The sequence below is a fragment of the Muscardinus avellanarius genome (assembly GCF_963383645.1).
Source record: "Muscardinus avellanarius genome assembly, chromosome: 6".
In the NCBI taxonomy this organism is placed as follows: domain Eukaryota; kingdom Metazoa; phylum Chordata; class Mammalia; order Rodentia; family Gliridae; genus Muscardinus; species Muscardinus avellanarius.
Genome location: NC_137791.1, coordinates 40,234,072 through 40,306,160, shown reverse-complemented (window position 1 = coordinate 40,306,160; position 72,089 = coordinate 40,234,072). Strand labels below are relative to the sequence as shown.

The following is a 72,089-nucleotide window of genomic DNA, read 5'->3' as shown; positions in this document are numbered from 1 at the left end:
GCAAGAGAAGGAAATCAAAGGAATTCACATAGGAAGAGAGGAATTAAAATTATCCTTATTTGCAGATGACATGATCCTTTATCTGGAAGACCCAAAGAACTCAACCAAGAGACTTCTGGAGCTGATTGACAAATTCAGCAAAGTCGCAGGATACAAAATCAACCTAAAGAAATCAGTGGCTTTTCTTTATGCCAACAATGAATCCACAATGAAAGAAACAAAGAAAACAATTCCATTCACTATAACTTCAAAACCAATAAAATACCTAGGAATAAACCTAACCCAAGATGTAAAAGACCTCTACAACAAAAACTATAAAACATTAAAGAAATAAATTGAAGAAGACCTTGGAAGATGGAAAGATCTCCCGTGCTCATGGATAGGCAGAATAAATATCATCAAAATGGCCATTCTGTCAAAACTGATCTATAGATTCAATGCAATTCCCATTAAAATATCAGCGACATTCTTCAGAGACCTAGAAAAATCAATCGTGAACTTTATATGGAGAAAGAAAAGACCCAATATAGCCAAAGCAATTCTCAGCAATAAGAAACATGCAGGAGGCATTATAATCCCAGACTTCAAACTATACTATAGAGCAATAGTAGTAAAAACAGCATGGTACTGGCACAATAACAGATATACTGACCAGTGGATTAGAATAGAAGATACAGAAACAAATCCACACATCTTTAGTCAATTAATTTTTGACAAAGGGGCCAAACTCATACGCTGGAGAAAAGACAGCCTTTTCAACAAATGGTGCTGGGAGAACTGGCTAACCATTTGTAAAAAGATGAATCTAAACCCCTATATCTCACCAAGCACAGGAATCAACTCAAGATGGATCAAAGACTTACACAATGGAATTCTATTCAGCCATAAAGAAGAACAAAATTATATCATTTGCAAGAAGATGGAAAGCCCTGGAGAACATTATGTTAAGTGAGATCAGCCAAGCACAGAAGGAGAAGGTACATATGTTTTCTCTAATATGCCCAAACTAGGAAACACAGAGGATACCAGTGGGACTCCAGATAATGGAGGGGAAATATCAGCAAAGTTTGAATGGAAAGATAGAGGAGGAGGAAGGCTGATCTTGATTAATGAGGGTCTACATCTGAAAATGTGTAAAATTATGAATATGACATGGTTAACCTGGACAACCATTGGTGGGAGGGGGGAAGGGAAAACGGGGGCAGGGGGAGAGGGCACCAAATATAGTTTAAATGTATACCATTTATGTTCAATAAAAAATTTGTTTTAAAAATAATAAAAAAAAATATCCTTTTGACAAACTAAAAAAAAGATGTATGACTACAGTGCACCAATAAAATTTTTTAAAGTTAAAAAATATAAAGTTATGATAAATATAAGTGTAAGAAATAAAACTATAAAACTCTTAGAAGAAAAGATAGGAGTAAGCCTGGCATGGTGGTGCTTGTAATCTCAGTACTTGGGAGGCTGAGACAGGAGAATCACCATTCAAGGTCAGCCTCGCTACTTAGTGAGGCCCTCAGCAACTTAGTGAGATCCTGTTACCAAATAAAGAATAAAAAATTGGGCTGGGGCCAGGCATGATGGTGCATGCTTGTAATCCCAGCAATTGGGAGGCTGAAACAGGAGGATCATGTTTCGAGGACAGCCTTAGCTACTTAGTGAGGACCTTTGCAACTCAGTGAGATCCTGTTTCAAAATAAAGAATAAAAAAGGGTTGGTGGTATAGCTCAAAGGTAGAATGCCTCTGGGTTCTATCTCCAGTATTAAAAAAAAAATGGGGTTGTGTCAGTGTCTAGTGCACTGGAGACCTAAGGGTAAAGCTGATTCATGGGACACAGGGATACAGGTTTCATGTACACTGCATGTTTTATTGAAAGAGCAATCAGACTTTTATAGAGAAAGCTTTTATGGGATCCATAGACAAATTAACTATTTTAGACATTACAAGGTTATCTTAAAGCAACAATGGATGTGTGTGAGTAAAGCCAAAGGACGAGTCTCAAAGCAACTTTTGTTTTACAATTAGAAGCAAAGAACACCTGTGACTGCTCATAACATCTCAAGCTGTTTATCATATCATTAAGTTTTCTGAGAGATGTCTATGCTGGGAAGGACATTCAGAGAGAGGGCTGGAGCTGCTTCCGACCTTGAAGGCAACTCGGCAAGACTCAGCTCACTGATTAGAGGAAGTATGCTTGCCTCCCAGCCTGGCATTCCAAGCTGCTTCTCAGGAGCCAGAGTTGCTTTGTTAACCCTTCAAGCAGGAGCCCGCATCTCAGTACTCTCACAGGGTTGGGGGTGTAACTCAGAGGTAGAATGCAACTGAGTTCAATCCTCAGTACAAGAAAGAAAGAAAGAAAGAAAGAAAGAAAGAAAGAAAGAAAGAAAGAAAGAAAGAAAGAAAGAAAGGAAGAAAGAAAGAAAATAGAGGAGTATATCTTTCTGACTTTGTATTAGGAAATAAAACACATTCATGGATTCAACCAACCATAGATTTAAAATATTTGAAAAAATTCGCATCAGTATTATTGAGCTTTCTTTTCTTGTCATTTGAAAAACAATATAGCTTAACAACTATTTATATACCATTTATATATGTGCTTTTATCAAAGCACAGTATACAACAGAAAAACAGGCAAATTGGACTTCATCAAAATTCAAAATCTTTATGCCTTGAAACTTTTCTTCAAGCTGGGCGTGGTGGTACACACCTGTAATCCCAGCATTTGGGAGGCTTAGACTGGAGGATTGTGGTTCGGGGACAGCCTCAGCTACTGAGTGAGGCCCTCTTCAACTCAGTGAGACCCTGTTTCAAAATAAAGAATAAAAAATAGGGCTGGGGTATGGAGTTCCGAGGTAGAAATGCCCTTGGGTTCCATCCCTAGTACTACAAAAAACAAAAAAACAAAAAACTTCTCTTCAAGAATAAGAAAAGGCAAAACACAGAAAAAATATTCATATGTCCAATAAGTAACATGTACCCAGAAAATATAAGTAATTTTTATAAATGAATGATATAAAGTATCTAAGTTTAAAATGGGCAAATTTCATGAATAAATATTTTTCCAAAGAAAATATAATGATGATTAATAAGCACATTTAAAGAAGTTCAACCGCATTAGCCATTAAGAAAACATATATCAAAAACCCAAAGTTCACCGGGTGTGGTGGCCCACGCTTGTAATCCCCGCGCTTGGGAGGCGGAGACAGGAGGATCGCGCTGGTTCAGAGCCAGCCTCGCTGGCTTAAGAGACTCTGTTTCCACATAAAAAATGTTTAAAAAATAGGTCTGGGAGTGTATCCCGGAGGTAGAAGGGCTTCCAGGAACCCGAGTACCACCAAAAAAAAAAAAAAAAAAAACCCAAAGTTCTACAACTTCATACCCACGAGGATGGCTATGATCAAAATGATATTATATTAGAAAGTATTGAAAAAGATGTGAAGAAGTTGGAACTATCATGCATTTTCCATGGAAATGTAAGTGGCACAGTAAGTTTAGAAAATATTTTGGTATTTTCCCAAGATGTTGAAAATAGGCTTACCATATGACCTGTTAATTCCACTCCTAGGCAAATACAAGAATATTAAAAATGTATATCTGCATCAAAACTTGTAAACAAAAGTTTATAGCAACATTATTCACAACAATTAAAAAGTAGAAACAACTCAAATATCCATTAATCTATGAATAGTTAAACACAATATTGTTGAGATCAATCTCTATTTTTTTTCTCAAAATACAATCAATCCTCCACATCCATAGATTCAACCATGAATCAAAAATATTTGAAAAAAGTTGGATCAATACTGTTGAGCTTTTTCTCTTGTCATTTTTCTTAAGCAATATAGTTTAACAACTATATAAAATTTGCATCGAATTAGGTATTATAAGTCATCTAGAGATGATTTAAAGTATATAAGAGGATGTACATAGGTTATACTTATGCAAATATCATACCATTTCATATAAAGAACTCGATCATCTGAGGAATTTGGTGTCCAAGGTCCGAGGTAGAAATGCCCTTGGGTTCCATCCCTAGTACTACAAAAAACAAAAAAACAAAAAACTTCTCTTCAAGAATAAGAAAAGGCAAAACACAGAAAAAATATTCATATGTCCAATAAGTAACATGTACCCAGAAAATATAAGTAATTTTTATAAATGAATGATATAAAGTATCTAAGTTTAAAATGGGCAAATTTAGGTCAGAGGTCCTATAATCCATTTTCTATGGCTACTGAACTATAATTATATTATCATCAAAAGGAATACAGCTGAACGTGGTAGCGCATGTTTATAATCCCAGTATTTGGGAGGCTGAGACAGTAGGATCACGGTTTGCAGACAGCCTCAGCTACTTAGTGAGGCCCTTTGCAACTCAGTGAGACCCTGTTTCAAATTAAAAAATAAAAAATCGAGCTGGATGTATAGCTCAGAGGTAGAATGCCCCTGGATTCCATTTCCAGTACTACAAAAAAAAAAAAAGGAATACAGAGCTAATGCATACTACAAAATGGATAAGCATTTTTAGCAAAAGAAGCTCCACACAAAAGACCACACATTGTGAGATTCCATAAATATCAAGTGTTAAAATAGGCAAATTCATACAAAGAGTAGATTAGTGGTTGCCAGGAAAACAGGAATGACTGCTAATAGATATGGTCACTTCTTTCCTTTTCAAGCATAGCGCTACATCCAGAGAACTTGTGTGGAAAATAATAAAACTTTATTTTCTTGGAACAATTAAAACTTACAAGCCGGGCATGGTGGTGCACGCTTGTAATTCCAGCATTTGGGAGGCTGAGACTGGAGAATCGCGGGTTGCGGACAGCCTCAGCTACGTAGTGAGGCCCCTTGCAACTCAGTGAGACCCTGTTTAAAATAAAGAATAAAAAATTGGGCAAGGGGTGTAGCTCAGAGGTCAAATGCCTCTGGGTTCCATCCCCAGACCCGCAAAAAAAAAAAAAAAAAAAAAAACTTACAGAAAAATAAAACATAATAATCTTTGACCTCGAGTCTGATATAATCTTATAAAAATGCCTAATTATAACCAATTACTCATGCATAGTTACACTTGCAATTATTGGTGGCCATGAAATTTGACAAGTGATGAAAGCAAGGGAGAGAATGAAGAGCAGTGGACAGAGGGTTGTGGGCCACTGTCTCTCCCGGCTTCCCGTTTCTCGGAGGTGAGAGGACATTGGGCTAGATGACCTCCAGCACCCACATGCTTCTGTGATTGACCCCAGAAAATTAGCCTTAGGGTAACTAACTTCAAAGAACTTTAATATTTATGAATTAAATAAGTAGTAATAAGAATTATTTTCTGACAGAAAGTATTTACCGAATGTGGATGGAACTATACACATTATGTTCTCTTTTTCTCCTGATTGAGTCTACACCTTTTTATTTCTAGGTTAAAATGTAATTCTCTTTATGTGTATCTTTAAGTTACTATTCCATTTAAATTGCATATGTATATGTATAATATATATGATATATATCCATACACATATATATTATACACTGTGGGTTGAACATTCTACCTCCAAGCTACATCTCCAGCCCTGTTTTTCTATATTTTTTCTTTTGAAATAAGGTCTCACAGGTTGCTGAGAGTCCCCCGGTGCTCCCAGGGCTGTTGTCTCAATCTTCCAAGTACTGGAATTACAGGTGTATAACACCATACCCAGCTAAATTTCTATATATTTTCAAAAGACTTCATTACTACTTAATTCTATACATACTTGTACATTCTTTTGTTACATAGATTTCATTTTTCTTTGTATGAAGTTTAAATACTGGCAGCTAAAAAAAGCATGAGCTATTTCTGTCAGCCCTCTCCTGGGACTCTGCTTCCTAGCTAGGCAGTTACTTAAAATTGAGCAATTGCACTGTCTTTTTTCCTAATAGTTAACATTTTTAAAACTCATGGCACTTTTCTTTAAAGGAACAGCGGAGAATAAAGCAAACCACTTTCAGCTGGTCAATGTGCTCCTCTCAAGCACAGCAGAAACTCTCCTGCCTATATTTGGCTTGAAGTATATATTTAGATTCTTTATAAGCTCATTGCTTTGCACTCTGGAAGCATGTGCTCTTCTGTTAGTCATTTTAAAAAGTCCTTTCCTCCTTCCCACTTGAAAAAGGTAGGGATGAAGAAAAGAAGTAGTTTGATTAGGAGCAGGAAGGGAGGACAGCCATAGGGAAGTGAGGGCCACTTGGGCTCCTAAGGCTGCTGCATCCATCCATCCCAACTCCACAGGTGAGTCCCTGGGGCTGCTCACCAAGCTACCCCTGCCTTCCCTCTGTGTCCTTGTGGCAGTTACTGATGTTTATTAGACTTGGCTGTGCATCATATTAGATAGCTAAATTTTATCTCTTTACTTTCCAAATTCTCCTAAAATGAAGAAGGATGTATGCTCCCTAGACAGCCCTTCATATGAAGACTTCATAAAGCGGTGTCTCAATATAATTCATCAAATTAAATTCACCTGTGAGATCATTCTGCAAACCATAGGAAATGGTCATTCTCTCGGGTGAAAACTGGTCCTGGAATAACGGTGGATTTCAGAATGCCACTATTTGGCCTTACCATTTCCCTGCCCGATAGAGGGGCTCCCACCAAGCACCTCACCCTCAAGGGCTTCTGTCAATACATGGTTCAACTCACTTTCACAAAAGGGTTTTTAATTCATTAAAGTGCATCATTTATAAAAGCACTATTTGAAATTTCTTTCTCTCTCTTACAGATTTGCTGAAAGCATAACAATAAATAGAGGCTGGAAATTTATTAATGGAACAGAAAGTGGAGCAACTGTTCTTAGTCACTCAGGGTGTTATAGAACCTTTGAGAATCTAACAGAAAATATGGACACATTTTCCAGAAAAATTCTCATACTCAAAAGCATGTTTGTGCAAAACTTGAATATAATTCCAGCAAGTTACTAGATCTTTCCATCCTCATCAAGACATCAATTAATAACTTTTCTTCTAGTGGGCTATAGCAACAAGATGAGGAGTTAAGCAATTGTCCAGTAACTCCAGCTATTCCCCAATTTTAGAAAAAGAAAAAATGTAGTCTATTTTGGGATCTACCCAATCCATGATTTCCCAGACAGCTACTCCTCTCTGCCTATATAAACACAATTAAACAGGAAGAGCATCTAATATATTCTCCACACCAAGACACTTGTGAGAGTGAAAGGAATACTCAGTAATCATACCAAAACAACAAACAAGACCATGAGCTATACATAGAAAACACCAGTAAATATTTGAAAGTTCATTTTTAAAATGTGCCAGATCTTTATTACCCAGATAACTGTCCCATGTCTTCACTTTCCACAGGCAGCTAATGCCTATCATGATAAAAAGGTGATCACATTCAAGGACTTGACTTCTTCTCCTCCTCCTCCTCCTCCTCCTCCTCCTCCTCCTCCTCCTCCTCCTCCTCCTTCTTCTTCTTCTCCTCCTCATCCTTCTTCTTCTCTCTGTGTGTGTGTGTGTGTGTGTGTGTGTGTGTGTGTGAGAGAGAGAGAGAGAGAGAGAGAGAGAGAGAGAGAGAGAGACTTGAAAAATTGAACCTGAAGATGGAAAGAATTATACCTCTAAACTACACCTCCAGCCCTATTTTTTTTTAATTTTATTTTTTGTGGTACTGGGGATGGAACCCAGAGGCATTCTACCTCTGAGCTATACCCCAACCTAATTCATTCTTTATTTTGAAACAGAGTCTCATTAGGTTGCTAAGGATCTCATAAAGTTGCTAAGGTTGGTCTCAAACTTGTGCATCCTACTGTCTCAGTCTCCCAAGTACCAGCATTACAGGCATATACAGGCTTTTGTTTTCTTTTTCTATTTCAACTTAGAGTATGTTAGCCAAATTCTGTAGATCTCAGCTTCCTCGCGAGTAAATCTAAGAAAGACTAAATGCTCTCTTAAGGTTCTGTCAAGCTCTAGCATCCTAAAATCTTATTTTTCTCCATCTTTCTTTCCTTCTTTCCTTTCTATCTTTCTTTCTTTTTCAGTACTGGGGATGGAACCCAGAGACATTCTACCTCTGAGCTACGTCCCCAGCCCTGTTTTTTATTCTTTATTTTTGAATCAAGGTCTCACTTAGTTTCAGAAGGCCTTACTAAGTAGCTGAGGCTGTCCACAAACCGTGATCCTTCTGTCTCAGCCTCCCAAGGACAGGTATTCAAGCATGTGCTACCACACTGGGCTCTAAAATCTTATTCTTAAATATATATATATATATATATATATTTTTTTTTTTTTTTTTTTTTTTTTACTAAAGATGTTTCTAAGTGCTGGGGTGGTGGTACTTGCCTATTATCCTAGTACTTGGGATGCTGAGACAGGAGGATTATAGGTTTGAGGACAGCCTCAGCAAATAGTAAGACTCTCATCAACCTAGTGATACCCTGTTTAAAAAAATAAAAGGTCTCTAAGTCTCCTGCAAGGGGAGGGAGTGGAAATTAAAAGTCACAGTATTTTTGCAAAAGGCAAATATACTTAATTGAATAAAAGTCTCTCATAGCTTGTAACAAAGCTTCTGATCTATAATGTAAATAATCAATCAGAGCTGGGCGTGGTGGCGCATGCTTGTAATCCCAGTACTTGGGCAGCTGAGACAGGAGGATCGCAGATTCTCAGCCAGCCTCAGCTACTTAGTGAGGCCCTCTGTAACTTAGTGGATTCACTTCCCAGTAAAAAACAGAATGAAGATGTTCTTTCAGAAAAGAAATCTTTAATGAGCCTAGAGATGTTCTATCGGCTTATTTTGACATTTTCTTTACTCTAAAACATTTATTCTACTAAAGTAAATGCTTTGTATTTTAGGCACTTAAAATGTATTTGAACAAGAAAGAATAGGGAGACTTTCTGAAATGAATGTATTGCCAGCTAGCAAAAACTGCAAAATAATAATAACAGAGGAAAATGTAAATGTTAAATTCATATATTCAAATTAGTCTATTCGTGGTGACTTGAAAGCTACAAACTTCAGGAAATAATTCAGAGGGAAAAAAACATGTCCTTTTTGGCTAGAATGTAATTTATGATCACACAAATCATAACATTAAAAAAAGTGTAACATTCCTTTTTCCACACAATTAAGATAAGGGTAGGGTGATCATGGGGGGTGAGTTGTATCAAATTGCATAATCAAAATTAAAAATACCCCTGGGTACCATTCCCGGTACCACACACAAAAACACATCTTCCTAAAATGTATCTAACAGCAAACCAAATTGAAGATAAAGTGTCTTGTAAACTACATTAACATGTAGTTCTAAAACTAAAGACAATCTTTAAAATAGACCTGATCTCCTATTAAATCAAAGGCAAACTTTGAAGGTTATTTTCACACTAACATCCAGAAATTTAAATCAGCTGGGGACAGAAAAAACAGGGAGGTTTCTTCAAGAGCACCCACGCGGTGCTGTCTTCCTACTCCTGGGTCTGCCTGTGGAGACCAGCTTCCTGCTTGAGCACAGCAGGAGGAACACACGGCACTTATGAAAAACCATGGAGTCCTCCCAACGCCCTACACACACACACACACACACACACACACACACACACACACACACACACCAGCTCCTCGCCTCAGCAGCACCCTGACAATCCAGAGAAAACAATTAGCTCCATACGATGGCAGAAAACCCAGGATCTGCTTCTCTTATAAATGGAAATTTGTAAGCACTTTTAAGAGACTCAACAGACTAATTAATCATGAGTTTTACAAAGCCAAAGCTGGCCAGGTGTGGTGGCTCACACCTGTAATCTCAGTATTTGGGAGGCCAAGACAGGAGGATCACAGGTTTGGCTTTGGCAACCTAGTGAGGACCTGACTGTTTCAAAATTTTAAAAAATATTTTTTAAAAAGGGCCAGGAAAAGCCAGACATCGTGGCACTCGCTTATAATCCCAGCATTCAGGAGGCTGAGACAGGAGAATCATGGTTAGCAGACAGCCTCAGCTACTTAGTTATCTTTGCAGCTCAGTGAGACCCTGTTTCAAAATAAAGAATAAAAAACAAGGCTGGGGTTGCTGGGTTCAATAGTACCACAAAAAACAACAACAACAACAACAACAAGAGCACACAAAAAAACGCTGGGATAGCTCAGCTAACAGGGTAATATGCCCTGGGTTCAGTCCCCAACACAAAGAAGGAAGAAAGAAGGAAGGAAGGAAGGAAGGAAGGAAGGAAGGAAGGAAGGCAGGCAGGCAGGCAGGCAGGCAGGCAGGCAGGCCAACCAAAGCTAGAAAAAGGCATTTTATTAAAAGATATTAAGTAAACCGAGTGTGGTGGCACACGCTTGTAATCCCAGCATTCAGGAGGGTAAGACTGGAGAATCGCAGTTTGCAGACGGCCTCAGCTACTTAGGTCCTCTGCAACTCAGTGAGACCCTTTTCAAAATAAAGAATAAAAAAGTGGGCAGGGGTGTAGCTCAGAGGTCAAATGCCTCTGGGTTCCATCCCCAGACCTGCACATAAATAAATAAATAAATAAATAAATAAATAAATATATTAAGTATTGCACAAAGGAAACTGAGTAATATAAGCCAAAACTAAAGCCTTTTCTCTCCAGAACCATTGGTGGATGAATTATTATGGCAAGGAGATATTTCCTTTTCTTTCTTTCCTTTTCTTTTTCCTTTAACAGTGCTGGAAATTGAACTCAGGCACATTTTACCCACGAGCTACACCCCCAGTACTTTTTTTATTCTTTATTTTGAAACAGGGTCTCATTAAGTTGCAGAGGGCTTTACTAAGTAGCTGAGGCTGGCTGTGAACCCAGATCCTCCTTTCTTAGCCTCCCAAGTACTGGGATTACAAGTGTGCACCAGGCCCAGTCAGAGTTTTCTTGAGAGTTAGTTTATCCATATATATATATATGTATATGTAGTGTGTGTGTGTGTGTGTGTGTGTGTGTGTGGTACTGGGGTTCCTGGAAACCCTTCTACCTCCGGGCTACACTCCCAGACCTATTTTTACATTTTTATTTGGAAACAGGGTCTCCTAAGCTAGTTCATGCGGCTGGCTTCTAAGCTGCGCGATCCTCCTGTCTCTGCCTCCCAAGCGCGGGAATTACAAGCCTGCGCCACCACGCCCGGCTCATATTTATTTATTTATTTATTTTAAATTAACCATCTTGAGTGCAAATCTTTCTAAAATATATTATACATTGCTTTGACTTCTTCAACATGATTATTCTTAAAGAAACATGAGTGAAAATTGCACAATGATTTACAAACTGGTCTGAGAACAGATGCATGCATGGTTGACTCATCAGAAACACATGGGAAACAAAAATACATAGAAAAGATTCTTATTTCTAGGACAAGAGTGAACCCCCAGACTCTGTGCTTTTTAAACCCCTCTCAGGTAATTTTGATTCATATCCAGTTTCAGGAACCAAGAGTATATAAGAAAGACTCTTTGTCTGACCATTACTGTTTAGGTAGGGTTATTTCTGATAACCATTCATTCAAAATATATTTATTTAGCACTTAATATGTCCTAACATTAAGCATTATCTTAGTCCATTTGGGCTGCTGTAATAAAATGCTATAGGTTGGGTGGTATATAAACAATAGAAATTTATCTCACATGCTTCTAGAAGTTCAGCTGTCAAGATGAAGACCCCAGGAGATTTAGTGTCTGGTGAGGACCTGCGTTTTGATTGTAGACAGTCACCTTGCCATGTGTCCTCATGTGGCACAGGGGTCAAGAGAACTCTACCGTCTCTTTTATAAGATAACCAGTTTAATTCATGAGGTCTCTGACCTCCCACAGGCCCCACCTCCAAATATCATCACACTGGGGATGGATCCGTTTCTTTCTTCCCCTTTTTATTTATTTATTTTTAAAAACTTTATTGGTGCATTGTAGTCATACATCTTAATGGGATGAAAGTGGGGATCATTTTCAACATTTGAATTTTGAGGGGACACAAACATTCAGTATGAAACAAGTACCCAATATGTGCTGTGGCACACAAGGATGCATAAAACATGATAATCAAAGAATTCACACTTGAGTATGGGAGCCAAGTAATTATAGTACAAATGAGGACGCTCCAATGATATGACACACGGGTATCCTATCCTGGACAGAGAACTTCCTACTGAGCCCAGGGTAAGAAGAAGAATTGGAGGAGCTGACATCTGAGGTGAGTCCTAAAGGTTGAGCTGCTAATCAAGTGAATTTGGAGAAAGAATGAAGAGGGAAAGGGGACAACATCCCAGGTTCCCCCAAGATTTTATATATACTATCAGTTGTTGGTAGAAAGTAGAGAGAGGAAAACATAAAAATTTGGAGTTGATTATGCAGGCAGTGGTAAGCTGTAAACGTATAAAGGCACCATCAGGTTTGCATTTCAGTCAAATGACTCTGGCTAAAAACATTTCAGTTGTAAGAAGGGTAAAGCTGGATGTGGTGGTGGTGCATGCCTATAATGCCAGGCTTTGGGAGGCTGAGACAGGAGGATCTCAGTTTTGAGGCCAGCCTTAGCAACTTAGTGAAACCCTGCTTTCAAAATAAAAATAAAATAAGGATGGGAATGTGACTCAGAAATAGAATGCCCCTAGGTTCAATCCCTAGTACAAAAGAAAAAAAGGGGGCTGGTGGTGTAACTCAGAAGTAGAATGCCCCTGGGTTCAATCTCTCTTTGTTTTTTGTACTAAAAACAGAACAAAACTTGCCCTTATACTGAGTAGCCCCTGGTCTTCAGTTCAGGTACAAAAGTATTGTTAAGTTCTCTCTTAATGTTAACTTGTCAACTATAATAGCAGCCGATGACATCATGAACCTGCCTGTTAACAAAACTAAAGGGGTGGAGTAATTCAATTCATTCTCTCTCTCTCTCTCTCTCTCTCTCTCTCTCTCTCTCTCTCTCTCTCTCCTTTTTTTTTTTTTTGTTGTTGTACTGAGGATGGAACCCAGGGGCATTATACTTCCAAGCTACACCCCAGCCCCATTTTTTTAGTCTTTTTTATTTTTGAAACAGGGTCTCACTGAGTTGCGAAGGGCCTCGCTAAGTAGCTGAGGCTGGCCACAAACCACAGTCCTCTGGTCTCCGCCTCCCAAATGCTGTGATTATAAGAGTGTGCCTCCAGCCCCTCTTCTCCTCTCATTTGAACAATACGGCATTTCATCTGTAAGTTCCTATGAGACTTTTCTCATTCTACATTGATTTATTCTTTTAGATGTAATAGGTTTCGGTCTCCTATTAGGGTTAAAAAATAAAAACCTGAAGCTAAGAAAAGCCCCTTAATCCCACTGTGACCCTTCACTTAAATCACCGTTTGGTGCCTTGCATATATAACCGTAACACCTGGTAATACTGTGAGGACCTGAGAAGCATTCATGTCCTTGAGCAGATGAACTACAATGCTCAGAGGCCTAGCAGTCATTCCAAGGGCTCTGCTTAGTTCCTTGTTCTTAACTGTGTTCTAAATAGATAAGATTACTAGAGAGCAGAGATATGGGAGAGCAGGGCATCATTAAAGCAGGAAAAGCTCTGAGAAAAGAGGCAGCCATCAAAGAAATAAAGTCATCCATTCTTTGTATATTCCAGATTTTGGAAAGTCCATGATAGTCAAATATATCTCAGAAGGCTTTTAATATCCTTTAGGTAATCTCAGAAGCTTAATTTAGGGATATATGTCGAGCAGTTTATATCAATATTTTATTATCTTCTCTGGTATTAAATCACACAGCTAAGCAAGCTAAGTAATATATTGTTGATGACAAGCTATGCAATTAGGGACATTCATAATGATTTTGACCTTTGCTTAACTGTGATTAAGTTTATGAGGTATATATCTCTAATACATTTTCCAACAGACTTTTAATTTTTCTATCACACTGCCTTTTGTACCTATAAATACTTATGACATAATCCAATTAAATAGTAAATTGTCATTGTTAAGAAAAAGAAGGCAATAAGGCCAAAACTGAATTTTTTGCCCCTTTCTTCTAAGCTCTCAAAATAGTTATTCTGCATCTGCTCAATACAATAGTACACATTTTACTTAGTAGTGTCAACTAATGATGTGGAAAGTATAAGTTGGATAAAATTTCAAAAATTAAGAGTTAAGGACTACCTATAATTTAAATATTTAAAAAGACAAGAGATCACAGAGCTTTGATTTTGTTTTAGTTTTTTAATAAATATTATATCTAATGGACTGCAGAAGCAGGAAAGAACTGGCCTAAAATTTGTTTCCAGGGTCTTCATGTCTCTCTGGTCCCTACCTATGCTTTGTCCTATGTACGTTCTGAAAAATTGTGAGCAATCATGGGCATACTGCTCCTTTACTACATCGATTGAAGTGTGGCAAACATCTATTTGCTTTTGTTTACTTAAGACAATATTGGAATTTTCCAAAGGTATGTTTAATAAGACATTAGGCAGAGTAAGGGGCTTCAAAATAAGCATAGAAGTAGAGTGAGTTTTGTAGGGTAAGGACTTTTAACCCAAACCAAATCAGAATTTAGATATAGCTAAATACGCTTCAGCATTGATTATGTATTTACTATAGACCTATCATTTATCAGGAATAAAAATGAGTTTTTTTCCTTCCTGAAACTTATAGTTTAGAGAAAGAAACACACAAACAAAAAGTTACTATAGTGTGATAAATGTAGGATAGATGTGTATATGTATGTTGCTAGTTTACTAACAGGATTGATAGAGTTCTTTCTTTCTTTCTTTCTTTTTTTCTTTTTTTTTTTTTTTTTTTTTTTTTTTGGTGGTACTGGGGTTCCTGGAAGCCCTTCTACCTCCGGGCTACACTCCCAAACCTATTTTTTTTTTTTTAATTTGGAAACAGGTTCTCTTAAGCCAGCGCGACTGGCTTTGAACCTGTGCGATCCTGTCTCTGCCTCCCAAGCGCGGGGATTATAAGCATGCGCCACCACGCCCGGCTTGAGCACTTTATTTCAACCAACTTTATTTTCTCCCTCCTTTTAGCCTTAACAGTATTTATCAGGCAATTATCAAGTTTGGTCTCCATTTCTGAAATGTGCCTTTTTTGTCTTTCATAACCAAACAAGAATTGGCAAATGCATTTATCTGGGACCATTTGTGTTGCTATAACAAAATACCTGAGGCTCAGTAATTCATAAATAAAATAAACTTATTTTTCACCATTCAGAAGGTTAGAAAGCCAAAATTCAAATCCCAGAAGGCTTACTGTCTTCTGAGGGTCTAGGTTCTGCTTCTAAGATGGTCCAGTTAAACACTGTCTTCACATAGCAGAAGGGACAAAAGGACCAAGAAGGATGAATGCTGTGTCCCCACATGGCAACAGGAACAATGAACTCCCTCGCTTGGGACCTTTTATAAGAACTCTAATCCCATCCACAAGGGCACTGCTCTCATGACCACTTCCTATATATAGGCCTTACTTCCTAATATCACTGCACTGAGCATTGTTTCCACATAGGAGTTGGGGGAACACCTTCAGACCATGGTGAAGTGGCACTGTGCCATCAGTCATGTTGCCCACGCCATGGTAGTCATTCTTTCTTTGTAAGTTCTCCCAAGCCTTCTTACACCGTGTGCCAGGCAGCTACTACCAGTAATTGGCACATGAGCTGAAACCCATCTGCCTTTCAGAATCTCGGCTTACAACCTCTAGAATGCTATTGGCAGATGCTATTTGGGGTCTAGTTTCTTGCCCAGCTAGAAGTACATATTCTTTAATTCCTGTTTTATATTCTCCTTTAAGCCAACCCCTAATTCATTTCGTAGGTGAGGAAACTCAAGATCCAAGTTCATTTGCAGAAAAAAGATAACTAAGATTTCCCTTATGCAATGAAAAGTCAAGCTGACCTCATGCTGTCTGTCCCACTCTCATAATGTTAATGCTAACTATTATATTTTGAGTATCAACTTAGATATCAGTAATGTCTTATACTTTAAAAATATGAAAATTGAGGACCAGAGGGAGCCATGATTAGAATTAAGGCAGAATCAAGGTTTAAAATGATCAAACACTACACTATGCCCCTTCCACTTCTCCATAGGGGAAAACATTATTATCTCAGCAGTCTTTAATTGTCTCCTCTGTGCTATTTTAAAAATGCATTGGAAGTAACTGATTTACTGTCGCGCGCAGTGACGACTCTTACACGATCTTCCTCAAGCAGTTTTATTACCCCAGGTTCTTATACAGTTACCATTCCTCTTTAATGCTCTCTCAACGCCCTCTCAGGTAAAAACAACATCAGTCTTCTATCCTCTCCCTCATCACTCCACCAACCCTCTTCCGTGGCACTCTACGTCTCTGCTGCAGCACACACCGGTCACAGTGGTGGCTTTGTGAACATGTCCGTCCCAGCTCGGAGCCCAGAGCAGTCCGCCAAGAAACTGCTCTTCCTGTCCACCAACCCTCTTAGCTTTCTCCTTCCTTAGCTCTCCTTCTCCTTCCCCCCGCTAGGGCATGCGCGCCTTTTAACCTTCTCCTGGGCGGGCAGGTGGTAGCACGAGGCGTTGCGTCGCTAATTATCCGTAAGGCGCCTGATAGGGCTCACTGCGCAGGCTCAGGGCACCGCCAGCCTCGTGAGCCTCGTGACTTGGCTGCAAGCCCAGGCGCCATCTTGAGTCCACGCTGGCAACAAGCCTGGGTGCCACCTCGGTCCTGCCGAGTGGGCCCCAACATATCTCCCTTTTTGTTTTATTAAAATAAGGCTCGGGATCGTGCCTGTCTTAGGTTGCCGACCATTCTTACCCGTCATTGGGAGAACAATAGCATGATTGTTTCCCTGTCTTAGGTTGAAAGGTCCCGGGGACGATCTTACCCGTCACTGACTACCGATCCAGCATACTGAGCCATACATGGGGAGATAAGCCAGCTTCAAGGGCTGCCAGAGCTTGCACCAATATGCGCTGTTGTTGCAGTGTGCGTTGTCGAGTTCGCCTGATATATCCAAACATGAAACATCATGCTACCACCAACAAGAATGCCCAGAACGCCATGCCACCCCAGTCTTTTAAAAAACCCAATGTTCCGTGTATTAAGTCCATTCATTGTTGCACTGTGGCGACTTCCACGCGGGTAGAATTAATTGCAGCGATGGATGCTCATAGCTCAATCATGGTGTGTTCAAATTCACGGCTCCAAGTTCCTAGAAGCATCTTGCTTAATTGACGAAACAAATTGCCTGCATGGGAGAAATTCTGATACTGCACATACGTTATACATATAGTCCAGATAATTGAGCTTGCTGAGCCATGCCAGCAGCCACATGTGAGGATAGAGCATTCATAGTGGCTGCAATAACTGCCACGGCCACAGAGGCCACAATTACAGCAATAAGAGCAGAAATTCCAAAGTCTCCAAGGATGCATAGAAGCATAGCAGAAAGTCAGAAAACAGGTATCAATAAAACAACCTAAACTATCATTAACCAAGGTAAAGGAAGAGGGAAAGTAGAAATAATTCCCCAAAGATCTTAAAGAAAACAACTCATCTCTACGGTACCGAGCAGCAGTTTACAACTCTTACGTTAGGAACTAATCTTCTGACCTATCCTTTACACATTAGGCGCCTTTTCCAACTAACCTCAGGTGTCTTCCATCTATGGTGGCGGATTAGGAGAGGGAGTCGAATCAGGACCAGCCCGATTCTCTAACTTGCTCACACTAAAAAATATCCTCCTTAATGGAGCCCCCTTTGATCGGGGAAAATACAGCGCTGTCCCTCGCTTTTCCGCGAGCCTCGCTTATCCGCGAGCCTTATTTACCTCCTTAATGGAGCCCCCTTTGATCGGGGAAATAACTTGCTTACACTAAAAAATATCCTCCTTAATGGAGCCCCCTTTGATCGGGGAAAATACAGCGCTGTCCCTCGCTTTTCCGCGAGCCTCGCTTATCCGCGAGCCTTATTTACCTCCTTAATGGAGCCCCCTTTGATCGGGGAAATAACTTGCTTACACTAAAAAATATCCTCCTTAATGGAGCCCCCTTTGATCGGGGAAAATACAGCGCTGTCCCTCGCTTTTCCGCGAGCCTCGCTTATCCGCGAGCCTTATTTACCTCCTTAATGGAGCCCCCTTTGATCGGGGAAAATAACTTGCTTACACTAAAAAATATCCTCCTTAATGGAGCCCCCTTTGATCGGGGAAAATATCCTCCTTAATGGAGCCCCCTTTGATCGGGGAAAACACTAAAAAATATCCTCCTTAATGGAGCCCCCTTTGATCGGGGAAAATAACCCTCCGTAAACGGAGCCTCCTCCTCCCTTTCCGGAGTCAAGGAGTACTTACCAGCTGGCTGCCCTGGACTGCCGAGGTTCTGATCAAAGCGAAGTTCCCCGTACGGGCCACCACTTGTCGCGCGCAGTGACGACTCTTACACGATCTTCCTCAAGCAGTTTTATTACCCCAGGTTCTTATACAGTTACCATTCCTCTTTAATGCTCTCTCAACGCCCTCTCAGGTAAAAACAACATCAGTCTTCTATCCTCTCCCTCATCACTCCACCAACCCTCTTCCGTGGCACTCTACGTCTCTGCTGCAGCACACACCGGTCACAGTGGTGGCTTTGTGAACATGTCCGTCCCAGCTCGGAGCCCAGAGCAGTCCGCCAAGAAACTGCTCTTCCTGTCCACCAACCCTCTTAGCTTTCTCCTTCCTTAGCTCTCCTTCTCCTTCCCCCCGCTAGGGCATGCGCGCCTTTTAACCTTCTCCTGGGCGGGCAGGTGGTAGCACGAGGCGTTGCGTCGCTAATTATCCGTAAGGCGCCTGATAGGGCTCACTGCGCAGGCTCAGGGCACCGCCAGCCTCGTGAGCCTCGTGACTTGGCTGCAAGCCCAGGCGCCATCTTGAGTCCACGCTGGCAACAAGCCTGGGTGCCACCTCGGTCCTGCCGAGTGGGCCCCAACAATTTACTTCGAAGCCACACCCAGAAAAGCAACGATAGTAAGATAGTAACTTGACAATCTAGTTGATAGCTCTGTAAGTGTTCTTTGTATTCATCTTATACTTTTCTGAAGGTGTGAACATTTTCAAAATAAAAGAAATTGTAGCGGGGCATGGTGGTGTATGCTTGTAATCCCAGTATTTGGGAACTTGAGAGTCTGAGACAGGAGGATTACAGGTTCATGGTGAGCCTCAGCTACTTAGTGAGGCCCTCTGCAACTTATTGAGACCCTGTTTCAAAATAAAGAATAAAACATAGGGCTAGTGAGGTAGCTAAGAGGTAGAATGCCCCTGGGTTCAGCAATCCCCACTACAACAAAAAAGAAAGAAGGAAGGAAGGAAGGAAGGAAAGAAAGGAAGGGAGGGAGAGAAGGAGGGAGGGAGGGAATGAAATTGGAAGCCAGGCGTGATGGCACATGCCTGTTTTTCCTGTTTGAGAGGCTGAGACAAGAGGATCACAGGTTGTGGGCAGGCTCAGCAATTTAATGAGACCTTGTTTTCAAAATGAAAAAATGGCTGAGAATGTGGCTCAGACAGAATGCCTATGGGTTCACTCCCCAGTAAACACACACACACACACACACACACACACACACACACACACACCACATCTTCTATCCTTTTGTTTTGAAAAATTAACCTCCTCAATCAGAACAACTTGATAAATTGGAATAAATGCAAAAGATAAAATCCAAGATACTCCAGTTAAATCTGGAAGCAAATTAACATAGAAATCAGAATTTTTAAAGCAGGAAGGTTTTTCAGATTGTCTAGTTCAAGCTGCATTTTATACTGATGCATGAAAGTCTGAAATGGAAACTTTATTTACTTTTTTTGAAGGTTGAACACAGGAGCATTTTATTTTTATTTTGAGTTTTATTTTGAATATTTTTAGTTTTATTTTGAATTTTATTTTGAATTAATGTCTCACTGAGTTGCTGAGAGTCTTGCTAAATTGCTGAGGCTGGCCTTGAATCTGTAATCCTCTTGTCTCAGTCTCCCAAGTGCTGAGATTACAGGTGTGTGCCATCACACTTGGCTTCAAATGCTAAAATTTTAACTCCCTGAACTTCTGCAGCTTGACCACAGTAGAACCATTCATTTCTCCTGTATTCTTGTTTAGAGATTATATTGTTCTGACTCCTTTTAACAAGTGATGAAAAGCCACCAAACATTGCTTATAAAAAATAGGAGTGGCAGCCGAGCATGGTGGCAGGCTTGTAATCCCCACACTTGGGAGGTGGAGACAGGAGGATCTCAGTTCCTGCAGACAGGCTCAGCTACTTAGTGAGGCCCTCTGCAACTTAGTGAGATCAGGTTTCAGAATAAAGAATAAAAAATAGGGCTGGGGGTGTGGCTTGGAAGCCAAATGCCCCTGGGTTCCACCCCCAGATCCGCAAAAAAAAAAAAAAAAAAAAAAAAAAAAAAAAAGTAGTTGCAGCATTCTGGTGATCAATTGATTAATATAAATGAAGAAAAAGCATACAGCAATAGCTCTAGTTTTTAGAGTAACCAGCTAAAGAAGTTCACCCCTCAACCATGTATTCTGCTGGGCTGACTTCATTCTTAAGTCTTATGAGGTGATCCTCCTACAGTTTGGAGCTCATATCATCCCACATTAGTCCTGCAGGCAAGACTTTGATTTCCTATTATACTAGCCAGAGTCCCCAAATGGGACTAATTTTATTGGCCTCTCTTGGGGTGACTTGCCAATCCTTGAATCAACCACAGAGGCCATGGAAGTGGGAAAGGGTTGAAATATACTTAATTTTTTAGTAAATGTTGTATTCTTTATTCCTGGACTTAAGAAGTCATCTTCACTGAAATCACAGAATAAGAGTAGAAAAGAGATGAACCATTAAAAAAAAATCTGGGGCAATGTTAATACAAAGAGCATACACACCTTTGTGCCTGTGATATGTTTTGCCTATTTATTTATTTATTTATTTATTGCAGGTATGTGGATGGAACCCCGGGCTATTCTACATCTAAGCTATACCCCAGCCCTATTTTTTATTCCTTATTTTGAAACAGGGTCTCACTAAATTGCAGAGGGCCTCACTAAGTAGCTGAGGCTGTCTGTGAACCACGATCCTCTGATCTCAGCCTCCCAAATGCTGGTATTACAAGCGTGCGCCACCACACCCAACTTGTCTTTATTTTTAAAGAGGAGGTATAGATAACAATGGCAAAATACAACATCTATCCATAAATAGTAACTGAAATAATAAAACTTAACTAAAGACAAGTCCTTTGAAAAAAAGATTCTCCTCCTGAATTGAAGAGAAAAAAAAGATTAATTTGTTTTCTTATACTTTAGGAATGCATTAGGACCAATATGCCTAGGAGATAGGGACACAGACTCAATTCGCTAAGTGGAAAGAACTTTCTAACAATTAGAGTTATCCAGTAACTTAACAGGTGGCATCATGAGATAGTGAGTTGCCCATAGTTGGAATCCTTCAAGCAGAGGGAGGATGATCATCTGTCAGAAATGTTAGAACAGAGTGCTACATTGGGTGGGAGTTTGCTCTAAACTGTCCCTTAGATTCCTTTCCAATTCTAAGATTCTAAATTATTGAGAATGGCATGAATAAAAGATCCAAACCTATTCAAGTACTAAATTATTCAACAAAAGGTAATAATACTTTCAGCTATGAAGTCGAATAAGCCAGACTTTGGCGGACAAAAATCCCATTTTATAAGGAAAATAGAGACAAATCTTCCAAAATCATTTATTTTTAGATTACATCATTAAAATTAATTTCACAAGGGAACATATCACCCATAATTACATTGCTCTATAGATGATTTCAAAGTTTGGTTTCCAAATTTGATCTATAGATTTATACAGTTTCACTTCTATAAAATATAATTATTAAACTGAGCAAAACTAAGTTACATATTATTCCTTTTTCTGCCTAGCTCCAGGAATACAGGGTAACTGAATGAATCTGCTACTTTCTAGTGTAGTACTTTTAACTTAACATTGTTTTAAAAATGTTTATCATATTAATTCAAAATCTTTTTCTTCACCACCTTAAGATCTATACATTTGTGTTGATATGTCATACTTTCTTGAACATTTCAGCACTAGAGGACATTTAGGATACTTTCAGTCTTTCTCTATAATTCTGCTTTTGAACATATTTATTTATTTATTTATTTATTTATTTATTTTTGCAGCAGTGGGGATGGAACCCAGGGGCATTCTACCTCCGAGCTACACACCCAGCCCTATTTTTTATTCTTTATTTTGAGGCAGGGTCTCACTGAGTTGCAAAGGGCCTCAGTGAGTAGCTGAGGCTGTCCATGAACCGTGATCCTCCTGTCTCAGCCTCCCAAATGCTGGGATTACAAGCATGTGCCACCATGCCTGGCTTGAACATCTTTATACAAACAACTTTTTTAAATTTTTACTTAAATATTTGCATGTATTTATGAGGCACAATGTAGTATTTTAATATATGTATATAATGGGAGCATTTTCAATCTATTCAATTGGACAATTCTGAAGTATACCATATATTGATTTTATGGTCACCACATTATGCAACAGATCTGGAAAACCTATTTCTCCTGCCTAACAGAAACTTTAAATCCTTTGACCAATCTTCCTCCATATTCCAACCCACACCCTTTTGAATTATTTCCTAGGTCTGGGGTTAATAAGTCAAAGGTAGAGATGTCTTTATGGTACAGAATATGTACTGTCAAAAGAATGCTATCAGTTTACAGAGCAACTAGCCATGACTGAGTTTTGTTTCCCTAAAGTCCCGTCCACCTAGATTTTATTCAACATTTTAAAAACTGCTAACAGAAGCCAAATGTGGTGACACATTTGTAATCCCAGTACTTGGGAGGCTGAGACAGGATGAGCACAAGTTCAGCAACTTAGACCCCGTTTCAAAATTTACAAAAGGGTTGGAGGACTCTCAGAGTAGCTCAGAGGACTCTGCGTTCAATTCCCAATACTGAAACTAAAAAAAATTGCTAGAATTTAAGTAGTTGAACTACTAATTGTTTACATTTCCACTTTTTCTCTACTAATGAGTGTTAGTAGCACTCTCAATACTTTTTTAAAATTAAAATAGCACTTATACCACTTAATCTACATTCTTTTTATAAGGAAAGAATGTAACAAATCTGGATGCAAAGTCACACCAAATAAATGAAAAAAGCAGAGAGGAAGGAAGTTAATTCCCAGATAAGGGGCAAATTTCTCTTTCTTCCACTTAGAATTGACCCCTGGGAAGACTAGGACACTAAGTTCCACATGTCCCTGACATGATTTCTTTGAACTGGAGGAATCCTAAAGAAAGTAGGGTTCTCCGATAAGTTCCTTTTCCTTGAAATTCACATATGTTGTTCAGAAATCACAGGTGTGTCAGTCAGCTTTCTGTTACTGTGATGAAATACTTGAGATAAAAATTTATGAGAAAAGACTGATTTGGGCTCACAGTTCCAGAGGTTTCAGCCCATGGTCAGCTGATTGTTTATTGGGGCATGTAGTGAAGCAGGACACCCTGGCAGGAGAGTATGGTAGAGCAAAACTGCTCACCTCACGGCACCCAGGAAGCAGAGACGGACAGGAAGGGCAGGGTCCTAATGGTCCCTTTATGTCATCCCCAGATGACATCAGTTCCACAGGCCCCAGCTCTAGACAGTTCCACCATTTCCTAATTAGGGGACTTTAGGAAAACTACAGACACCAAGTATACCAATAGGGTTTTCTGGAACTTTGATTAAAATTTCTAACATTTAAAAAATAATTTCTCATTTTGAAGATTCTGCTAAATAGGGGGGAATAAAGCAAATGAAAAAATTATATGAAGGCCTGGTGTGGTGGCACACACTTGTAATCCCAGTACTTGGGAGGCTTAGACAGGAGGATCACAGTTTTGCCGCCAGCCTCAGTCACTTAGTGAGGCCCTTCACAAGTTGTTAGCTTCTCATTGCTGTGACGAATACCTGAATCAAACAACTTAAAGGAACAAGGATTTATTTTGGCTTAGGGTTTCAAGGGTTTCAGTGAATGGCTGGTGGCTCCTATGGCTTTGCGTCTGCAGTGAGGCAGAATATCATGGCAGCTGGAAAGGAAAGAGAAATAGGCCAGAGACAAGAAATGCCCTTTCAGGCTATGGCCCCCAGTGATCAACCTCCTCCAACTAAGCCCGCTTCCTCAAGTTTCCACCGCCTCCCAATGTCATTAAATTATGAATCCATTGATGGATTCATCTGCTGGTGAGGTCAGAGTCATCATGACCCACTCACACCCAAGCCTGGACGCTGCTGCACTGGGGATAATGCCTTCAACATATGAGCCTCTGGGGGACAGTCTAGATCCAAACCATAACATGAGCAGAAGAGGGAGAACTTCAAACTGTGCATTAAGCTCACAGGGTTGGCGGTAAAGAGCTGATGTTCTCGGGGTCACTATAGATAATTCTAAAATTTTATTTTAAAAAATAAGGTCAGCTGGGCGTAGTGGTGCATGCTTGTAATCCCAGCATTTGGGAGGCTGAGACAGGAGGATTATGGTTCAAAGACAGCCTCAGCTACTACTTAGTGAGGCTCTTTGCAATTCAATGAGACCCTGTTTCAAAACAAAGAATAAAAAATAGGCCTGGGGGTGTAGCTCAGAGTTAGAATGCCCCTGGGTTCCATCCCCAGTACCACACACAAAAATAAATAAATAAATAAATAATAAGGCCACTTTTTTATAAAAAAAAAATAGCCAAACTGACTATTTATAAAAACTTTTTATAAAAACAATTTTTTAAAAAAAATAGTCAAACAGGCTCATTGGGGTTGTTTCAGAGCTCCCATGGTGACATTTATTTCTGATTATACATATAGAATGTTAAAAACTGTCGTCTAATATTTTAAAGGCTTTTAAGAATTAAACCACATTTTCTTTCTAATATGTAATGTCCCAGAGCATATATTCAGTTCTCTAGGGATATTGTGTTGGTGAAACTGTTAGAGTGGGTTTGCAAGAGAACAAGACTGTATGTGAGAGACTGTGTTGAGAGACTACACACACATGAGACCATGTGTGTAAGAGATAGTGGAAATTGTGTATGAGAGAGTATGAGGGAATCTCCTACAAAAAGTGGGGAACTGGTACTTAAAAGAAGCTATGAGTTCCTGCCTATTTTAATTCCTTGTCTGGGCCTAAAATATTGCAAATTTACATTCCATTGACAGCCTGATATTTTATCCATGCAATAGTCCATCATTTTCTCAATGTACAGATAAGAGATGCACACCAAAAATTTGTGTGTGTGTGTGTGGTACTGGGGGTGGAACTCAGGGACTCTTCTACCTCCAGGTTATACTTCCAGACCTATTTTTTGTACTTTATTTGGAAACAGGGTCTCACTAAGTTGCTGAGAACCTCACTAAGTAGCTGAGGCTGGCTTCAAACCTGTGCAATCCTCCTGTCTTGGTATTTTATTTAAATGTCCCTCAGGTTCCCTTTGCCAAAACAGATAAAGTAATAAGAAAAATAATTATAAATTGGATGTATCCCCTTACCAGCCACTGAGAAAGACATTCTTACCCACTTACAGACATATACACAAACGCAGACACATCACCACATGATCCCAAGGCTCCAACCAAAACGGGGCAGGGAGCATTTCAGAAAAAGATAACAAAAAAAGGAGGCTAAAGCAAAGAGAGGAAAACAGAGAAACGAAACATTTATTCCTTGCAAAGGATGGACAGTCAGAACAGGCAGCTAGCAGCACACTCAGGCACCCCCAAGCGCCAGGTAGGAATGCAAGACCCCACTAAGGGAGAGTGTAACTGGGTTAAGTGTTTTTTCTTTCTCACACCCTTGTCTCTATTTCCACGTGTAGCTCCTCTCTTACACTTAATTTCTCATACAATTTCCCTCACTTTCTACCTCACACACACAATCTCATACGCATGACTTCACATACACATACCTGTCATACAAGTACAATCTCTGTTAGACACAATCTCTCACAGTCCTTTATAGTCTCTCACACAGGCTTACACACTTTCACTATCTCCTTCAGTGTATTTACTCTGTCTTACACACTCTCTTTAAGTCTTTCTCTTACACACACACAAACAGGTTTGCGGGTTGTGTCCCAGACACGCATTATCTCCCTCATACATCATCGCCTCGCCCCGCCCGCCCTGGCTCCGCCCCGGTCCTCGCCCCGCCCCGCTCCGGCTCCACCCTTGCCTGGCCCCGCCCCGGGGTTGGCCCCACGGGCTCCGCCCCGTGCTGACCCCGCCCCCGTTCTGACCCCGCCCCTGGTTGGCTCCGCCCTGGCGGGGCCGGGGCGGGGCGAGCGGGTGACAGGAGGCGCCGCGCTCTCGCTCTCGCACTTCGGGCGCCGGGGCGGCCGGTGGCGGCGGCGACCTCCTCGCGGCGCGGCGGGCGCGGCCCTCGGGCGGCCGTCGCGGGAGTTGGCGGCGGGATGTGCTCGGCCGCGGAGCTGCTGCCGGGCGGCGGCGGCGGGGAGCGCGACGAGGACCGGGACGCGCCGGCGGCGGGCGCGGAGCCGGAGCCCGGGGCGAGTGCGCGGCGGCGCGGCGGGCGGCGGCCGCGGGCGGAGGGCGAGCAGGTGAGGCGGCCGGCGGTTGGCGGCGGCGCCGGGGCGGCTCCGCGGGCCGAGGCGCGGGGAGGCAGGGGCGCGGCGGCCGCAGACTCCCCGGCGAGGGCGGTGCGAGAAGCGGACGAGACCCGAACTTCGTGTTCAAACGGGAACGGCAAGAAATTTGCTTTCAGTTGGTACCAAAGGGAAAGAGGTGTAAGAGGCCAGACAGGCTGAGTTGAGAAACGGGACGATAAGAAGTTGAGTAATGTTTAAAGCTCTCTTGAGTTGGGTCTCGTTTTAATTGCTATAATGGATATTATAACATTTATCTTCAAGATTAGGCAGGAAGCTAATTCTCAAAATTGAACTACATGTGGGATGAGTTTCATTGGCACATGTAGTAATTAAACCTTCAAAAACGCCTGAGATTAGCCGGGCGTGGTGGCGCTCGCTTGTAATCCCAGCCTTCTGGAGGGTGAGACGGGAGGATCGCGGTTCTCGGACAGCCTCAACTACTTAGTGAGGCCCTGTTTCAAAATAAAGAGTGTAGCTCGGAGGTCGGATGCCCCTGGGTTCCATCCCCAGGCCCTCAAGACAAAACAAAAGCCTGAGATGAGCCGGTGTTTGTAATCCCATTAAGGGACTAGGACTCAGATGATTATTGACATTTACCGCAGCCGGTCAATCAATACCTGTTGCTTCTCATCCCTTTCAGTGTGTTCTTTTTTTGCCACATTTCACAAACTGCAATATCTTCACTAAGTGTAGTAATAAATAACGTATAACTTCTGTATTTCAACATGTTACTTTGGAAACAAAATATGCCTCAGCAGGCTTGATCACCATGTGTAGTATAATTGTTCATCTCAGTGACAATATAGGAGATGGTGACTGAAGCAAATAATTGGTAACTAGGAGATTTTTATGATGTCCTACCCGGTAGTCTTCCCCATTAGCGGTACCATGCATGATTCAGTAGTTAAAAGTCTTGGTTTCCTTTTACCTTAGCTACTCTATTGGAAAAAAGAAAATAATAATTTGCAAGAACTCCCTTGAGGTTAAGGGTGCACTTGATCAAGGTTTCCCAAGTAAAATTCCAAGTGTTTGTAAGGTAGTATGTAAAATACTTCACTTACACTTCTATGGACTTGAATAAATACGATGACATGGACATTATCACTAATTCTGATCTTACCAAAATAAACCCCCATAAAAGGGATGAAACAACAACAACAACAACAACAACAAATAAACGAAATTAGGTTACCCTTTGCATACCTACTTCCTTCGTTGCATTTCATGAAATTTCATTTACCTGAAATTTCATGGAGGTATTTTGTCTTTATTTCTACCTCATGATTTGTGTACTTTAAGCCTACATACATAGTAAATAAAAGCCATACCTGAAATACGTATTTCATAGTACATTAGAAGTACTTCCTAGTACCAAATAATTTTTTTATCAATAAGTGGGGGGGAGCTAAAACCCAACCCATTGGTGTAAGAAGCCAGGTTTGTGATAAATCATTTCTTGGTAATATTATCATAGGGCCTTATATTTTAGCTTTTTTATCCTCTAAGTGAAATTTAAAATATTTTAAACTGCCATGTACTGATGATGAAGATAATTTTATTTATAAAAATGTCTGAGAGAATTAAGTGAGGTTCAAAACTATAAAGCATATTCCAGGGAGTCATTTTAGTTTTTCTTTGGAGAGACAATATTTTCTTGTTCATTTTGTTTGTTTTGTTGCTTGCTTTAAGGACACAAGGACTCTAGATTATAAATGTACTATTTCTGAAAAATTTATTCCTAAGCAAGTGATTTAGAATTTACATTGAACTTCCCCATTAAATCAATGATATAAACAGAAACAGAACCAAAACTTAATTAGCTGGAAATGAAGCAGAGGTCATCTTCCTGCTGTCCTTTCTCCTTTGCAGACTCACATGTTGTTCCAGGGTCTTAGCCTCATTGATATTAAGAGGAAATTGAAGACATCATCCAGCAGAGGCTTTTTCTTCTCTTGATGTGGCCATGGTGGTTTGCTCCTGAACGCAGTAGCTCCAGAGGCATCTCTCATGTGCTTCCCCAGCTTTGTCAGCTCCTGATTTTCTGTATTAAATCTCCTTCTCTTTTTTTTTCTATGTCAAGTTCCCTTTCCATATAATTCGATGAAGCAAGTTTCTTCCTTAGAGCTAAATGGCCCTCCACATATATTGGTTTCTGATTTTTCTTTTCATTCTTATGTGAAATGCTAATTTCTTCCCTCAATCAGGAAACCTTCCCTCAGTACTGGGAACTGAAGCCAGGGGCATTCTATCTCTGAGCCACATCTTCAATCCTTTTTATTTTGAAACAAGGTCTTGCTGAGTTGCTGAGGCTGGCCTTGAACCTGCAATCCTCTTGTCTCAACCTTCAAAGTAAGGGAAGTTTATTAATTAATATATTATCAGCTTCACTCTTTATAGTTTTTCCTTAGTTGTTATTCCATTTGAGAAAAAGCTAAGTAAGTTTCCTCTGTCCTTAAGCCTGAATCTTTTTAGGTAGGATGATTGACAAAGGAGGTTTGGTTAAAATCAAGTATGCTAAGAAAGAAGAAGGCCTTGAGAGAAAGAATAATGACTGGTTGAAGTAGGAGTCTGGCTTCTAAGAGATAGTCAAGGAAAAGGAGCAATTTCAGGACATGTTAGAGAACTGAAGGCACAGGACATTTGCTGTTCCACATGAGTGTTGGTAATTGTGCGCATGAGAGGTGATCCAAGTGTATGTTCCTAACAGTGAATTCCAGGGTGGTTTTATGTAAGAGAGTGTGCTGTGGTGTGTAGCTAGAAGGCTAAAAGTCTCCAGGTTTTTAATTATGTCTGCAATGTAAACAGATTCGACTTAGATATAACACAGTGTACAGTTCACAACCTGAATAACCCAAGATGGCCCTGCTTACACAGAGCATGGGGCTTGCCTTCTATTATCCCTAGATTGACTTCAGAATAATTAACTCCAGCTTTGGGGTCTTTCTTTATGATTATAAAAGTAATATGTACTTTGGAAAATTAAAAATAGAGAAATAGCTAAAGAATGAAAAGCATTTGAAATCCCATTCTGATATTTGATATTGAATATTTGATATTGCCATATGTGTGTGTGTGTGTGTGTGTGTGTGTGTGTGTGTGTGTGTGTGTGTGTGTTGTGTAGTACGAGGGATGGAACCCAGGGGCATTCTACCTCCAAGCTATACCCCCAGCCCTATTTTTTATTTTTTATTTTGAAACAAGGTCTCACTGAGTTGCAAAGGGCCTCACTAAGTAGCTGAGGCTGGTCTCGAATCACCATTCTCCTGTCTCAGCCTCCCAAATGCTGGAATTACAAGCGTGCACCACCACACTTGACTCTGTGTGGGGCTTTTTTTGTTTGTTTTGTTTTGTTTTCTATGGTACTGGAGATTGAGCCCTTCTACCTCTGGGCTACACTCCCAAACCTTTTTTTTTTTTTTTAATATTTTATTTGGAAACAGGGTCTCTTAAACTGAGGTCCACCTGTCTCCGCCTTCCAAGCACAGAATTTTATGTCATATCTACTTTGAAGTTTGTGTTATTTCCCATGTTACAAAAGTTCTGTATAAAAACTATTTTTAATACTGCTTAATAGTGTGTCCCATATCTATCCCACTTATATTATTTCAAACTTTTTTTTTTTTTTTTTTTTTTTTGCAGTACTGGGGATTGAGCCCAGGGGCATTCTACCTCTGAGCTACATCCCAGCCCTATTTTTTATTCTTTATTTTGAAACAGAGTATCACTAAGTTGCAAAAGGTCTCACTAAGTAGCTGAGCTGGTGTCAAACCTGCCATCCTGTCTCAGTCTCCCAAGTAATGAGATTATAAGCATGGGCCACCATGCCCTACTCAAACTTTCTTTTATAAATAATGCTGCTGTATGAACATCTTTGCTTGTAACCCCTCACATTTTTACCTTGAAACAGATTCTTCAAAGTAGAACTAGGTCAGTAAGTCAAATTCTTTACAGCCTCTTGAAACATCCTAAAAAAAATGTGTTCAAGAAAGGTACATCTCCAGTGCTAGTGTGGAAGAGGACTGATTGGAAACCATCTGTACCAGCAATGAACAATATAATGCATATTATGTAATTTTAGTAAGCAAAAATTACCTTATTATTGTAAGATATTGCTAGACAGGTTTAAAATATATATATATATATATTTTTTTTTTTTTTTTTTTTTTGCCATACTGAGAATGGAACCCAGAGGCATTCTACCTCCGAGTGACACCCAGCACTATTTTTTATTCTTTATTTTAAAACAGGGTCTCACAGAGTTGCAAAGAGCCTCACTAAGTAGCTGAGGCTGTCTGCAAACCTCTATCCTCCTGTCTCAGCTTCCTGAATGCTGATATTACAAGTGTGCACCACCCCACCCAGCTGTATTTCTTTTTAATCATGTTCTTTTGCTATTTTTTCTTTTGGCATTATTATAAGAATATTAATCTTTTTCACATTGATTATAAGCATCTCCATTTACCTTTTGCTTTATAATTTTATTTATGATTTTTTGAGTTAGAAATAACTTTAATTTTTTAAAAGTTAAAGATATTTATACCACACATATACACACAAATCTTTATTTGCATGCATTTTTATTTAGAAATTCTTTCTAATCTTATAATGGATTAAATAACCATCTCTATTTTCTTTCATCTATATGTTTTTTTGTTCTCTATATTTAATCTAATTGAAAAGCTTTTATATATTGTGTGAAATATGAAACTCATTTTTTGTAATCATTGAATAATCCACTTCCTTACTTTACAATCTTCTATAGTGTAGAGTAATATCATACACACATATATGTGCATATACACTTCACATGTATATACAGACACACACTAAAGTCTGTAGAAGCATTTATATTTTTGCTTGTATTATAAAAGGGATTTTTACCCATATCATGTTTTCTTGCTGCTTGTTTCTAGCTATTGGCTTTTATGTAATTTTTAATTTGTTGTCTTTCTGAATTCTATTCAAATACTAATAAGTACTCATATCGCTGAGACTTTATTCTTTTGCATCCTCTAGGTATATAACCATCCAGTTTATAGGTAAGAAAGATTTTTCTTCCTTTCAAATGATAATGCCTAATTTATCTTTCTTGCCTTTTCAATACTTCAGATTTATACTTCAGATTTTCCAAAGAACAATGCTGGCTCATGTATATTTATGTAAATAAATAAGGGAACTTCTATAACAGCATTTACCAAAGTTTTCCATGAGATCATCTGTTAGGAGAAGAAGGAGGAGCTGGAGGAGGAGAAAGAGGAGGAGGCTGCTGCAGTAGCAGGCTATGTGTCCTTTTGGATCTCTCATTAGAGATATAACATGATTCCAGATTCCAGATACAGAATATCTAACTTTAACTTATTTAAATACCACATTTTCTTTATCTGTTCCTCTATTATTAGCTACCTACTATGATTCCATAACACAGCTATTGTGTCTGCATGTAACTGAAGTGTGCTGTTGTTGAAAAGTGATATAGCTGGATCATATGGTAGTTTTATATTTTTGAGACACTTCCATACTGATTTCTGTAGTGCCTGTGCATAGTGCCTGTGCCAATTTACATTCCCACCAACAATGTATGAGAGTTCCTTTTCCCCCTATATGCTCTCCAGCATTTGTTGCTGTTTGTATTCTTTGAAGATTTCCATTCTGACTGAGGTGAGATGGAGACTCAATGTAGTTTTGATTGACATTTCCCTGATAGCTAAAGGTGTTGCACTTTTTTTATACAGTTGTTGGCCATTTGTACTTTTTCTTTTGAGAAATATTTTAGGCTCATCTGTCTATTGAATGAATTTTTAATTACGTTTTTTTGAGTTCTTTATATATTCTGGCTATTAATCCTCTGTCAGAAGAGTAGCTGGCAAAGATTTTCTCCCAATCTGTTGGCTGACATTTCATATTGCTGATTGTTTCCTTGCCTACACAGAAGTTATATTTTATTATTATTTGAAGCCAACCGACTTATCGATTCTTACAATTATTTCCTTAGCTATGGGAGTCCTCTTCAGGACACTGTTGACTGGGCCTTGATGTTGATATTCCTCCATTGTTTTCTTCTAACAGTTGAAATTTTCTCCTCTTATTTCTTCCTCTTATTCCTTCTCTTGTATCTAGCTCTTTGATCCATTTTAAGTTGACTTTTGTACAGGTGAAAGTTAGAGAACTAATTTTATTCTTCTATATGAATATCTATTTTTTCCCAGCACTATTTGTTAAAGAGGCGGTTTTATCTCCAACATACATTTTTGGCTCCCTTTTCAACAACCATACAGTTGTATCTGTGGATTTGTCTGTGTCTTCTATTCTATTCCTTTAGCCTACATGTCTTTTTTTAATGCCATAGCCAAGTTGTTTTTGTTACTAAGGCTATGTAGTATATTCCATAGTGCCTTATTCTTTCCCAAACATCTCACTCACTTTCTCTTTTCCATCTTTTCATCTCTTCCTCCATGTCATGCTCTTCTCTTTGAAAGATAAGTATTGCCGGGCGTGGTGGCGCACGCTTGTAATCCCCGCGCTTGGGAGGCGGAGACAGGAGGATCGCGCAGGTTCGAAGCCAGCCGTGCTGGCGTAAGAGACCCTGTTTCAAAAATATAAAATAGGTCTGGGAGTGTAGCCCGGAGGAAGGAGGGCTTCCAGGAACCCCAGTACCACAAAAAAAAAAAAAAGAAAGATAAGTATTGTGATTCCTTGAATGATAAACATTGTGAAATACTAAGGCTTTTAGAGTGTGACAGTTTTAAGTTTGAATCGTGGCTTTAGTACATTATTAACCTGATCCTGATTATGTAATCCTTCAGAGACTCAATTTCCTCATTTGTAATAAGAATAATGCTACCCATCTCTTAAAGTTTTTATGAAGATTTAGTGAGATTCTTGTATATAATATACTTAGTATACAGCAGGCCCTCAAGAAATATTATCTCCCTATTTTTCTCCTTTACTTTTTCTCTTTCACCTTTTTCTCTAGTTATCATCTTATTCCTCTCAACTAACCACATCATAGTACTGTGTTTATGTAAATAGAACTTTCAGATTCACAATATACTATTTACTGAATAAAGTATTGATTTCCTAATCTAAAAAAACCAGAAAAGTTGTGTTTTATAATGTATCTACTTTAAGCCTTAGCAAAACTTCTTAAGTTTTTGTCTTCTTTAGGGTGACATTCTTATTTCCACTAGTGGCCACCTATCTTCAGAATCACTAAGAGTTGCTATTAGTTATCATTTGGTTCATTAAGTATGTTCATGTGTGTTGAAGAAAAATGATAAACATTTGAAATGTAGTTCCATTTGAGCAGAGAAACTGAATTTTCAATTAACTTGATCCAGAAAATATTTCCTATTCTGTGATCTATTTTTTTCTCATCCAGTGGGCTCCCCCCCCCCCATTTAACCTAATCTTGGAAGAGGAAATTATTGCCCTTACTTGTTGCTGTTTTCTTATTACAACAGCTGCAGCTTATCAGAGTTCTGATAAAAAAGAAAGCCTGGTGCAGATGATTTGAACTACATGAAAAGTGGAGGATAACACTATTATTAATAATTAATATCTAAATAATATTAAAATTAATTTCCATTTTTAGTTTTTCCTTTGATAAAATTTTTCTAATATGTGTTTGAGAATTTTTATTTCTTCTAATTAATCAAAAATAATTTTTGTTTTTTTATCCTTTTGATCAAAATTATTTCATTTATTTATTCACTAATTTTTGGTACTGGGGGTTAAACCCAGGGGCAATATTAGGTATTTACTGTTTAAACCTATTATTTTTTTGTGGGGGGGGGGTTTACTGGAGTTGAACCCAGGGGCATTCTACCTCTGAGCTACACCAGGAGCCCTATTTTATTTATTTTGTTTTGAAACAGGGTCTCACTGAGTTTCTGAGGGCCTCACTAAATTACTGAGGCTGGCCTTGAACCTGCAATTCTTCTGTCTCAGCCTCCCAAGTACAAGGATTTTAGGCATGTGCCACAATGCCTGGCTTGATCAAATTTTTAATCAGAAATATGTAGATTTCTACAGAGATAGGAATATAATACCTTGTGCATTGCAGATTTCATCACTTATATTCAAAATCCCCTATTTCATGAATTCAAAGGTAATACATATAGAAGAGCTAATTTTTTACTCCTACAAGTTGAGAATTAAAAAGGGAAGTAATTTTTCAGAAAAAGTGTTTGATTTTGACTACTTTCAATAGACAGGCTCATTTTTCTAGCATACTGTCCTATACATACAAGGTAATAATATCAACAGAGATATTTTATAAAACAAAGTCAGTTTTAGGAAAATTACAAAATGTGTAAATCTTTTAATTTGCAGTTTGAATTAAGGAGGCTAACTTTGTCATATTCTTCACTCCATGTCCCACTATTATAATCATTAATTAATGCATAGCATCTCTTATTTATTCATTCATTATATAACTACCCTTACATGATAATAGGCAACTGTGTTAATTCTTTTGATAGCTATCATTGAAATTGAATGTACCTTTTTGAATACCTTGTTTTGTTTCTTTATGTTTGCAATTATGATTTAGGATTTTTTAAATATTGAATACTATTAGTTAAAATAAATAATAATACAAATTTTAGTATTTTCAGTTTAAAATAATTTTAATACCTGAGTAATCTTATTATTTTTAATTTATCTCCTCAAAGAGTCTTTTTTTCCTTTATTGGTCTATATAGTTTAATAGGAAACAAGTAGAAAACTTATTTAATGTAAAAAATTTATTTCATGACAAATGACAAGTTGTAAATATTATAAGCAAGTTATAATTTATAAAACATGTAGAGTGGTATGATTATATAAAGCTTTATGTAGTTAGTAATTTTAAATATAGTTATATAATATTTTACTATTTTTGTGTGTGTGGTACTGGGGATGGAACACAGGGGCCTTCTACCTCCGGGCTACACTCCCAGACCTATTTTATATTTTATTTGGAAACAGGGTCTCTTAAGCCAGCTGAAGCTGGCTTCGAACCTGCGCAATCCTCCTGTCTCAGCCTCCCAAGCACGGGGATTACAAGTGTGCACCACCACGCCTGGCTTAATATTGTACATATTTTAGAAAATGAAAATTTTGCCAGGCATGGTGGCACATGCTTGTAATCCTAGCATTTGGGAGGCTGAGACAGAGGAATTGTGGTTCAAGAACAGCCTCAGCTACTATTTAGTGAAGCCAGCCCTTTAGAATTCAATGAGACCCTGTTTCAAAATAAATAATAAAAAATAGGGCTGGGGGTGTAGCTCAGAGGTAGAATGCCCCTGGGTTCCATCCCCAGACCCACCAAAAAAAAAAAAAAAAAAAAAGAAAGAAAGAAAATGAAAATGAAAATTTTAACAAAATGTTAAAATGTTCAGTAAGCTAGAAAACATGTCTAGCTTTCCTGGAAATAAAAGAAACACATAGTAAAACTACTAGGAATAATTTTTCACCTCTAAAGTTGTCAAAGATTAAAAAGATGATTGGTGTAGTTTTACACAAATGGGTATAAAATAAGAATATGCGAAAGTTAGAGAAATAAATGATTTCAGTCTTTCTGGATGAAAATCTGGTTTCAGACTTTGTGAATAGATACCATTCTTGTCCAGACTTTAAAATGTACAAACTGCAGCATAAGGAGTTTAAGTAACATAGTAAAAGCACAGGGTGAGTGTCCCTAATCTGGGAATCTGAAATCTCCCAAAAGGCAAGACCTCTTGAGCTCCAATTGATGCCACAGGTGGAAAATTCCATGCCTGACCTGATGTGAAACACAAGTGCATTAAAAAACTGTATAAACTTAACTTCCAGACAATGTTTACAAGGCTTATATTAAATATAGGTAAAGTTTGTATTTACAGTTGAGTCCTTACCCCATGATGTATTATTGTTATGTTCAAATATTCTGAAATCTGGAAATCTGCTCTCAAGCATCTTAGATAAAAGATACTCAACTTGTATCCTAGCTAGCTAGTTGCGATATTGAGATTCAAACCCTTTCTTAAAAGCTCTTAACCACGAGGCTAATGTTTGGCCATGAAATCAAATGTAATGGATTTTAAACAGCATAGGATAGAACAGAAATTGTTAGTTTGTACTACACATGGCATCAGTGTAATTTTGTGGAACTTTAGTTTGTATATATTATTCCAAATCAACTTATAAAATCTATTTTTTATTGTGGATCACAACCATAACCAGTGCACTAGCCCCACCAGCTAATTTATGTTTCAGGGGCTCTGCCAGGAATTCTTCCCCAGATCTTCCCTATGCAGATCTTATCGTCAGCTTATGTATTACTTCCTCAAAGATTCCAAATCTGACTAGTATATGAAAGAACCGTCCACCTCACATTCCTCTGTTATACTACCTTTTCTTATTTTCCTCATAGCTCTTCTTACTATTTGAAATCATTTTGTTTGATTACCATGTTTATTCTCTACTATTCCCCCCTTCCCCCTATGCAGGCACACTTTAAGACTGTTTCCATGAGAACATAGATTACATTATTTGGTACATTCTTTAGAAACTTATTTCTGGTATCTCTGAGCTAGTATAGAGTCTATCAAAACTTCTTTTAAAAGAGACACTGCTGGCTAAACAAACAAACAAAAAAGTCAATTGATATTTTTACCTAAGCTGGATGTGTTCCCAGGCAAAATTTTCATGACAGAATTAGTTTTAAAGAGGAGAAACTTGAACTTTGTGTGTAACAGATACATACTCTTTTATCAAAATCAACAGAAAGGAGAGTAGCAGTGTTAGTTGTGCATTGAGTTTAAAAGTTCCCTGTGGCTGGGATGGTGGTACATACCTGTAATCCTAGTACTTGAGAGACTGAGACAAGAGAATTGCAGGTTTGACGTCAACCTTGGCAACAAAGTGAAAATAAGAAATAAACTTTTGAAATAAAAAATATAAAGGGCTGGGGTATAACTTGAAGGTAGAATGACCCCGTGTTCAATCCCTTGTACCAAAAGAAAAGTTCTTTGTTAAACATTTACAAAACTTTAGGTAAAGATTGTAGTCTAACACATTATAAAGAAGGTGAAAGGCTAATATAAGAACTGGAAATATTAGCTGGTATACAATTGGTCTAACTTTGAAATGTTTTATTTTTTTGAATATAGCATGATAAGAAACCCAAATAGTGAATAAAACCTGAAGTTAGTAGAAAGATAATGAAACCCAGAGATAACATAAGATAAAATTCAGATCAGCTATTACATTTGTGGCAATGTTGAAGCATAATTTTATAAAAGAGATGGAGTTATGTCTCACAATAAATATAAAATGAACAAACATGTATTAAAATTGTATGTAATTCATCATTCATTATAAAGGGAACTCAAAATATAGCCGATTCAAAGGTAAAAATCAAAGAACCAAAAATATTTATGCTGAAAATATATCTTGAAATGTATTTTCAATTGAATATGAAAATGGATTTTTCAACAGACAAAAAAGGAAATCAAGGGGTAACTGAATTGATTTGCTTGTCTCTATATACAAATAATTTTGCTTTGCTATCAATTATCTGTGGTTTACAGACTTATAAAATAGCTCAAAGACCATGATGACTAAACAGTGTTCTAAGTAATGCAGTTTACATGAGAAACCCAGTAATTTTTTTGTGCTCATTCTAAATAGAGTAGTAGGGAAGGATAATTTCTAAAATTTGTTTCACAATGTAGATTAATTTGTTGATAGCATGATATTTGATGTCTCCCTTTATGGTATATAATAGTCTATTCTGACTTTTTACTATTGAGTGTGTACATTCTATGTACAATATAATATGCAATGTAATATACATATATGTCATATATATGATAAGATTTCATGTCTTTTTCTAGTTTTTACTTAGAATAAAAATCTCAATTGCTTGTTCTTGCCATCCTCGTATTTTTTCTCCAAGTGTGTTTAGTTTCAGAGATAATTTTTTCTATTTAAGAGTTTCACCAAAGTGTAGAACATTTAGTTTAAGCTTTTAAATTTATAGAAGAGCAAGAACAAAATGACTATTTTTATTGAGAATTAATAATTAACATGACCTTTCTTGTTATTAATAAAAATACTCAGTAAAAACACTTGAGAATTATATGAATAGAAAATTAAATGCCAAACTCTATCCTTCATTATTGAATTTGTTATATATAATTTTATTATAGTTTATTAGCAAAAATATACTTTAAAAGATGTAATGTTTCTGCCATTTCTGGATAATTCTTCCATCTCCTGGAGTTAGTAAATGATTAGCTTTTGGGAATGATAGTCTGGACACTTTATATTTGGCTACTATTTTAATATTTCAGTTACTTTTTTCCTTCTTTCTTTCTTTCTTTCTTTTTTTTTTTTTTTTTTTGGTGGTACTGGGTTTCCTGGAAACTCTTCTACCTCTGGGTTATACTCCCAGATCGAGATATATATATATATATATATATATTTTTTTTTTTTTTTTTTTTGAGACAGGGTCTCTTAAACCAGCGCGGCTGGCTTCGAACCTGCGCGATCCTCCTGTCTCCGCCTCCCAAGCGTGGGGATTACAAGCGTGTGCCACCATGCCCGACATATTTCAGTTTCTTTAAGAATAACCTTGCAATATAATGAAAGTGTTTTTCTTTTTCATTTATATCACATTGAACATCAGTTACTTTAACAAATGACTATACTTATTGCATTATAAATTTATTATTTGTTTCTTCTTTTTCTGGACAGCATATTCTTTCTAGATAGCTTTTTATCTATTCATTCATAATGTTGTTGAACTCTTAATATTTTTTAGGCCCTGCTCTGACTAGGATACAAAAAAAAAATCAAAATAGGCCCAACTTTATTCCTTCCTTAATCTTGTACCATAGTTGGGAGAGAGGGAGGCAGAAAATAAATGAACAAGTACATCAGTAGTTTATAAGTGCAATGGAAAAATAACAGAGATGGTGGATAGGAGGGTAGGTATGGGTAGGGTTGATACTTTAACTGAGGTGATCATAGAATGGTTCACTGATGTGTAATGCCTGAGCAGAGACCTACAGGAAGTGAGACACGCGGCCTACACCTTGCCCCTCTAGCTATGACTAGCTAGGAGGGTAGAGCTGTCTAGAATGGATATCACAATGTACTTCAGCTAGTGCCCTTCACTGAGGCAGGAGAGCCAGGAAGCAAAGCAAATTGAGGGCAAATGACACTGAGTTCAGTACTGAGCATGTTGAATTTGAAGTTTCTGTAAGACATCCTCATGGAAATGCTGAATCCGCAGTTAAACATACAAGTCTAGAAACCTGAAGTTACCTGAACTGAGAAATAAAGCTCAGAAAGATAAAAGAACCATGAATTTTTTTATTAAAAAATCATTCATTTTGATTAGAAATGGATTATGTAGCAGTGATAAATATGGGGATTTGTGTACATACCTTTTCCTTATATGTTAAACAGGCCAATGGCAAGAAGTATGAGTATTGCACTTTATGTGTACCCTAGAGCGCTTCCTTGCTTGCGATAAACAGTCAGTCATTATGTGTTGAATTGAACTAAATTGACTAACAGGTTTATTTTGCAATCCCACATACTCTGTGAATCAATTGTGAATTATCCGATTTAGAGTTTATTGTTCAAAGACAAGAGCTACTTAAAGAAGACATGACATACACCAAGAAGCAGAGTGTGGTTTCCTGAAAGAAAGAAAGCAGCCCTCAATCAGTCTGACAAATCAAATGAAACTCAGCACAAGTAGGACACAACATGTCCTGCATAAAATACAAGTACAAAACTTGCTGAAAGGAGAGGATCAAACTTTGGGGTTTAACCATAGATTTCATCATAGGAAGCAGAACACTTTTAGTAATTTTCACTTACCACTAATTGTTGGCCCCATATACCCTCTGGGCAAAAGAAAACAGACTGACAACAGGGAACAGGCTTTATTTGGGAATAAAACCTGGAAGAAGGCATCTGACTGGGGGTGGGAGGCAAAGCCCACGAGAGTCAGATAAGAAGGGGTGGTACACAAGTAGTCGTGTAAGTCACTGGTTGGTGTGCTAGTGGCCAGGTCATCTCAGGGCAGAGAAATGGTCGGGGGCATTTCTCTTTCTTTGTTCCTTTGTTCTCGGGCCTCCTCTGGCATGACCTCATGGCCAGACCTCACAGTGCCCACACTATTCACCTAAAATTAAAACTAATATGCTCTTTATAAAATCAGATGGCTCTATGTACACATAATATTTTCCAAATAACTTCTTCCATAAGAAATGTCATAAACACACTTTTTTTTTTTTTTTTTTTTTTTGCAGGTCTGGGGATGGAACCCAGGGGCATTTGACCTCCAAGCTACACCCCCTGCCCTATTTTTTATTCTTTATTTTGAAACTGGATCTCACTGAGTTGCAGAGGGCCTCACTAAGTAGCTGAGGCTGTCCGCGAACCACGATCCTCCAGGTCTCAGCCTCCCGAATGCTGGGATTACAAGTGTGCGCCACCACCCCCGGCTAAACACACATATTTTTCTGAATCTACAAGATTCCTGCAGATTCTTTAGTGCTGTAAATAATGAAAAGCTACTAAACCTTTCTCCCCACTTAGGCCAAATGATTGATAACTTAGTAGACATTTTATTTAATTAGAATTACACAACAGTGTTATTTCAGAACTATAAAGAATAAATTAGCCAAGTCATTAGATTTGACAATAAGATTATTATACAAAACAAGAAATTTTTATTGTATAGGACACAATAAATAGCTCCCGAACATTGCTATTGAATGGCATTTTATATAGTTTTTTTGAAAATTTGTGAGATTTAGAAGTATGTTAACTTTGTTATGAGACAAAAATCCCATTATATATCTTACTAAGAAATTAATGATTAGAAGCCACCTGTGGTGGTGCACACTTGTAATCCCAGTGCTTGGGAGGCTGAGACAGGAGGCTCACACAGGTTCAAAGCCACCCTCAGCTACTTAGTGAGGCTCTCAGCAACTTAGTGAGACCCTGTTTCCAAATAAAGTATAAAATAGGTTTGAGAGTATAGCCCAGAGGTAGAAAAGCCCTTGGGTTCCACCCTAGTATCGCATAAAAAAAAGAAAGCAGAGATTAATGATTAGAAATTAATTTTAAAGAAAACTTAATTCTAACTAGCATATTTGTTATCATTTTACATGTTTCCATTAGACATACCAACCTGTTTAATTCTTCAACTACAACATAGGAGTGATACAAACCACATAAGCAAAAAGAGTATTCAAACTTTCATAAAGCTATGTACTTATTTGTCCCAGGTACAAACTTAAAAATTCTACCCTGAAATTTAATTTAAAAGAAAGATATTCACAAAGATATAAATAATGATGATGAATTTTTTTCAGTAGAGTATGGTTTAGCAACCAGAACAGCAGCAGCTGTGGTAGACCCAATACTTTTAGTGATATCTTTTTGTGATACTTTTTGTGATACTTTTAGTGATGCTTTAGTGATACTTTTAGTGATACTTTTTGTGATATCTTTGCTTTTCTTGGTTTGTCCTAAAAGAAAGTGTGACTTGCCTGATAAGCAAGTGTTCCGGTCCCAATCAGGATCTCTTTCTTTTTCTTTTGCTTTAGGAATGAAAAGGTATATGTTATACTATAAAATTTACTCTTGTACTTAAATGTATAAATAGGAAGATTTAGATTATAAATTAATCTTAAAAAGAAATAGCAAGCCGGGTGTGGCTGTGCATGCTTATAATCCCAGCATTTGGGAAGCTGAGACAGGAAGATCGCTGTTTGTGGCCAGTCTCAGCTACTTAGTGAGGCCCTTTGCAACTCAGCAAGGCCCTGTTTCAAAACAAAGAATTTTTAAAAAAGGGGGCGCGGGGGTGGGGGGCTGTGGCTGTAGCTCGGAGGTAGAATGTCCCTGGGTTCTATACCCAGTAACACACACACACAGCAATACTTCTAGGAAGGAGAATATATAAAAAGAAAAGATAGTTGGAACAATACATTTAAGGAATTGGGTGGACAGTTATTGAGAGGTGACAGAAAGGATATTTAGTACTATGGAAAGATTAACAGGAACACTACAAGGCATCTGAGCACAGTTTTTACCAGTGATGCGTAGCAGCCTAGAAACAGGAAAATGGAGGCTACTCAAGAGGAGTGGGAACATGGAACTATAAAGTCATAGCTGAAATGATAGGTATGTGTTCTGAATTGCCAGGGGAAAATAAAAGGCCGAAGAGCTAAATATACTACTGACACAGAGGCTTTCAAAATTCATAACTGCTTCTTTTGTTACTTACTGTCATGTATTTATTTTCTCTTTCTGTATAATGCTATGTCTTATTGGTGTTTCACAAAGTGAGTTATGCCATTTTTAGGAAGCTAACAAGGCCTTTTTCAAAAAAGCCTTTCTTTTGAGAGGTTGAGTGGATGATAGAGTGGATTAAGTGGAACAAAATTTCATTTATTTTTGGATAGGAGACCTTCCAGTATAAAAGTTTTTGGAGACTGGCTTCTCCATAACTATATTCAGTTTAAAAGTGTTACTTATAAAGGCAGCCTTTTTATGACCATTGGAGCACATTCTGCTCATGTTAGAAGTTCACTTTCTTTATTCTTAACCATTATTAAGCAAATTACTACAATGGCAAGAAAACTGGGGGAAGGCATTTCCTTGCCAAATAAAATACATTTCTCTCTTTACTGGGTATAGTTAGAACCTAAAAATCTACCTCTGAAATTTTCTATATGCTTAGTCGATATGCCAACTTATGTTGCTTGCTTTTCTTCTAAGGGGCAGGGATGGGGTTAAAGAGGCTAGCTTTTGCTTTTATTTTTAGGAAGAAAAATTTTACTCCTGGTCAAACTGTAACTGTCACAATTGAGAGTAAGCACTGTACCATTATAACAAGCCAAGTGCAAACCACAAAACCATTTTTAAATTATGTATTATTTTGGCTGAGTAAAATGAATCAAGACAAATATAACTGAACTGCTGTCAAAAGGTGATATGTTAAAACAAATAAAATGTAAATAATCACAAATAGATTTTATATTTATAAGAAAGCACATCACATAGGACTTTTTAAAATGGGCTTTAGAGCCAGATTGCCCAAATGTGTCTCTTCCCTCCACAGATGACGAGATGATCTTGACTAAATGATGAATCTCTCCTCCTCAATTTTCTTTGTTTTGAAGATCAATATACTTAAGGCATTTCCCAGCACATACTAGATATCTAATAAATGTTGGTTGCTTATTTGAATATTACCTATTTGTTTTTGAGAGTTAAGTATTTCATAGCACATCTAAAAAAGGGTCAACTTTTGAAAAGAGGAGTAAAGAGCAAGAAATGAGTCTTTGCAAGTGACTATATTCTGAAGTCAAGATGGTGTTTTTTGTTTTGTTTTGTTTTGTTTTGTTTTTTTGTGGTACTGGAGGTGGAACCCAGGGGCTTTTCTACCTCTGGGCTATACTCCCAGACCTATTTTCTGTTTTATTTGGAAACAGGGTTTCACTAAGTTGCTGAGAGCCTCACTAAGTAGCTGAGGCTGGCTTTGAACCTGTGTGATCTTCCTTTCTCAGCCTCCCAGGTGCGGGGATTACAAGTGTGCACCACCACGCCCGGCTTCAAGATGGTTTTGACAACCACACGTTTGGTTTATAACATATCAATACCATAAACAACTATCACACTGTATAACAGTTTTTCAAAATATCATCAAACCAAATATTTGAAAGCATTGCATTAATGTATATTGCCTGCTCTCCTAAATTTTGTCCAAATGCAACCAAAATTCCAAAGAATTTCATAACTCTTAAAAACTTACCACACTGTTACTTAAAATATACTTATATAAGTAAAAATCCTCATATTTTGTATAAATGCTAAACTTTATGCTAGATTATTAGCTTCTTGAAGTTGATTGTATGTATCTAACATATTATTGGTACCAGGAAAATGATTGTGGAATTGAATTGATTCTATAAAATGAAAGTTTTGGGAGCTTTCTGTTTTTTGGGGGATGGCACTGGCGATTGAACCCAGGAATATTCTACCTCTGAGCTATACCCCAGACCTATTTTATTTTTATTTTGAAACATGGTCTCACTAGGTTGATAAGTCTTACTATTTGCTGAGGCTGTCCTAGAGCCTGTGATCCTCCTGTAATCAGCCTCCTAAGCACTGGGATTATGGGTTGCACTGCCATGCCCTTCAAATGCAAGCTTTTAAAGCAAAAAAATTACAAATATTGTGCTGAATACAAATGATAGCTTAAGGTATTTTACTTATTCTTAAATATGTTAATATGTTTATTTCTTTATTTTTACCCTCTGGATTGCCAAAGATTTAATGTGGAGAGTAGAAAAGAGGTCATTTAAATATTCAGAGAGCATTCTTGATTTACTACTAACATCTCTGCATCTTTTAAGAACTTTTCTAGAGGGTTATAAACACTGGTAGGAAATATTTTAATTATGATAAAAATTGTGTTTTTTTGAAGATTTAAAGAAGTTTATTAAAAGATAGAAATACAGAAGATAGGTACAGCTCCATACCAGAATGGCATGGAGGGGTGACTCGAATGAATACACCCTAAAAATTGTTTTAAAAGACAGATTTAGGTGTGACATTTAATGTATTAAACACAACTAAAGGAAAAAATAGGACGCTCTGAGACTTATTTTCCTCAGCTTAATGAAAAAAATTTGTTAATTACTAGCTAAAGTACTTGGTAGACTCTGCTGAGCAAAGGAAAATTGCCTACATAATAATATGTGTGAGAAATAATGGAGGAGAAAAAGAAAGCCATTAGTGTTTATTCATTTAAACTTTAAGAATAATTAAATATTTTAAAGCTTCTTTAAGAGGTATTAGTAGAAGAACCATCTGATTAAATGGATCTTCAGAAGTCAAATTTTGTACCCAGAGTTTGACCATCACAGGACATATAAAGAATAGTAAATACTCTTTGAAGTGGTTAAATTTCCAGAACTGATTCCAAAAACCTAGCAGTCAACCATCTAGCATCCGTTGATTTAACCTTAGAAAAATTATCCTTCAATTCACCATCAAAGTAACAATAAACAGAAACAACCAAGGTAGGACTTCCAGAACAACGAAGTAAGAATTTGGCAGGCTCTTTTCCCAGCAAAGAAATGATCAACTAGCAAAAACTATTAAAACCAAAATAAGCTGGCATGGTGGTGCACGCTTATAATCCCAGTGCTTAGGAGGCTGAGACAGGAGGACCACACAGGTTCTAAGCGAGCCTCAGCTACTTAGTGAGGCTTTCAGCAACTTAGTGAGACCCTGTTTCCAAATAGAAATATAAAATAGGTCTGGGAGTATAGCCTGGAGGTAAGAAAAGCCCCTGGGTTCCACCCCCAGTACCACCAAAACAACAACAAAAATAAGATATGCTTTAAAGTCTGTAGAGTGATCCTACAGACATACAACAAGTGGAGAAACATTCATTCAAGAAACCCTACTAAATCTCAGTAAGGACAGTGTTTGTGGCAACTGAGCTACAACTCACTCCATTGTGTTCCCCTCACAGTACAGTGTTACAGAAGTGCCACTCCAAGAAGATGGGGTTTATTCTCCCCTAACCCCAGTGTAGGGCCACAGTGTCACCCCAGAGAGGTGAATCATTGGTGTTTCTCGTCTCTTCCTCCCTTCCCTTCCAGCTCCATCTGTATCAGCTGCATTTCAGGTAGGCTTGGCCAAGTCTCCATTTCCTCATTCACCTCCATTCCAGGTACAGATAGCTGGGAACGCTGAGTTCCAGTCTGCCCTGCCACAACCCACTGCAGAGTTCCCACACCAGGAGAGACAAGCCAAGAACAACAGGCTGGCCCCCAACCCCAGTGCCTAATATTAGAGCAGTGATGTCACCATCAGACAAGTGCATTAATGTCATCAACCTGTGCGAATGGCACTGGAGCTCTACCAGGAGGAAGGATAGGTGGTAGAGGTGAGGAACCGCATAGATCTGCCTGAGAGGACTGACTTCCTTTAGCAAAGGGTGTGGAGAATGGCATGCCTCACCTTGTTGAACTCAGTATAGATCTTTGTGAACAACTAAGAGGAGGCTAGTAACTCTACAATAAATCAAAACAAACAGCAGCCAGAAGCTTTAAAGAGAGAACCTGGTAAAGACTCAGCCAAGAAGAACCTTCTTGGGTCAGAGTCGACTGGGAGGATGAAAAAAGCAATGTTCTTGTGATAAGCTGCACCCGCTCAGGAGTAATCACAGCAGGATGTGGGGTAAACTCAAAGTCTTCTAAATGCCGCTTGTAGACGCCTCAACACAAAACAAAAGCTGCAGCAGTACAGGGCTTAAATACAACCTCCGACCACAAATTGAACAGTAAGCTACTCTGTTCCAGGGGCAACTCCTAGGAAACCAGGATTAAAAGTAATATCACAATAATCTCTGGCAGTCTGGTAAAGTGTGCATGCTCAAGGCAGTACCCTCTCAAGAGCAGTCAGAATGGGAACCCTCAAGTTACCAGTAACCTGGATGAACATGGGGCAAACAAGTAAAATTGTTGAACTATGATAGCAGTTTTCAAGCCACCTATACACACAGTAATAGTCAAATTCTAACTGGCTAAAGGGGCTTACACATACCTTCTAACCAACAAACGGCTTCTGCTAACCCTGAGACAATTACTAGGTAAATGAGGCTAAAAGATGAAAATAAAGAGGGAAATGAGAGAAAGAAATCCAGAGGCTGCATATGTGGGGGAGATAGACATTACAGAATTAGTGCAGCCAAACACTAAACAGATAAAGCACCATTCTTGATGGCAGTGGAAGCTGGGGGGATCAGTATTTTGTGTTGCTGAAATATATAATTTGGTGGTACTGGGGAACCTGGGGCTTTTTTTTTTTTTTTTTTTTTTTACCTCCTGGCTATACTCCAAGACCTATTTTATTTTTTATACTTTTTGGAAACAGTTTCTCACTAAGTTGCTGAGAGCCTTACTAAGTAGCTGAGGCTGGCTTTAAACCTGTGCAATCCTCCTGTCTCAGCCTCTCAGTGCTGGGATTACAAGCATGCGCCACCACACCCGGCCTGAAATATATAATTTGAAGTAACTAGTTATCAACAAAAAATTATGATATATGAAAAGAAACAGTAAAGTGTAACCAATAATGGGGTTAGGTGTATAAGCAAGCAGTAGAAACTGCCTTTGACAAAACCCAGATTATATATTTTGCAGATAGACTTCAAACCAGCTCTTATGTGTATGTTTGTTAATGAATTGAAGGAAACCATGCTTAAGGAATGAAAGGGGAGTATGATGACAGTAACTCATCAATTAGAGAACATAGTAGTTTTTTAATCAAATGTAAATTCTTAATTTAAATAAAATAACTCAGATATTTATTTAAATAATTATTGTTATCATAATAATATAATTATTATTTACAATGATTTCAACTGGCAGAAGAAAATAAACAGGGAACTTGAAAATAGGTCAATAGAGACACACAATCTTAGAACAGAGAAAAAGAGCTGGGCACAGTAGTACATGCCTCTAATACCAGCAACTCAGGAAACTGAGGTAGGAGGATTGTGAGTTCAAGACAAATCTGGACAACATAGTTTAACCCATCTCAAAACAAAACAAAACAAAATGGCAAAGGAAAAAGAGTGGGGGAAAAAAAGAGCCTAAGAGAAATATGAAACTTGGGTATCAACATCAGCATACAAATAACAGGACTGTTAAAAAGAGAGAAAGAGACAAAGAAATTAATACACAATAACTGAAATTAATACACAATAACTGAAAACTTTTCAAATTTGATGATTATTAAACTTTTAATCCAAGAAATTCAACAACATCTGAATAGGATAAATAGGAGATCCATACCCAGACATGTTCTAGTTAAAATGTTGAAAGAAGCTGGGCATAGTGACGCACGCTTGTAATCCCAGTACTTGGGAGGCTGAGACAGGAGGATCACACAGGTTCACAGCCAGCCTTGGCTACTTAGTGAGGCTCTCTGCAACTTAGTGGCACCCTGTTTCCAAATAAAATAAAAAATAGGTCTGGGAGTATAGCCAGAAGGTAGAAAGCCTCTGGGTTCCATCCCCAGCACAACAAAATTAAATAAATAAAATGTTGAAAGAAAATCTTAAAAGCAGCAAGGGGAAAACAACATATAAAAAAGAACCTTAATAAGATCAATAGCTGACTTTCTATCAGAAATGATGAATGAAGAAAGTGAAAAAATTAGATATTAAGAAAAACAGATATCAATAGACTATAATCCTAGTAAGGTGGGAAAACAGTCAACAGGAGTAGTTGAATAAATACTTTGAAAGATGTTGCAACAAGAAGACTTAGTTTAATTTATTCAGTAAATCTCAATTCACAAACTACTATGTTATGCAAAACTTCTTTTCTGTTTACTTGGTGTGCATCCTGTCATACTTACTATAATAAATTTACTTTCTTACTATGATTTCCATGGACTAGCATTGCTTGATACGTTTGAAATGCTAACCAAAAGTTACAAGGAGAAAGCAAACTGTTTTTACTCTGTATTCTTGTGTTGTCTGAATATTTGCAATACCCAGTTATCCAGGTACTTTACTTTTAGTTCTTAAAACATTTATAACATTATATCTAAAAATTTCCACCTAACTCCTATTGTTTAATATTAATACATTATTCGCATTCATTATTGCTAGTAACAATAAAACCAAATTTAGGAGGAAACAGTGAGTACTGTAATTAAGAAGAGAAGCTTTGGAACTAGTAAACAAGAAGTTTTGGGCTTATGTTATTGAAGATGCCAGAAAAAGATGTGCTAGCCAAATCTTAAGTATATGAAACCATATCAATGGCACTCCGTTTCTTGGCTCTACTTTATATCTGCTTCATTCTTAGGATGCTTTCCCCTAATGGTAATAAAATGTCCTATATCTTAACCAGCTAACTAATCCATTTTTAAGTGTGTCTTTTTCAATAATTGCAGCAAAATCTTAGGTAGAGCTTTTATTGGTCTCTCTTAAGATGTGCTCACTCCTTAACTAACCATATGTCCAGGAAAATAACATGTTCTGATTGGGCAGACCTGGAGCTGGGGAATCAGAACATCTTCAACATATAGACTAAGAGTAAGTACAGAATAGTTTTGCCAAAAGAAAATCAAGGTGTTACTAGTAGAGTAAGGTGGAATAAATAATAGCAAGCTAAACTTGGCACAGTGGTGCACACCTGTAATCCCAGTACTTGGGAGGCTGAGACAGGAGGATGGCGGGTACAAGACCAGCCTCAGCAATTTATCAAGGCTCTCAGCAACTTAGTGAGACTTTGTTTAAACATGAAAAATAAAATAGGGTCGGGGCGTAGCATGAAGTAGAACACCCCTTGATTCAATCCCCAATACCACAAAAAGTAATAATGATAATAATATTAGGCTAAAGCAGTAGATTCCCAAAACTGTATATGTAATAACATTCAGTAATAAAATGTTGTAGTGAATCTTAAATTGTTACTCATTCATGGAAAGCCTGTTTACAGAAGTAACTTGTGTTCTTGTACAGCTGAATAAACAGAGGCTCTGCCATACTTGCTGTACAGATTGTTCCATGGGTAAGGATGTATAATACCACCTTAGCTGGTCAGGGTTGTGCACACCTGTAATCCCAGTACTTGGGAGGCAGAGACAGAAGGATCATAGGTTAGATGCCAGCACACAGAAGCTTAGCAAAGCCCTATTTCAAATTTTAAAACGCTGGAAATGTTGCTCAGTGGTCAATACCCCAGGCTTACTTACTCCCCAGTATTATTTTATGTACCTCACCTCAATATATAATTAAATTTTCATAACGCTTAAAAAATACAACTGGATTTAATTATCATGAGAAAAAGAGTGACTAAAGTATTAATTATCCCAGGCTGCATAATGCAATAAAAAGAATAGAAGCAAAAATCACAAGCTATTAATTCTACCAAAATATAATAGTAATAGTAGATACTATACAAGATTATTGTATATATTCAAGAAGTTTTTTATGTTTTTTCATTTTATTATCAAAATAACTCAATGATATAGAATTATTATGCTTCTTTTATAGATAGTGAAGCCAAGGGTCAGTGGTTAAATAATTTGCCCTCTGTAACACAGCTGATACATGACGGCAGGAATCTGATTCTGTCTTATTTGTTTCTAAAGCCTGTAAGGGTTTTTTGTGTGTATTGTTAATAGGCTGTGTAACTTAACCACTTTATTCCTTGTTTGTAAATTAGGAGAGTTTGATTTAATTATCTTGAAGGTTTCTTCTAAAAAATCTCATGATTATTTAATGGTTCACCTTTAATTTGTCATCATTGATTTTGAGTATCTTTTAAGAAGGATTTTTTTTTTTTTTTGGTAGTACTGGGGATGTAACCCTTCTACCTCCAGGCTACACTCCCAGACCTATCTTTATATTTTTTATTTGGAAACAGGGTCTCTTAAGCCAGCAAAGCTGGCTTTGAACCTGCAGAAGCCTCCTGTCTCCGCCTCCCCAGCACGGGGATTACAAGCGTGCACCACCACACCCACCAAGAAGGATTTTGAATTAGTTAGAACATCCCTTTATATATGTATGTATGTGTGTGTGTGTGTGTGTGTGTGTGTGTGTATGTATGTGTGTGTGTGTATATATATCTTTAATCATGGAGAAAAAAGAATAATTACTATTTTGATGGAAACACTTTTCATTGTGCATGTCATAGTTAGTACTCTGTATAACCGTAAAGGAAACTATCCAATGGTTTTTCCATTGGGGTCTCACAATAAAACATAAAATTTGACAGAGAAACAAAGTAATTAATGTTAGAACAGAAAAAAAGATCCATCTGCATTTATGCTCTAGAGAACTGTTTCATACATGAAGTGCTATTTTTTTTTTTTTGTATTTCCTTATTGCAGTTGTGCCAAGCATATCTCTTCATTCTTGCTTTGAGTCTTTCTTTTTTTTGGATATTTGAATCTAAATTCTAGTAACTATAAAAATCTATGACAATGTACAAATCTGTTGAAGGAGTATGGTATTTTGATCATGGTATATAGGCCATTGAGTAATAACATCTGGGATCATAATACAGATTGTCCATTTAGTTAATATAAGTTCATGTCCACATATTTAACTTCTTTAGAATTTTTTATCTTAAAAATTTTTACAATTCTTTAATCTCTAAGTTAAGAGAAATAATAATGCTTCCCTCACAGGTTGTTGGCAAGATCAAACAAGATGATGCATATGCTATACTCATTATACATTTGGCACTCAGCATTAGCATTTCTGCTATACCATTAATAAGATTATTACTACTATTTCTCTGCTCTTAAGATATAATGGTATAAGAATATAGCTAAATATGTACATTTTAGGTAGCAGCTATCATATCTTATAATTTATCTAGAATTTATAAAGATTCTTTAAATCACAATTGGCTCATGGGAAAACAAAATTAATATTGATATTACTTTTTTACTTTTGCCTAATATGTTATTATTGTAGAATAATTCTATTATGCATTCAACAAATATTTATTATAAGCCTACATTGGACCAGGCACAGTGCAATAACTAAATACTAAAGTTAAAATGAATAGCTCTTGCCTTTAATGTCTTTAGTGCCTTTAATGTGTTCAAAGCTTTAATGACTTTAATGGTTTTGAAGCTAATGATAGGAAATATATATGTATATGATTTTATAATATTATAGTAGGCACAATAGTAGTCTCCCCAAAGACATCTGAATCCCAATCATCAGAACCCATGAATATGGGTACCTTACATGGCAAAAGGAATTTTGCTGGTGGGATTAAATTTAAGGACCTTGAGATAGGGAGAGTATCTTGGATTATCCAAGTGAGCCAAACCTAATCACACTGGTCCTTAAGCGCATGTATGAGCACACACACACATACACCCCACCCACCCACCTACCCTATGGTAACAGGGAAATGTCCACTGCAAAAGAAGAGTCTGAGAGGTGCAACATTGCTGGCTTTAAATATTGAGAAGAATCTGAGGGATCTAGGAGCTGTGGAATGTAGAAAGCCTTTAACAACTAGAAAAGATAGAAAAATAGGTTCTTTCCTGCTGACATGACTTCTCAAGTACAGAACTATAAAAATACATTTGTGTTGTTTAAAGACACTTAATTTGTAATACTGAGTTGATATTAGAGGAAATTAGTGGTCAGCAAAATAGGAGCTTATAGTACAATTAGAAAGACATTAATCAAATAATCACCTACACATTTGCATTGAGTGTACTAAAAGAGCATTATGTGATGCCATGAGAAGGAGATAGGGCCTAAGTTAAGACTAAAAGAAAGACATCCCTCATTAAGCAAAGGGGAGAAGGAGTATTCTAGGCAGAGAAAACAGTCCCTGCAAATTCCCATGGCAGCCAAGAGTCAAGAAAGGAGGAGCCACATGCTGAAAGAGAAAGACAGGGAGATTGGCAGCAGAATAAAGCCAGTGGTCCAGGCAAAAGCCAGGCTAAGCAGTGCCTCAGATCGTGTTAAAGACTTTAGACCTTAAAATTAGGTGGATGTAAATGTACACCACTCTCAATATGTTCCACTTATAAAAAAATAAAAATTAAATTTAAAAAAAAGTATGTGGAGGTGGCATGATTGGATTTTCAGTTTGAAAGGATCACTGTGGCCACAGTGTGGTGTACATATTATGTTACTACAATGGATGTGTGCTAGAGCAGTGTCAGGAAACTGAATAGCTGAAGCAAGAGATGGTAGTAGAGACCTAACCATCTAGCTGCACTTCTAGCCATATTGTACAAATTAATTCTATTTAAAAACTAGTTGTTTCTCTTGATGTGATTAATAAAAAGTATTTAGGACCTTTATAGTATTGACAGGAAATTATGCAAGGGCCTACACTGAAGTCTACTTAGCTGAGGCTAAAACTGAAAAAATCACAGCAGTAATAGCTAAGGATTGCTCAATAGTTAAGTAAGACATGCTTCAGTCGACTGAGGGCTCAATTTTAAAATCTTAATGTCACAAGAGCATAACAGAAAAGGTTGTTCTGAAAGTGTGGTCACTGACAAGAAATATAAACCTGATTTTTCATTTAAGCAGACATCTCTGTGCAATTCCAGGAAACTAGAAATGAATCAGCTGTTTGTTTTATAAATCAATGTTGTAGTTGAATATCAGTCAGTGTGTATTCTATAAGAATCAACAAATTAGTGCCTTCTATATTCTTGAAAGGTAGGTACAGACAGTGTTCTATACGTCATTCAAAGGAACATTTCCACTGTTAAATTAACATGTATCTATTGAGTGGTTATCAGAAGTAAGCTAAGTATTTTGGGAAGTAAAGAACTATAAGATAGTGTTATTCTAAATGGCATTTACATAGTTCTCATTATATGTTCATGTTTTATTGTGTTTTTTTAAGGATATTGAGGAATCACAAAACGACAATGGCGAGTCTAGTAGAGATGACTACAAAAAGATGGGAACACTTTTTGGTGAACTGAACAAAACCCTCCTCAACATGGGCTTCACGAGGATGTATTTTGGAGAACGAATTGTGGAACCAGTAATAGTCATTTTCTTTTGGCTTATGCTGTGGTTTCTTGGCCTGCAAGCCCTTGGACTTGTTGCTGTTCTTTGCATTGTCATTATTTATGTGCAACAATAAAACAGGACAATTTAATTGTTATTGGACATTTGACAGCCATGTTGTAATTGGTGAAGTTATACATTTGAAAGCTGAATAAGTTTGACTTGTTCCCAATTGTGTTCTGTTCGTTTGTAATTCAATTTATGCGTATGTTGTTTAGAACTAAATTCTTTGTTATAACAAGGTTGAATATATATTTTGAATATACAGTAATTTGCTCAGAACTCTTGTTTCACTGCTTTTAGGCACCTCTATCCCCATGCCAAATCTTAAATAAAACCACTAAACAATGAGCAGGGAAAACAACAGGATATGGAATATAAATCAAGCAATATAGTTCTTATAAAGAGTTTCAATAAAACCATTTAGAAAATGGAGGAAACAAGCTAAAAATAAGTTTTAATCAGAAAACTGTTCCACCCCCTCACCCATCAAATGATCCCATTTTATTTGGGAAATATTTGTATTTCTATTTCCCTTACTCAGCCCAAGCCAAGGTACACTATAGTTATCATACTACCTTAGTATTGTGGAGAAAATAAATAAAGGTAGCACATTTTTAAAGATTATAAAGAATATATTGCTGCTGGGAAAAAGCCTCAGGTTAAATACAAATTTTATGTAATGTAACACTTGGGCCTTGATTTTCTTCAGTGTGTGATTTGAAGTGTCATAAAATTCTGGTGCTAATTACTTTTTGTGAGTTTTTTTTTTAAAGCTCATAAGCCAAGCCCATATTTGGCTTATCCTGTGGTAATGCATATTTTTCTGTATATACCAAGTTGCATATTTTTCTTAAAGAGACAGTTTCAGTACATCTTTTCAAAAATTTATAATTTTATAGTTTTTTGTAACAATTATTCTGAGATTTGAAACAATGTATTTCTTATCTTGACATAAATTTTCTCCCCCAAAGATTGGTTTATATTTTGCTGTAATTCTAAAAAAAAAAATCAGATCATTTTTCTCTGATATCTATATTGGAAAGTATAGTATTACAATATGAAGTCAGATGCTTAATTTAGAACTTGACAGCCAATTATAATATTCTTCCAAAGCTAAACCCAAGTCAGTAATTGACTAGCCATGTTTTTAACATAAATTAATTCAGCACTGTAAACCTTGATGTTGAAAATAAGCATTTCTTTAAATATATTTTGAATGTGGAAACTGGTTTTGGTTGTTTGGGGGGCTTTGTCTCAAAAATTATTTGAAAATAGTTAAGAATCTAGGAATTCAAGTTAAATACAAGGAAAATAGAGCACTGGACATTTTTACCTTCGGTAGGGCAATAACTAAAGTATGTAGAGTGTTTAGTATTCCACTTTGTAAAGATTTTACCTAATCCAGTTTTTTAAATTATTCTGCAGATTCTCAGTGTCTTCCATCCTGAAGCAGAAAATAATGAAAAACATTGATTTCTAAAATCAGATAATTTTAAAGAAAATACCATTCAGGGGCACTAAGAAGTATTGTACATTTGTATAAATGTAGGCCTTTTAAAATTGATTTTTAGAAAGCAAAAGACTTTGTACTATAGTACTATAGTGTTTTTATTGGGCTTGCAATATTTTTGTAGTAACCTTTATGAGCTCAGTATAAGTGCAAGGTGGTTGGAAAGGTGTTTCATTTGTGTACAGTAGAATTGCAAGGTTTTCAGCATAAGTAATGGGAATTTGTTTATCTCTGTGAAATATTAATAAGTCTATTCTTTTCTAATGTTACTGAGAATTTTAATCTCCCTTTGGAATGCAAAAAAAGATATAATGTACATAATAGCAGTTCTGGTTCCACCGGTGCCTACTGTTGAAAATATTTTAAAAAGAAGTTCTAATAATTATTATTTACTATACTGTCAATACTATGCATCTGTATACTGGTGTTAATAGGGTATATATTAAATTATATAAGAAAATAAGGAATATTTGCTGCTCTTCTTTCTACATATGTTATTGGTAAATGTAGTATGCTGTCAAATCTTTTGGTTTGATAAGGAAGAAAATAAACTGTTTATTTGACAGAGATATATTTTCTTTTGTGAAACTATTAGTGTACAGATTCTGAAGTGAAACGGGTAATTTCTTTGATTCATGGCATAAAGAAGTTATCTTGAAAATTATTCTGTCATTTTAATTTTAAATATAAGCCAATTATAGAAACTTATGCTTAGGAATAAAGAAATAGAAGTTTCAAGGCTATGAATATATAGATTATTAACATATACATCACCCATACCATTAGCTCTGAACTCAAAGAAAATGGTAAGGATCTACAAATAAACTGACTGTACATAAGTAAATCAATTTTCCTTAAAGTAAATAGTATTTTGTAGAATTCATTCTTGTCTTAAGCTGTCATATGTATGACATTTTCTCACATCTGGTTAATAGTGAGATCATTCTTAGTTGGCTTGGATGATGGAGCCAGCATGTACCAGTTTACAAGAGCCAATCATATACATTTTTTTCTACCACCAATCATAGTCATGTTGGTAGCTTAAATTGGCTATGGTAAGAGTATTTACACTATGAAAAATGGACAAACACACAAATTAGGTCTCTTTTTTCTCTTGGTGGGTCAGTTGTTAATTATATGTCAGCTCTCTACTGATAAGCCACCCTAGAGGCCACATTCCCTTTTCTACGCCTACACATGTGAAAGAAAAGAAAAAGACACATTTTATGAAACAAAGGAAAGCACAGAAGGTAATCCCCATTCATTTGAAACCATATCTGGATATTTTCCAAGTGAAATTATGGATCATAGTTGTCTTCTGAAACATATCTTTATTTATTTAATTTAATAAATTGATGAAAGAAAATCTGAGCTGCCACTGAGTCACACATCCATGAAAGACTAAACAGGTGATGAGGAGAAGATAAACTGCTGCAGATCTGTTGAAATACAGATCACACCATAGGTAAAGGTCTGTCATAATAAAGAGCTCAAAGCAGTCAGAGGTACGCACTGAGCAATCAGGCATGTTTGGTTTGTAGATGATATTTTAAGTTATTTTACTTACTGATTTCAGGTTATTTAGAATGCGATTATTACCAATTTATGTCTCTACAAAGTGAAGGAAGAAGAACAAAAAAAAGTGATACTTTCATACCTGTTAGTAGCAATAATTACAGACATGACCAAGAATATACATTAATATACAGATGAAGGGTTCAGAGTTATTGGTAGATTTAGGGTCTTTTGTAAGTCCTAATTCTCTGCCCAACATTCAATTTTTGGCCTTGATTGTGGGTCAGTCTAACAGCCTGCTCTCTCACCACCTAAGACAATGTCACCTCGCCCTTTGATTTCAGTTACCATTTACATACTGTTTTGGTTTGGATTTAGAAGTTCCCCTAGACCTCACGGAGAGAAGACAGCCATGTAGAAGGGGAGACTAGGTTGCTGAGGAGGGGTTCCAGTGTCTGTCTCTGTCTGTCTCTCTCTCTCTCCAGCCTCCATGTTAGAGCAGAGCACTTGCTGTCTCTCTCCCCCTCTGCTTCCTGTCACCATGCACTGAGCTCTGCTGATGTAACCTGGCCTGACACGGATTGAACCCCTGAAACCTCCAAAACTATGAGAAAATAATTCTCCTTTCCTCTAACTTATGGTGGTCAGGAGTTTGGGTTTACAGCAGTGAGGCCTGCAGACTGAAACACATCGAACAACTTGCTATCTGCATCTCTAGTTCAGAGCCTGGGCAGAATATATGATCCATACATTCAAATTATTTAACCAGTATTTGCACTTGGTTATCCCAAAGTACCTATAAAGTACAAATGTCCAAAAAAGGAAGTTGGCATCCTTCTCCCAGACCTTTTCTTCCTGTGATTTCCTTCTCAGCACAGTAGACAGTCCTCAGCTGCTCAGGTATAGATAGGTTATTGACAGCATCTTCTTTAACCCCTGTCTCTCCTATATTGCCCACATATAACTAATTACCATGCCTGTCTTTTATTTCTAAAAATTTCTATTTTCATTCCCCAAATCACCAATATAGTCCATATCACCATCTCACCAAGAACGCTATTTTAGAATTATAAGTGGTCTAGGCCGGGCGTGGTGGCGCACGCTTGTAATCCCCGCGCTTGGGAGGCAGAGACAGGAGGATCGCGCAGGTTCGAAGCCAGCCGCGCGCGCTGGCTTAGGAGACCCTGTTTCAAAATAAAAATGTTAAAATAGGTCTGGGAGTGTAGCCCGGAGGTAGAAGGGCTTCCAGGAACCCCAGTACCACCAAAAACAAACAAACAAAAAAAAAGAATTATAAGTGGTCTCCCTGACTCCGTTTTCCACTGCATAGTTATAGTAATATTTCTAAAACACAACTCTGATCTCCTTAACCCAAATCTGTAATGACTTCTTGCTGCCATTACAATAAGGTCCTTATTCCTTAATATAGGACTTTTATAAAGTATTTCTTTCATACCACCTTTCTTCTCAAGACTCAGCTCTACTTGGCTTTTTTTTTTTTTTTTTTTTTTCAGTTCCTTAAAAGAGACAATCTTTCTTGGGCTGGGATGTAGCTCAGTGGCAAAGCGCTTGCCTGGCAAGTGCACCACACTGGATTTGATCCCCAGTCCAAAAAGACAACAACAACAAAAAAAGACCTCCTTTAAAAATAATAGCTAAAAGAGACAATCTTTCTTACTTTCAGAACTTTGTACATACTTTAATTCTTTCTTTAACTCATCCCTACCAGACTGATCAATACTTATACAGCCTTAAGTCCTCAACTTAGACATCATGTTCTCCAGTGAAGCTCTGATGCCTTCAAATCCAGTTTGGGGACCTCATTATGTGTTTGCTTCTTTGTTGGGCAGAACCCTACAATTTGCTCAACAGCACGTCCCAGGCTATAGTAGAACCGCTTATTTGCCAACATCTCCCATTAGACAATAGACTTTGCAAGGGCAGAGAACATATCTATCATGTCTATAATTACATTGATGGTGCCAAACACAACAGTTGTCATATAATAGGTGCTCAAAATATTTGTCAAATGAATAAATCAACTTTGCTTATTCATGTTTTCCTCCTCATAATCCATTCAATAAGGATATAGAGTTGATTATAATGTAGAGTTCTTTGAGTCTGAAAACAGAGCTATATGCATAAAGAGTGATTTGATGTATGTATTGTATTTATAAAGTATATTCACTTTTGATGGGAAATATTGTTATCAGCATACATATACAGTATTGCTATTATACACTTTTTTTTCCTGGTTCTGAGGATTGAACCCAGGGGTGTTCTACCTCTGAGCTATACCCAGCTCTTTTTATTTTTTTGTTTTGAAACAAGTCTCACTGAGTTGCTGAAGTCCCATTATATTGGCAAAGCTGTCCTCAAATTTTGGATCTTCCTATCTCAGCCTTCCAAGTACTGGGATTACAAGCATGTACCACTATGCCTAGTTACTGTTGTCTTTATTTAGAAGATGTACTGTCAGTGTCATGTTTGGTTGACTACTTCTTTTTTTTTTTTTTTTTTTTTGGTGGTACTGGGGGTGGAATCCAGAGGCTTTCTGCCTCCGGGCTATACTCCCAGACATATTTTATATTTTATTTGGAAACAGCGTCTCACTAAATTGCCGAGAGCCTCGCTAAGTACCTGAGGCTGGCTTTGAACCTGTGCGATCCTCCTGTCTCAGCCTCCCAAGCACGGGGATTACAAGGGTACTCCACCATGCCTGGTTGACTATTTCTTCAGAAAGAGTATTTTATAATACATGTGTCACTGGTGATACTAAGATTTCATATTTTGCAATACTTTCAACAGAGCTTTATCTACTAATTATTTATTTTTTTGGTGGTACTGGGCGTGGAACCCAAAGACTTTCTACCTCTGGGTTATACTCCCAAACCTATTTTTTATATTTTGTTTGGAAACAGGGTCTCACTAAGTTGCTGAGAGCCTCACTAAGTAGCTGAGGCTGGCTTCGAACCTGTGCGATCCTCCTGTCTCAGCCTCCCAAGTGCTGAGATTACAAGCGTGCGCCACCACCCCCTCGTTTCCCCTCTCCCCCTCCCAAAAATGAGTGTCCAGGTTAACCATGCTGTATTCATACTTTTACACATATTCGGATGTAACTCCTCCATTAATCAACCTCAGCCTTCTTCACCTCCTATCCTTCCATTCTAGCTTTGCTGAGGTTTCCCCTCCATTATATGGAGTCCCTCTGATACCCCCAATGCTCCCTAGTTTGGGCATATTAGAGAAAACATATGTCCCTTCTCTTTCTGTGCTTGGCTGATCTCATTTAACATAATGTTCTCCAGATCTTTCCATCTTCTTGAGAATGGCATGATTTTGTTCTTCTTTATAACTGAATAGAATTCCATTGTGTGTATTTCCCATAATTTTGCAATCCATTCATCTGTTGATGGAGATCTAGGTTGGTTCCATATTTTGGCTATTACAAATTGTGCTGTTATGAACATAGGTATGCATATATTACTGTAGTTCTCTGATTTCAACCCCTTTGGAAAAATACCCAGGAGTGGTAGAGCTGGATCATATGGTGGATCTATTCCCAATTTTCTAAGGAGTCTCCACACTGATCTCCATAGCGGCTGAACTAGTTATTAGAGGAGGGCATAGGCTCAACACTCCAACATATAGGCACAGGCAGTAACTTTCTCAATAAGACTTCCAAAGCGCAGGAAATTAAAGCAAGAATTAATAAGTGGGATGGCATCAAACTAAAAATTTTCTTCTCATCAAAGGAAACCACCAAGAACCTAAAGAGAAAGTACAGAATGTAAGAAGATCTTTACCAGACACCACTCTGATAGAGGGCTAGTATCCAGAATATACAAAGAGCTCAAAAGACTAGCAAAACAAATAACCAAATCAAGAAATGGGCAACTGATTTGAATAGACACTTCACAAAAGAAGAGATACAAAGGGCCAATAGATACATGAAAAGATGTTCTACATCATTAGCCATCAGGGAGATGCGAATCAAAACTACGCTGAATTCCATCTAACCCCAATCAGAATGGTAAGGATAAAGAAATCAAGTAACAACAATGCTGGTGAGGATGTGGGGAAAGAGGAACACTTTTACACTGTTGGTGAGAGTGCAAACTAGTTCAGCTGCTATGGAGATCAGGTATTTTTTATTCTTTATTTTGAAACAGTCTCACTAAGTTACAAAGGACCTCACAAGTTGCTGCGGCTGACCATGAACCTGTGATCCTCCCGTCTCAGCTTCCCAAGGTGATATATTTTTTTAATGTGAGTTTTTTATTGGAAGAAACTAAAAAAAATTATATATAATAAACTTTTCTTTTAGTACTAGAGATTGAACCCAGGGTCATTTTACCTACAAGCTATACCCTTCATCTTATTTATTCTTTAAAAAATTTTGAAACAGGGTCTCACTAAGTAGTGGAGGGCCTCACTAAGTAGCTATAGCTGACTACAAACCTGCAATCCTCCTGTCAATAAACTTATTAATATCATAATTGATTTAAGACAAAATCTTAAAAGGAATTTTTTTTCTGGGAGTAGAGGGATATGTAAAAATATCTGAGAATATGTGTTGCCTCTGGTCTATCCTGTTTGCTTCTGTTTGTATGCCTTTTTGGTTTTAGGATATTTAGGATATGTAACATAATATTAAAAATATTTTATTAGTTAATGTATTTTGTTTTTTAAAGGCACAAGAGTATATGTGTAAATGCAACATATAAAGGAAGGTTAAGAAGAATCAATTACAAAAGGAAAAAATGCTCCCTGGATGCTGGTTTGAAAGATGAAATTGCATAAAATCATAACAATAATTATTTATATTAGATGAAACATTTAATTATGAAACCAGTGGCTTGCAAAAGTTTTTAGTTTTGTTTGCTTTAAGTGAAAGTTTACGTGAACAACTGATGTACAAATTATCTTGACTTATAGTGGTTGCATCCTAATAAATTTAACATAAGTTGAATTTATATAAGTAAAAAAATGTATTTAGGCTGGGTTTGGAGGCACATGCCTATAATTCCAGCACTTGGGAGACAGAGCTAGAAGGATTGTAGGTTCAAAGCCAGCCTGAGCAATTTAGTGAGATACTCAGCAATTTAGTGAGGCCCCCTTTCAAAACAAAAAAGAAAAAAAAAATAGGACTGGGGTTATAGCTCAGAGGTAGAATGCCGCTGGGTTCAATCTTTGATAGCAAGTGCATATGTTACGGTTTGAAATGGTGGGGTTCTTTTTCTTATTCAACTAAGGTTGGTTGAATAGAAAAATTAATGGGCAGCTTCAGTGCAGCTTTAACAAATCTTTATTACAAAATTAGTAGGAAATAGATCAGTAGGAAATAGAGAATAGGAAAAAAAATGCAGCATGCTGACCTGCATGCTGAGGAGCCCGAAAGTGGAACTCCAGCCCCTTTTGGGGACCTCAACCCTTAAATAGATTTTGTATGGTATCTTTCTCATCAGCGTTACCAAGGCAATGGGCTAGGTACTCATTCCTTAGCCAGTTGGTGCCTCTTTGTCTCTGGACAGTGCACTTACTAAGTGTAAGGGTCAAGAATCTACCTGGCCCTCGGCTCTATTGTATTGGGCAGTATTGGTTGCTCATCGACTAGGGTGCTTTGAAGCCGCACACAAAGTTTACCTTTCCTATGCCCAAACCTGATCACAAAGGAGAGGAGGTAAACAGAGGCACCAGTTGCCTCTCTTGTAATTTTAGGGCTAATGGCTTCAGTTGATTCTTAAGGCTTTTACTATAGGTTAATGATTAGAATGAAGGGCAAAGACAGAGAGGAACTCTGCATTGTAATCGCTGCAGCCCCCTCCTTGTCTGAGTGCTTGCGCAGCACCTAAGCACTGACTATATTTTACACTTTGGAAATTATCAAAGCAATTTTCCAATACCAGCACATTAATACATTTTGATGGCTCTTCCCAATACTGGCGCACACACACATATTTAGAACACTTAGCCTACAGAACATCATCGCATAACAACACCGAACACCAGAGTGCTCACCCTCATAATCTCGTGACTCACAGAACTGCAGCTCACTGCACTGCCCAGCATCTCTAGCGTGTCTTGTTGCACATCACTAGCTGGGGAAGAGATTAGAATCCAAAGTATGGTTTCTACTGAATGCACATTCCTTTCACACCATTGTGAAGTTGAAAAATTTTAAGTCGAATCATGCAAGTTAGGGACCACATGTATGTATAAATGATGTAACTAGAACTACTGTGATTGGATTTGCTCTAGGTCAACTTCCATGGGAAGCAGAAACAAGAAATGAACATGCAGGAAGCTTATAAGAGAGCGCTCTAGAATCTGCATCTGAGGACAGTGAAGGAAGCAGGACTGGGTGGCGGGAGCTAAGCACAGGACACAACAGGCCTCAGCGCCCCTACTAGTGCCCTAAACTACTGTGGGCTTTAGCCTTGTTGCGTGCTGTGAGAAGGAAGCTCTCTTCAGCCCAAAGCAATTTTCAGAGAAGGCCTGCAGCTGGAGGTTGTCACCTAGCAGCACGCCCAGCAGCTATCAAAGTAAAGCCTTCTGTTCTGGAGGGAAGATCTGAGAAGCACAGCTCAGCATCTACTGTGCACTCCATTCTTATCTCGGCCCCCATGGTACCCGAGTCACTGCCAAAAACCCTACTCTTCAGAGTACAGTAGAAAAATGACTAATTTAAACCTCTAACTCTTGTCAAGATGACTAAAGAAAATTTGTGGCTACAACTTTAGTCTATTGCATTGTCTAGCATCTCTTTTGAGAATCAGGTCTTCAATTATGATAAAAATGTAGTTGACTAAACAGAATGTCTAAAGTCTAACAAAAATCTAGCAGTATTAGGAATAGGTGAACAAATAATTGACAGAGGAAGCCATTACTTAAAGGAATAGAAAACCCATGATATTTTGTACATATAAGCTGTTAGGCTTACATTTAAACACATACATCAGCCGGGCGTGGTGGCACACGCTTGTAATCCCAGCATTTGGGAGGCTGAGACCGGAGGATCACGGTTTGCAGACAGCCTCAGCTACTTAGTGAGGCCCTCCGCAACTCAGTGAGACCCTGTTTCAAAACAAAGAATAGGGCAGGGGTTGTAGCTCAGAGGTCAAATGCCTCTGGGTTCCATCCCCAGACCCGCAAAAAATAAATAAAAATAAATAAATAAATAAATAAACAAACAAACAAACACATACATCCTTTAAATGGGGCCTCACAAGACATAGGAACAACCATCACCAGGGTGCTTCTGCAGAGATGGATAGGTTCAAGCCTAGAAGCTGGTTCCAACACCCTGGTTTGTGCTTTCTGACTCCTTTCCCAAGTCTTCAAAGTAGTTTTAATCCTCAAGCTTTGGAAGAAGTTTTGAACTAAGATTTCCAATGTCAGAGCAGAACTCATAAACCATATCCTTTAACCCACCCCACCCCAACAATTGCAACTGATTTATGACTTGGAAATTTGGCCCTCATCATACTTTCCTATTTATTTTTAGCACAAAGGATCTCAGCAGCCAGATTTAGTAGTTTGTAGGCACTTAAAAAAAGTTTTCTCCATCTTAGTCCAGAATATTGGAGGGGGTTGCTAAGGAGTAACTTTAACTGCTATTTTTATCCCTGGAATCTTAGATGTGAGCAAAATCAACCGAGAGAACAGTCCCATGCCAGTTATGTACAAACTATAGCAATATTTAAGGGAGATTCTCCTATTACAATGATGTTCAAACTTCCAGATAAAAAGATTTATGTCAAGCCGGGCATGGTGGCGCACTCTTGTAATCCCCGCACTTGGGAGGCTGAGACAGGAGGATCACGCAGGTTTGAAGCCAGCCTTTGCTGGCTTAAGAGACCCTGTTTCCAAATAAAAACTATAAAATAGGTTTGGGAGTGTAGCCTGGAGGTAGAAGGCCCTTGGATTCCATCCCCAGTACCACCAAAAAAAAAAAAAAAAGATTTATGTCAGACTGCAATCTAAGACATATTCCTGCTATTTATTAACAGAATTTGTACAAATTATACCTATATCTCTTTGAACTTCAAATTCCTTATCTGTGTAATGGGGCAATTATTATGACAGAATAAATAATTTTATATCTTCTCACAGAGCCTTGCATATTGCAAACTTTCAAGAAGTACTAGTTATTATTATTAAATACAGACGTTCACACAAGGAAAGGAGTTGGCCTTCACTTATCTAGGAAAAGCTCCTATGTTGGAAGTCATTATTTTGTTGCTGCCAAAGATAGGTAAACATAAGAGGATTCTATAACAATATTCTGCTTCCAGTTCCTCATGACTGGAATCTTTGTGAACTCACTAATTTCGACTCTTGGTGCTTCATAAATTTAAATGATCACAAAAATAGGGAATGAAGAACCCAAAGAGCTAAAGTGCAGAAATGCGATGTGCCCTGTGCAGCATTACTCTGTTATGTCTTCAATCTGTACTTAAAAAATGTGTGACCAAATTAAATATAATTGTGCCCATTGTAATCCCTAGTCAAAATATATAGCCTATACAAGTACTTTCACCTAAAAATCCAACACATTCCAATACAAATGGATGCATTCTGTATATAAATAGCATAAGCCAAGAAAGTGATTAATATGTGGTATTGAAAAAAGTATTATTAGCCTTGTGTGGTGGCGCACGCTTGTAATCCCAGTACTTGGGAGCCTGAGACAGGAAGATCCGGGTTTTCAGCCAGCCTCAGCTACTTAGTGAACCCCTCTGCAGCTTAGTGAGACCTTGTTTCAAAATAAAAATAAAAAATCAGGCTGGGGATCTAGCTCAAAGGTAGAATGCCCCTGGGTTCAATCCCCAGCACCACAGAAAAGAAAAAAAATATTTTCATAAAATTATTTTTAGTCTGTGAAAACATGCTAATATTTATTATGCTGTGTTGCATATATTATTTTTACAATCTAGTATGTATTTTATTATGATCTTAGTCTTTCTGTATTATAGCAAGCCTTCAATTACATTGTTCTCTTCTGGGTTCCTCTTTTATATTTCCTTTTCTTTCAAGTAATTCTCCTTGCCAAAGAGTAAAAGTTTCTTCTATCAGATGTTTATGGATATGGATTTTTATGAAAAGCCATGGCATATCTTTAGTGCCATCTCAATGCATTTCAAAACTGGTTCTGCCACATTTTCTTAATTGTTAGGTTATGCTTGCAGATATTTTTATAATATGCTCAAGCAGAGCTGATGTTGGCCAAACAGCACTTTCCCCGGGCCTTTTCCCCTTTTCCAAGTTGTAAGAGTAATTACTTGAGAACTCCCTGCCTGGTTACCTGGTTTTCACAATCATCTCTCTTTCTGCAGTAGGGACATACTGAGTTTTTTCTTCCTATTCCATATAGTTGACATCCAAGTCTATGATACAGGCTTTCTTCCACCAATCCAGATTGCCCTAGGTTAACAAAGACATGATTTTTGCAATGGCATAAAGACCTAGACACAAAAAGGTCTGCACTTTAATACTTAAAATGACAGGTGCTTTCCTAGCACCATTTCCTGATATCAGGGGGTGCCCCATCACTGCCAAGTCAAATAAGACAAAGTGCTCCTGAAACTGCTCTTTGCTAGATGAGTCAGATCTCTTTGTCAATAACCTCCAGAAATGCTCAGATAAGGAAAATGAGACAGGCAGATCCTGAGTCTAGTCACACTTTATATTGTATGTCTCCTTTGCTATCTCGACAAAGCAAGACGATTGCACTTCCTGTCCAACTTCCTGTTTCTCCTGGTGTTCACTGGTCTTCTGGTTCTGTGCAAGGCTCTGTTCCCAGAACTATGAGGTTAGCAGACTCATCTTCAGAGAAAGCCTAGAGAACAGACTTAAAACACTGGTTTTTTTTTTTTTTTTTTTTTTTAGTACTTTTGGATATACAATCACAGAAACTCAAATAGAAATCATTGTGAGACAATTGTTGCCAAGTTTCTTCTTTAAATGCAGAGCAAGGGGCATCAGTATGCATTCATCTTTAGCTAGATGCAAATGAATGTATATAGACACATCTGTACACATATTTTTATGTGTACAAAGGCTTAGTACACATTCACATATTTTCAAGCTGAGAGGTCCAAGAAGCAGCAACACTCTAATTGGAACCAGTAGACCAGGCTACAGATCTTTGTTTCTAATACAATTCTCCAATCAAAGAAGCCAAGGCTCCCTAGAAAAATGGCTGATTCTAGTGTTAGGCACAGAATATACAAGATGAAAAGATGAAATGCTAAAATTTTAATATTCTCTCTCTCTCTCTCTCTCTCTCTCTCTCTCTCTCTCTCTCTCTCTCTCCACACGCATAGTGACATGGCAGTGGGGGGTGGGAGAAGGGAGGTAAACAAAGTGAAAGAGTTCCCATCAACCAACAACCAAAGTTGGAAAAATCTGAGCCCCCAAACATGCAAAGTAATATGATAGCAAATTAGTACAGCTGCTACAGACATCAGTTTAGAGGTTTCTCAGAAGATGAGTTGGGGAGCCGAGCGTGGTGGTGCACACTTGTAATCCCAGCATTTGGGAGGCCAAGACCAGAGGAGCACAGTTCATGGACAGCCTCATCTACTTAGTGAGGCCCTCTGTAATTTAGTGAGACCCTGTTTCAAAATAAAGAATAAAAAATTTAAAAAATAGGGTAGCAAGTGTAACTCAGAAGTCAAATGCCCCTGGATTCCATCCCTAGACCTGCAAAAAAAAAAAAAAAATGAGTTGGAGAAGAAATGGAACCACCATGTGACCCAGTTATACCACTCATGGGTATCTTTCCAAAGGAATTGCAGTCAGAATACTATAGTGATACATGTATATCCATGTTTGTAACAGCCCAATTCAAAATAGCCAAACTATGAAACCAGCCTAGGTGTCCATCAACAGATGAATAGGTTACAATATTGTGGTATTACACACAATGAAATTTTATTAGCCACAAAGAACAAAATTATATCATTTTCAGAAAAATAGATGAAGCTAGAAAATATTATGTGAGATTAGAGAAATTGAGAAACAAAAACCTCAGATAAATGAGAGAAGAAAGAATGCTAGGGGTGATTTGGAGAGGGAGGTGGAGAGGAGAAAAAGGAGACTTGATGGAGGAAACAGGTCAAACAATCCTATGTACATGTGTGAAGTGATCAATACCAGTTTCAACATTATGAACAGGGAGTAGGGAGCAGTGTGGGTCCAGAGAGAAGCATGCTGGGTGCTGTGTCCCTGTATGTTTCCATCACACTGGACCTCCATGGGCTGTATAATGACAAGGCACCAATCAAAACACAAAGTATTATGAAATACTTTTATACAAAGTATACAAATACACAAATGTATTTTATACAGAGTATAATACAGATAAATTATTGCATAAATATATTAATGGGGAGAAGAGATAAACTGTACAGAAGAAATCTACATAATTTAAATAGATATTGCCCCATCAAAAGGTATAACAAAACTTCCCACTCTCTATGTGTAGGCTTTTAGTTTCCAAATATATAGTTTCAAAGAGAAGGGGGCGGGGGAGTAACCAGAGAGTGGAAAAGCCTGACAAAACTACCTGAACCAGGCTATCAAGCTTAAAGGCATCAGTGGGTAAGTCAGGATGGTGGCATATATCTTCAGTAGGATGGGAAAATGCCACTTACAACCTTTCAAGAAGTCATCATGCCAGGCTAACCATGAGAAAAGCATCTGACAAACCCAAACTGAAGGTTCTTCTACAAAATACCTGCCCAGTACAAAACTGCCAAAATTATCAAAACATGCAAAATCTGAGAAACTGTCACAGACCAGTGAGGACAAAGATCACATAAAATGTAGTACCCTAGATAGTATCCTGAAACAGAAGACTAAGGCATCCTGAATCAAGTATGGACTTTAATAATGTATTGATATTTGGTATAAGAGTTGTAACAAATGTACTATACTAAAGTATTAATGTAAACAGAAGTTAGTGAGAGAGAAACTAGATGCTGGATAAGCAGGAACCTAATATGTAATTGTTGCAACTTTTTAAATTTTTATGTGGATCATATTGAAAATGGCACACATTCAGACTGTGCTTGGTGCCCTCTCCCGCCTCACTTCTCCTTTCCCCCTCCCAACAATATAAATTCAAAACTATCAAAAATTAAAGCCCTTCTCCTAAAAACTTTATTCTTCCAAATTCTACTTGAAGGCTTAGTCATGTTAGTAGCCATATTATCTTTTTTTCTATAAGTTTCATTAACAGGCAACATGAGTTTCTAATGACTTCTCTTTCCCCCTTCCTTTTATACATTATTTTATAACAGCAATATAAAATTCACATGAATTCACTGCAAAAATTTATTTGTCTGTATATGTTAATGTATTTGATTAACTTATTTCATTTTGTCTTATTTTATTTTGGTACTGGAGATTGAACCCAGGGATACTCTACCTCTGAGCTATACACCCAACCATTTTTATATTTTTGTTCTGAAATAAGGTCTCACTAAGTTATTACACACTGGCCTCAAACCTGTCTCAGCCTTCTAAATAGTGGAGTTATAGGCATGAGCCACCTCACCCATTTGATTAACATTTGATGACTTTCAGGAGAGGAGGAAAAAATAAGAATCTAAATGTCCTATAACAAAGTAATTAGCTCATACCCAAGAAATATGTCCATGGTCTTTGAGTTTGACATGTATTTCCACACCTGCTGGGTGCGTGGTCCTCAGCTCATCTACAAATCCCAGGAAGACTCCCAGGATGCCTCCACAGCACTGTGGGAGCTGCCAGGCTGCAGTGGACACTCTCCTGGCTCCCACTCCCTCCAGAGTCTCATCACCACTGAGCCTTCTAATCTGCTCAGAACAGACCACACTGGAACATTGTCTTTTCCTCACATCAACTTCCAAATAGCCTTGATTTAAGAGAGTTCCTAGACTGAAAACATCTTTCCAAGACAGCTTCCCAAGTTGATGCCAGTGTGTCCCAGTGGCCGTAGAGGGCCCTGGAGAGGAAGTAGTAGAGATGTGTCCTGCAGCCTGGCAACCTCCGTTTGTATTCAAGCTCAGCCACAGGCCATCTTCAATATGGCACTGCATCATTAAGAGGCCTCCTTGGGGGCAAATAGCAGGTGCCAAGAGTTCTCTGGAGTATAAGACCTTACAAGCTCTGATAAATGCTTCTGACAGCAGCACCTGCTTTCTTCACATTATGAGATCTAGTTTATGAGAATTTGAAATCATTTTTGCCTGGATATCTCAAATAAACTCTGTCATTTTTTGAAGGTCAGTGACCCTAGCTAATGGTGAATGTGGAGAGTATGTATCCATTGAATGGGTGATATAACAGAGGAAAAGATATAGCACTTGCAATCTGTTCTTAACCCCTGGCCTCCAGAAATTGCATGGTGCTTTGCTTTCCTTATTAGCAAATGCCAATTTAATCCAACTCCAGAAAGGCAAAATATTAGTGTTTAAAACATGACTTGACTTTCGTTAAGCACTCATGTATATTTATTCTGCATTTTTTAGATGTTTACTTTAAAAAAAAAAAACTGGGGGTTGAACCCAGTGACATTCTGCCTCTAGGCACAACCCAGCCCTTTTTATTTATTTTGGATCTCACTAAGTTGCTGAGGCTGGCCTTGAACCTGTAATTCTATCTCAAGTACTGGGATCATAGGTATATATCACCATATCTGACTTTTACAAAATTTTTATATACATTTTCCAGGAAATATGGTAAAGTGTTAACAGTGGTCATCTCTGCAGTATATTTTGATTCATCATTTTGCTTAATTTATTTTCTAAAATGCAGCCAATAGCTATTAAACAATAGAAGGTCATTGCTTAATGTGCTAATTTATGCATCCAGTGCATTAAATTTCTCTACCTTCTACCTGTTACCTGCCTGGCATAAAAAGAGTTTTTTAAAAGAATCATTTGTTTAATGAAATATAAAGGACCTACAAAAATAAATAAGAACATGAATAAACTGAGTTTCTATTAGTAAATAGAATGCTTCTAAAAGTTTTTCATGTGGCACTGGCCTTCCAGTTGGAAATTTCCAAACTGTTTTCCTTTGCTACAATAAAAACTGCATGAGCAGTCAGGCCTGAGCACACTTGAGGAAGCATGGCGACACCTGATTGACAAAGGATAGTAAGGCCCAGACGCCGAGTTGTTGTCTGCAGTCCCCACTTGGCCTACCCAGGACGCAGGGCCCCAAAGGCTGTGCTGTTACCTGTTGTCAGGGAAATGAGCTTAATGTCACAGAAAGGTCAGTCATGACACTGAAAACCATTTGAAGTCAGAACTTATTACAGCCAATTCCTTAAAACCTAATTTTTATAGTTATTCACTCAACTGTTTGCATACCAGCAGTCAGTTATGAAAGTTTAAAGTGTTCCTGAAAACATTTTTTTTAGAAAACTCCCTGCCTCTGATGCTTTTCTACTACCACTATTAATAGGAAGCCAGAAGAGAGAGAGAGATCCCCAAAAAGGCCAACACCATTCTCACTGAAGCCCTTTTGGGGTGTCTGTTGAGCAAGCCTATTTTTGCAAACCGGAGATTGGCAATATACTATTTGAATTGAACCAAATAAACATCATAGGGGGAAAAAAGCCTTATTTCTTACATTATCATGCTTTCTTCTGTGATAAGTCACAGTATCTTGAAGTCCTGCTCGACTGGGATTTGCCACATCCTGGACAGCCTGGGAGCTGGATGTAGTGGTTGAAACTAAAATCCTGGCCCTACCCTAAAGGGGTTTGCTGAAGTTTAAGGGTGATCCTCCACCCAACTCCATCACTGCTTTCTCTGCTTCCTTTTGTACAAACCTGCATAGGATTTGTTTAAGCACTTTATTAAAAAAGTAAAAA

General features: G+C 37.8%; 1 protein-coding gene across 1 annotated transcript; it reads left to right on the top strand.

Annotated features, from left to right (window-relative positions):
- Positions 1-26,399: 26,399 nt before the first annotated feature.
- On the top strand, positions 26,400-54,265 carry FAM241A (family with sequence similarity 241 member A; the record flags this gene model as incomplete). Its single annotated transcript, XM_080698004.1, has 2 exons — positions 26,400-26,546; positions 54,020-54,265. 2 exons carry the CDS (start codon positions 26,400-26,402, stop codon positions 54,263-54,265), a joined length of 393 nt encoding a protein of 130 aa, XP_080554130.1.
- Between the last annotated feature and the right edge of the window lie 17,824 nt (positions 54,266-72,089).